Here is a 61,440-nt window from a genome sequence, read left to right on the forward strand (position 1 = left end):
AAATTAGCCCCGTGCTGGTCCGGGTGTTAAAATAATAGGCCCGCAGGAGCGCTAGGCTTGTCGTAAAAGGCGACTAAATAGAGCTCAGAACCCTGGCCGGGGGCTAGGGCGCTCTGCCCACAGAGCAACTGGCTTGTGTGCCTCAGGTGGTTGAATAGGGTAACCCTGGTATAATACACGCTGGGGTCGTCAGGCCATAATGCGGAAAACCTGACCGTAAACCATAGTGGTGCAACGTGTTTGGAAAGATGCCGCGTTCCTCGCACGTTAAAGAACACTTCTGTGGTATTCTGCCGGAGTAGGAACCATAGGGCTCCGCCACAGGAGCCAAATAGCCCGACCCAACCCACCTCTCCCTATTTCTAGTGGCAATCAAAATTTGTCGACCCATTATCCTTGTGTCCCATCCCATTTTTCATTTCATTATCATTTCATATTCATTTTATCATCCATTTCATGTTCATCGCCTGAATATAGCTGAAATATTGCTGCTCGCGCGTTAAACCCCAACAATCAATCATTGTTTAAATTTGTTTATTTTTTCTTTCAGGAGGTATATTAAGCAGGCTTTTCGAGACTAGTACACAACAATAGATACTGTCTATTCTAAACTGACATTGACATTATTCCAGTTGACTCGGAAGTTGATACCAGTGTACATAAAAGTTGATATTTTCCATGCCACTTTACTTAAAAGTTTATATTAAATTGGAAGTAAAGAACTTGACCATTCTCGTTTTGTGTTGGGCAATATTTTCGTGAATCGAATGGAGCATTACTATTGATTACAGTGTGTATTTGTTAGGGTATTTTCAAAACTCCTGCATTAATAATACACATTGATAGTGCCAAACTGACTTTACCGTCACTTTTATCATCCCTCACGTCCCTTTTTGACACATTTTATCTCATACTGACCCCCATTTGTTATCGCTTGCGTTTTGTTTTGTTTTGTTTTGTTTTTGTTTTTGTTTGTTTTTTATTATTTTGTTAGTTTTTTTCAGATCCTAGCTTACATCCTTACAACCGAAAAAGATGAATAAAACCAAAACTCTCGTTAATGAGATGATTCTAGCGGAAATCAAAAGAATCTAATCCAGGGACAAAGACCACACATGGAAAACAGACAAATGCAATAAAGAACATAACGTAACTAAAATCATAAATTCAAAGTAACAAAAGCAAATGGGCAACTCAGACTCCACTAAAAACTGGGAGTATGGACCAGGTGCACCGGTATGGTAAGCGTTCTCTGCTATTGTAGAAACACTCGTCGAGTTGCTCATAAAAAGTCAATTCCGGGGTAGACGAAAGAGGAAAGGAAAACTATGACACGTTGAACAAATCAGTTTTCATGGTGCAGATTGATATACCGTAACGATCCATGAATTCATGATGACAAATATAAAACTTCTATAGTGTTGACTTCAATCTTGTAGTAACACAACCCTGTTCCAAAAGCCTTATTGTTAAAAGTCTAGCGCGATACAATAATTCTGCGTAATTACGGCAAGCTCTGGCATAACGTATGAGTTGTGATATGAAAACTCCTTTTGCAGATGTGGAAGGGATGTTACCACAGATGAAAGGAAAATTGACAATTTTGAATGAAATGTTATCACGTTTGTCGTAGAGTTAGGTCAATGGTTTTTCCCTACCATCAATCTCTAAGTGAAGGTCAAGATATGAGACTAAATTCACAATGTCTGTAGTATCCTTTATCTCAAGTTCTTTGGGGTCGAATGTTTCCGTGATTCGTGTGTTAAATTTACCCTTGAAATGGGAAAATTGACGTTTCTGTAGTATCTAGATATCATACAATACCATGATAATAAATCAATGCTTACTATTCATCAGAAGTTGTGACGTTTTGGCGGGAGAAAGTGCGACAGTGGAATCAGTGGTGTAAAGACGAAAATTAAAAAAATTCCAGGTTTGCGATGCAGAATGTGTGTAGCGCTTCTAGTTAATGTCAACAATTACATCAAATTTATCAAAGCAGAAATTATCATACGCCTAAAAATGATTAAAAAAAACAATGTATTGACAAATATGTATTTTGTTGTGATCTTACAGTACAAGCAGGTAAACACACGTACAAACTTCAAAAAGAATTTCCAAACTTATTGGAACAATCTGATCAAAGTGCGAGTCGAATTTGTGTAACAGGTGATAAATAAGCGATAAATCTGCCCAAAAGTGTGCGTCCTTAGATTGTGAAAACACAACTTGAAAATTAGGTTTGGTCTCTTAAAATATTTGAAGATGAGGGTTCCGTATTGCGTCTTGGGAATGTGTAACTAGTTAATGGAAACCATTGAATATGGTACATTTGGACGAGAGTGATTCTATGTGGAATCTGGAACTGACGAACACATAATTTCATACGATATGACAGTTAGATATAAAATATTTCTCCCGTTCTTAGCCGATTTATAGCAGAATATCAGTAGGTGTTGCAATTACAAAAAGAGATCTGATACATGTAGGACTTTTATTATAAAGGGGAAAGTTCAGTAAGGACCCATTTTGGCCTCTTTATTTGGGCATTTTTGAAAATTTGATTAAAGCTGATTTCTAGGTAGTAGTAGTATAGTAAAATGGTCGTAAACACTGAATATAAGATGTTTTTGACGAGATTTATGACGTTATTCCAGAAATAACAGTATGCATTTATGCAACTTTTACAAAAATCTTTAACTTTTAACATTTCTGCAATTATTAAGATGGTTTTGTGTGGAACGGAAGGTGCCACACATCTGTTGACTCGAGATATTTTTACACTAGTTGTAAATGACAATTATACGCAAAATATATGAAGCACGAGAGTCAACACGCATGTTGCCATTGTTAAAAGAGTGGAAAACTGCACAGATTTTGGTGTTTTACACCCTTTTTAACAAATTATCCTAATCTCAACCAAGTTTGAAGGGCATATATGACCTGATATGTTCAAATTATTGCAATAAACCAATAAACTATGAAACACATTAAAAAGCTAGAGAAGCAATATAAAATGTTTCATGTAGACTTTGTTTTTGAAGCCAAATTTTGCCCTTACCGAACCAACTTCTTTATGACTATATTCCTTGTGCTTTATCGAAGGAAGAAAATGGAACAGCTGCTGTTGCCAAGCAGGAAGATAAAAAAATTTCTAGCTCCTAACAAACGTCGAACATTAGAAAAGGAAAGACAGTTGTTATTGATCTAACTAATGACGTCATTTCTGTACCGGTGGGTGTTCGTGTACCCGGCGGGTAAATGGTGATTTTCATGATTATTGTAAGCCGTTGTAGAATTTGTTCCCTACATATTGGCAACAATAATTCATTTATGGATATAAATAATTGAATTATTGATATTAAAGAATAATATTTGATATCAATAAATATCATTTATTATTATCAATAAATGTTATATACTTATTACAAAGTTAATAAAAATTATTGATATACATAAATAGGAAATTAATTCCTACAACAGATTATTATAGTATCAAATTTTAACATTAAAACTTCACGTGAACTAATGTTATAAAAATATTTTATATGCATTCCAATGAGATTATGTGATGGGAAAGCACAATCTATCCCTCCCCACGATACTTACACGTATAAACGCTTCCTGATTTCCGCTTACCCTACCGGTGCACCTGGTCCATGCTCCCAGTTTTTAATGGAGTACGAGTTGCTCATTTGCTTCTATTACTTTGTATGTAGGATTTTAGTTACTTTATGTTCTTTGTTGTGTATGTCTGTTTTCCGTCTGGTCTTTGTCCCTGGATTACATTCTTTTGATTACCGCTATAACCTTGGTTCCCTTGATTACTCTTTCTATCGTAACGTATCACTCCGCAGGATGTGAACAAAACCAAAAGGGATGAACACTACTCATTACAAATCTGCGAAGCCGTTTCAAATGTACTTAATTAATTTGCATAAATGGATGGGGTTAATTTAGTATTGCGCGCGCGGAAAAGCGTAAACACTTCAAGTAATCAATTAGGGCGACTTACCGATTCACATACTGCCACTTGATATGAGGTTAAATTTTCTTTTTTACACTTTTCAAGTGAATTATAAACGATGCAAATGCTCTAAAACTAAATGTTTATTCCAAATGTACAACCGAAATCTTTAACGAGATTATCAATATAGTTTACCCCCTCGTACTGGTTCAATACTGTTTCCAGCGGATCATATAGCATTTCACGGACCGGTGCGGGGGCAGATCCAGGATTTGAGTTTGGGGGGGGGTGGCGTTAATTGAATTAAATGTCGTGCAAAGCAAGGCAGAAAATATTATGGGGTGAAACTTGTGGTGAATTTTTTTTTCTTACCAATTTAGGGGGGCGTAAGCCCGATACGCCAGTCCTTGGATCCGCGCCTGCGGTGTTACTTCATTGGAAATAAAATTGGTTTGATTTAATACAAACATCTGACATAAAATCAATGATAGCATAGTATAACGAATATTATTCTCTGTGTATACATTGAAGGTGCTTGTGAAAAGTACAGAAGACGCGTCACTACGAGTTCACCAAAACTATTACAAAACTAAGCTAAAGTGCATTGAATGATTAAACTTATATAGTAAACTTTAATATAGAAGTAGTGTTCTGTTAAGGACCTTGGCACTTCTGTACCAAAAAGAATTAAATTATATGATATGAATGATCTTATCGCTTCAAGCTATAATCATTAGTTGTGAATTTCTGATACCTTAACCATCAAAAATATTATTTCATATTTCAGTTCCTCAGCCCAGACCGATGTCAAGTATGTATATACATTTTCAAAATTTATTAATAAGAAGATTTCGGTCTGTGAATAACGTATAGATTAAGTCCAGTTTCAGTCAAAAGTCAGCAGAAACGGATTGCTTGTATATTTAGTTTCCTTTATAAACATTGTAATATTATAACGTTAGATTTTGTCATCACTTTGCGTCGTTCGTTGTCTGTTTTGGATTTGTTTTTAAATCTTCTCCTTTGAAACCGCTTATTGGATTATTACCAATTGTTTGGTCCTTACCATTTTTAAAACTTGTGTCGATTTTGCATACCCGCCGTTCTTGCTATTTGTAGATCACATTTACCGGGATATTACCTTAACAAACACTTATTAAACTGTTACCAATTCTAATTATCAAACAGATCATGGTTTCTATTTCAATTTTCAGTCTTCAAGGGTTAATTTGATAATAAAAAAAGTTCAATGCCAACATATGCGAGTATAAACAGTAATCATGTTGTGTATTTGTTCAAACAGATCTTTACAACACCCGTACATGCTTGTCATAATAAACGTCAATGGCGGAATGTTGTGTCTCCTCTTTTAAATACCTCATATATGTCAAAGGCCCATGGGAGATAGCCTTGATCTAATATTTTCATCCCGGTGGGGTTGTCTATGACATATTCACCATACCTATTCTCGTTATATTTTGTGGTCACTTTGCGTCCGTCGTCGTCTGCTGTTAAATATTTTTTTAGCAATTTTCTCCTCTGAATCCGTTTATTGGTTTATATCCAATTATTTGATTGCCCAGCATTTTAATATGTAGATTAATCTTAAAACATGACCGCTGTTGTTGTAACATTTATACTACAGAAGCAAATCATTGATTTCTACATATACCTAAGAAACTCTTAAAAGACTACTGGAAAATAAGTGTGATTTTCCTCCTTCAGCCCGAAGAGCTCTACAAAAGTCTTCATTTTGTCAAAGCTGTACATGTATGACGACTCCTACTTCTTGACCTTGGAAGTTCAAAAATATTTTTTGGTGGTGGTTTTAAATTTCTTTAAGGAATGAATGTTATATTTTTCTGTTTATAAAGAAATAACCTTAATTGCGCGGTAAACAATAAATCGCAGGATCGAAAAAGATTGTTACTCTTTCAAGTGTGCGCCATTGGTATTGGGTTTATTTCAATTAGACCGACACAAAATCTATAATCTAATTTTAGTATCATAAATAAAACGACTTAATCGTTAAAAAAGTTGATGACGGCTCTGTCGCATTTCAAAAGTTGATGACGGCTCGGTTGCATTTCAAAAGTTGATGATGGCTCTGTCGCATTTCAAAAGTTGATGATGGCTCTGTCGTATTTCAAAAGTTGATGACGGCTCGGTCGCATTTCAAAAGTTGATGATGGCTCGGTCGCATTTCAAAAGTTGATGACGGCTCGGTCGCATTTCAAAAGTTGATGATGGCTCTGTCGCATTTCAAAAGTTGATGACGGCTCGGTTGCATTTCAAAATTTGGTTTATGAGATCTCCTATCAGAACGCGTGTTACTTCCGAAATTAAATCATATTTTGAAAACCGTAATAGATGGATAGAAACATTCATTTGTTGAATGTATGTTTTTTTTTTGGTGACAAGGCCTTCAAAAATCACATAGGGTCCAAGTTTGTGACGACTACTTATTAGAGTTATTGCCCTTAAAAGACAAAAGCTGACAAGTTTTGTGAGAACAAATTTATAACTCGATGAAAAGTAGAAAGAAACTTTCAGTTGTTGAAATGGTATTGATGACAAAGGCTACAAAAGCGTTCTTATAGGATACAGGTTGCGTGAAGTCTCCTTGTTAGAATTTTGTCTCTTTAAAAGACAAAATACGACACTGTTTTAGCTTTAAGCTTATACATGTAGCATGGAAATCATTGATAGACAGAAATTAAAGAAACTATCAAGTGATGAAATTATCCTTATGACAAGACCTGCAAATAACTTTGAGGTCGAAAACCAAAATAAGTACAAGGAAACTTTGAATAGATGAAATGATCCTTTTGACAAGTGAATGACTTGAGTGTAGGCTCTTTATTAGAATTATTGCCTTTAATTGGCAAAAAAAAAAACAGGTGAGCGAATCAGGCTCCCTGGTGCCTTTAGTTTATTTACACCAACAAGCAAACTGATAATTGTATTGTATTAACAAACGTATTGCACCTTCATGCTGCTTCAATGTCTCGTTTCTGTCAAATTTATTTTATCGTTCTGTTGGAAAAGCTGTTCGAGAATAGCACAAAACGCTAAATACCATCTAGATATCAACATTCCTGCAAGTTTGCATTTGCAAAAGGCTTGAGAAGTAATTCTGTTTACGTGTTTGAAATTGTCGGGACTATTGTTTATCATTATTTGTTAGCTTTTTACTACTGTGTCATTATGCCATTAGTGCAAAATGAATGCAAATTACCTTGTTTATACAAATAATGGTGTTTACCTAAAGAAAAAAAAATCACGAAAATTTGATCTATGGTAATAAGACACCTTAATTGTGTCCTTTCACCTTTTCATGGCAACATTTTTCATGAATAAGTTAAACACCTTTGTCATTCTATATTTCGGTTCTTTTATTTTAGCTCACCTTGATCAAGGGCCCATGCAATCTTATGTCATCACTTTGTTTTTTTTTCTTCCTCATCTTTTAGCTTATATCATGAAACCATAATAGATAGAAATAAAATTTGAAATGTATTGCTGAAATAATCCTTATGATTAGGCATAGAAAAGTCTCCGTAAATCATAGATTTAGGGTGACTCCTTACTAGAAAACTTCCCTTGAAAGGGCATACATGTTGTTTTTGTTTTGTAGTATTTAGCCTATATCTTGTCGTGAAAACCATAATAGATAGTAAACAAGAACCCATCAAAAGGTAAATTAAGACCTACAAGAGTACTTATTGTCGTTAAAGTGAGTGTCTGTAAAGAGAAATGATTGATAATTTCTGTTCTGGGCGTCGTTTTATTATATACTCGTAAAACTTTCGTACACGTTAACAGACCAATAGGACTTATATGCACATAATTCTGATGTAAGCTTTGTGATACAGTGCCCTCTCTGATAGGAAATATCACCACCAGATTTCCGATTTTCCCAGCTGAGTGATTTTGGCTATGTACAGCCTATAGTTTATGTATTATCTTTCAGATACTATTTATGTTATTCAAAATAGAAAATATCAACGTTCGAAAATTTGTCCAATAGAATTAAAAACAAATAACAAAAGCGTGAATTAACCATTTTTTTACAGTACAAACAAGTAAACACGCAAAATCTTTTTAAAAGTTTCTTTTCCCCCAAAAAATTAACAACCTGGTCAAAACAGATACTATTAGTTAAATTTGTGTAACAGGTTAAGTAGAGATGCATATGCATAACAGCGTTCTTACATGGTAAATACACAAATTAATGACATGTTAAAAATGGGCGGTGGTGACTTTGGAGTGGAAATGAAAATGAAATGAATGGGAATAATGTGATAATAGAAACCATTGAATGGGAAATGGAGGACTACAGTGACTTGATGTACAACATATGCATGAGAATGGCGCATTTGGGTAACTGGTGAACGAAAATAATTTCTATGTGACAATATAAATAATATTTTATTATTCCTATTGGGATTAAAGAATAATGTTAAACATTAACCAGAAATGGTAAATAGGTACGCATAGATAATAAAGTCATGTGATTCTGACTTAATTTTCATGTAACCATTACAGATGAAATTTATGTGTAATAATAACTTGTATAATTAACGCGTGATTTCTGTCACGAAATATACAATTGCCGATTTTGGTTAAAGGCACATGTAATTTATCATATATCAAAACATTTTGTTTTCGTGTCATACACTTAAAACAGGGGTATATTAATCAAGGGAGAAAAATTCCAAAGGGGGACAGGGAACTAGTGAATGGGAACGGTTCAAGGGGTAATCTGAAATGGTGAACAGCAAGACATTCTATTAGAAAACAGTTATTGAGAATGATATAAAAAGGCAAACGGGAAACTGGTTATAAAAATGAATCGTATAATGACGAACTTTTATGATTCCGGTGGTATTTGGAAACTAAGAAAAAGACATTTGGAGACGGGGAGTTTGAGACGGAAGTATATTAAATGAAATTTGGAATCTGTGAAGGGGTTTGATTTTATTGGAAAGTTGAATCGGTAGGCGAAAACCGTTATATTGAAATTGAAAAGATGTAATATTATCAGTACAATCCTGAATGCATGTATCAAGCAAATAGCACTTTTTACCACAGGAATATCTAAATTCAAAATTTGATTATGATAACGTAATCACAATACAACAGGAAATATTTCAAAGTCAAAGTCCTCTTGAAATTTATCAAAGGTTATTCTGACAGATAAGAAGACGAGTATAATTGCTAAATTCCCGTCTGGTTGTACAATCATTCCATTTATACAGGACAAAATTTGGGACGCTTCCGCCATGTTGGCCGCCTGGATTCTATTGTTTATTACGCATTCAGGTAGGTTTTCATTCAATTCTTAAGTGAGAACAAAATGCGTTCCAACGTGTGTTACTGCAAGTGTGGGGGGAGGGGGGTTCGGTTTAATGCAATGTTTGGCCCTATTAGGAAATGCAGGAGTAAAGTGCTTATGAAATGCAGTCATGTGTCTGTCCTTCATAAAAACCATTACTTAATGAAAGAATGTTAAAACAGTCTCAGTATTTGTGATTATACTTTGAAACTGATGTTTGTAAAAGACAATTAAAAAACAGATCGTTATCTAAAATTGGTAGGATTTACGTTTTCTACTCCAAATACGAGATATAAAATCCTTAAACAATGTATACAGTAATGCTTCACTTGGTTTTTTTCTTAAATTTGAAATGTGGCGTTTTGGATGCGTTTACAGTATAAAGAAAACTAATAACATTTGGAATCACTACTATCTGCATGATCATAATGTGCTTAAACCGGAATCAGCAACATACCAGCAAAAAGGAGCATGGACCATGTACATCTATCGCGCAAGCATCAATATTGCAGCTACATTTAACCAATGAACTTAATATAAACTATAGCTAAGATTAGATTTCTTTCACGTTTCAAGATTTTAAACTCAATTTGGTGCTCTTTATTTGAGCAATGACATTCTGTCTTACATCTTTTTTTCATGATAAAGGGGCATATTATCGACGATATATTTTTGCGTTGTTTCTATATCACGAAATAAGCGAAAATAAATATCTTGCGAAAAAAAATTCGGTATTCAATGCGCATGCTTTCCATAGTGTATTCATGGGAGCACTAAACTGAGAGTTGAACAAGTTGACTTTTGAAGTTGAACAAATGATAAATGCTTTTCTGATCAAGCCAATTTATGCAATAAATTTTATTAGGCAATAGACAAACGTCAATTAATGTAATTCTTGAATGGCCACAATCATTAGGGATATTGTAAGAGGGCTAAGGGAAGGAATCATATACATTAATTAACATATCTACCAAAATTAGAAATCCAAAAGGATAGAAACATGATTGTTTAGGAACAAATGATACCGAAATTGTAGAGTTATAATAGGCTATTTATTTTGAATGAGTGAATAACCAAAATATGATTACTAGTGCCGAAGAACGCCAGATTCAACATGTACGCTAGACACGTTCCGTGCACACATGAGTTCAATATTCAAGCAGTTTCGAGTCCTTGTATTATGGTTGTTCCCGATATGCAATTGAATATTCTTTAATATAGATTTTAGTAATTCGTTTTTATTTAAAACATAATCCATAATATTCGTGATTGACGGGTTGATATTCATGATGTGACGTTTTTGTCGGGAGAAGGTCGGATAGTGAAATTACATAATTTATTTCACCTGTGAATTTTTTTAACTTATTACACTGGGAACATTCGACAAATCACTGCAATCTATAAAATAAATATAAAATAAGTGACCGAATCGATTTAATTTTCTCTTCATTTACCGATAAGTTACACAAATGTAAGTGCCAAATACTGTAAACGTACTAATTTTGTACAGAAAAACGCGGAAATAGTACACACCAAATTTATTTTTTAAACTATATAACACTATTTACTTTTTGAAACCACAAAAATGGATACCAACGAATATGTTCATTACACAGAATCCGCAAAGATTAGCAACCGCGAAAATCAATGTTTACAATAATATGTAATTGTCTTATGTTTGTATCAAAACTCAGCTTTTGTTTCTTTTTGTTGTTGTTTTTTTTAGTTGTATCAGATTACACAGATCCCCATTGTGATGGAAAACAGGTCATAGTTCATCTGTTTGAATGGAAGTTCTCTGATATTGCAAATGAATGCGAAAGATACCTCGGGAAGAAGGGTTTCTGTGGTGTTCAGGTATGGTCTAGATACATATAATCTCTCAGATTTTTATCTTAAGTCGTTCAGCATAATAACAAGAAGTTCATAGCGATATCTGTAATTTGAAAGATCTCAGCCAAATATCTGTCTGCATCGTATAGCAATTCATTTTCCATAAAAAAATGATTAAGTTACCGTTCAAGAAATTCCAATGTTATTCTGAGTGAAATATATTTTAAAAATCTTCCAAAACACATTTTGAATAAATTGGTACCGTCTCATTTTGGAAAATATATACCCCAATTTACACCACTAAGTTATTAGTATTGAATACCCAGAAATATTCGTCTTTATGCTAACTTTTTCGTCAGGAGTTGGAAAAATTAGACGTCTGTTTACAAAAAAAACATTCCATGCTTTTACATTTCGTAAATTTCGTTTTTTCATTAGACTTCTCCAGTACACGAAAATGTTGTCATTACCAAAGAATATCTAAGACCATGGTGGGAACGTTACCAACCAGTCAGCTACAAGGTGGCGTCGAGAAGTGGAACTGAGGCTGAATTCAAGGACATGATAGACAGATGCAAAAATGTTGGCGTAAGGTATACAGTAACTTATTAACCTTGTCCGACAAAATTATTTGGATTTGGGTGTTTATAGCTCACAGAATGGACAATCTATAGGTAGGCATGTATCTACTCTCGGATGTATTGGACTCCGGTCACAGTCACGCATGTCAACCCTATCGGATGACTTTGAGCAAAAGTAGGCATATCACTCCTGTAGGATATTGGGCTCTAGGTACAGGTAAGCATGACACCCTCTCGGATATATTTACCTTTGAGCAACCCCGTTTCACTCTTACTTTCAGTATATGCCACGTGCTTAGTTTTATGTTAAATATAACTTTTTTGGTCTATCGTTTTACTTGATTGGCAAGGAATCGAACCCACAATTTTCCCCACTCGAGGCCAGCTCGTTACCTAAAGACTACTACTGATGTTGTCATGAAGTCAAATTGTTAGCTGTACATACATGACAAACGCATTAAGTAAGTTCTGATGACCAAAAATAGAGAAAATCAACAATGTTTTTTTTAACTTTTCGTCTTTTTTAGAGTAAGATCCAAGAGAATGCGTACAAATGAGTACAAAACAATTTAGATTTTCCATTTCATCATTTTCGAACAAGTGAACAAATCGATTTCTTTAATAACACTTAAGTTTAACACCGATGTGTTTCATTAGAGAACGGCAATAAATCAACGAAGAGCAATTTATATAAGTTAAACATCATCAAAATCATTAAAAAAAAATTCTTCCAGGGATTGCCACTTAACAAAAATTGTCCTCCAAAAATTTACATTTTTAAACATTCATTCCTTTCAAATTTGGTATTTTCACCTTTAAATACTTTAAAAAAAAATAGTGTTTTATTTCACACAATCTGGCGCAACACAAGCAAGACAAAGGTATTGTATTGTTTAATTGGGTAGTTAAATTTTGCCAATATACATGAATTCATGAATTCACGAACTTGTTTTTCTTCCCTAATTCACGGAAATTGGTATCCACGAATTAAAGAACTTTCACATTATTCAGTTACCCGTTTTAATTAATGAAAGGGTTATCCTTATATCAATATGATATTTTTCAGAATCTATGTCGACATCGTAATTAACCACATGGCTGGTCTAGGACGCACAGGGAAGGGTACTGGAGGAACATCCTTCAACTCTGACAATTACGACTTCCCTGGGGTTCCCTTTTCTAGAGAGCACTTCAACGACAAAAGTAAATGCCCATCTCATGACGGGAACGTGAACAATTACGGAGATCCAAACAATGTACGGAATTGTTTTCTTGTTGGGTTGACTGATCTTGATCAGAGTCAACAGTATGTTCGAAACAAAATAGCTGGGTTTTTGAACCATCTTATTGACCTCGGAGTGGCAGGGTTTAGAGTTGATGCTGCAAAGCACATGTGGCCCGGTGATATTCTAGCAATACAGAAACTCACTAAGAATCTTCCAGGAGGGGGAACTCCTTTCTTTTATCACGAGGTGATTGATCAAAATGATGGCGCAATCAAAGTAAATGAATATTATCCAAATGGTCGAGTGACCGAATTCAGATTCTGTCAAAAAATTGCTCAAGGTGTACAGAACTTTGGACAACTTGGCGGCGTTTATGATCCTGGGTGGGGAATGACAGACCCCGAGCATGCATTGATTTTTGTCGATAACCATGACAACCAAAGAGGACATGGTGGAGGTGGAAACATGGTAACCCATAAACGACCACGCGATTACAAAATGGCAACAGCTTTTATGTTGGCAAATGACTACGGTTTTACACGTGTCATGAGTAGTTATTATTTCGGGGATGATTCTTCACAAGGACCGCCACACAATGGTGATTACAGCATTAAAGATGTAACTATAAATGGAGATGGTACATGTGGAAATGGATGGGTCTGTGAGCACCGATGGAATCCGATTGGCAATATGGCTGCTTTCCGAAATGCCGTTGTAGGAACAACGAAGAAACATTTCAGAAGTGTAAATGATCAAATATCATTTGCAAGGGGCGATAAGGGATTTTTTGCAATGGCTAAACAAGGACATATGGATGAAACTTTACAAACAGGTCTTCCAGCTGGGGAATATTGTGATCTTATAAGTGACTGCAAGAAAAAGATTACTGTTGATAGCAGTGGTAACGCACGAATTGTTATAGACAACAACGAAGAACCTGTATTAGCTTTTATCGTGGGTAAGACATAAATCCTAGTTTATTTATTTTTTTTAATAATTTTTGTGTATATCTTATGACAAAGACACAACAAAGGGAATATTATATTGTAACAATATTCGGTAATGCATTAATCGAGTTAAATTCTATATTCAATGAGTCATTTATTCCTGAAGTGGGAAATAATTTCTCGAGTATACGTTCAAATGACGGAACTTTTATAATTTATACAGTAATAATTAAATCTTGCATAGGTAAACAGAAGGAATTTGTATGCATTGTATTTTATATATAACAAATATTGTACCAAAATGCTCAACTTGTAGGTGGACCTTCGTCACCCTCAAATTCAGGAGTTCATTCTGGATCCACCGGAAGTAGCACAGGAACTGGATCTGGTTCTGGTACTAATGGAGGAACAAGTGGCGGAGGCGGGGAAGTTTCAGCAACAAATGGTCCAGCTCCTGCGGGTTTTCAAAGAACTGTCATACTATTCGAGGGGCGAACATCAGTCGGCCAGGATTTGTTCATTAGAGGTGGCATCGACGAAAGTCACAGACAGGGTATGAAACGGAACAGCTCATTCTTTTTTTTCAACATTCAAAAATAAAGTTATAGTGATATCAGTAGAGGTAAAATATGAAATTGTAAACATTTTCTGTATTTTTACTCGTGTAATGTTATTTGGAAGACAGTTTCCATATTACAATATCTTTGTTAAATGTTGCCAACCCTTAGTATGTCGTTTTTGGAAAAACTGAAGCGTATTAAAATACCCCCCAAAAATATAGAAGATGTTTGTTCGTTTAGGATGTCAGCATACGGCTTCAAGTAGCGCGTGTGCTATACCGATTAAAAGCCATAATCTTGGATCTGGAAGTCATTATGCGAAGTATAATGCGTGGAGACAAGGCGATTCCTACCTAGATTGGTATGGTCCGGAACCAGGTCAAGGTGACTATAATGGCGCCCAAGCTCATGGAACACCTGCAGTATGGACTACAAACAAACCCGGTAATCCGGGATACAACGAACTAAATGCGTAACTATACATATCCATAGTAATTAAGACTAACGCATGCATTGTCATAAGCTTCGCATGTATATCAACACTGATTAATAGGATAACATGTAAATTCACACAAAAGTCATACAGACTTTGATGTTCATAATAATTATTTTGATTCTCAGACATTACCAGTGCAATAACTTGCCCTACCGGTGCACCTGGTCCATGCTCACAGGTTTTAGTGGAGTCCGAGTTGCTCATTTCATTTCGTTACTTTGTGTGTATTATTTTAGTTACTTAATGTTCTTTGTTGTGTATGTCTATTTTCCTTGTCTGGTCTTTGTCCCTGGATAAATTTCTTTTGATTTCCGCTAGAACCTTGGTTCCCTTGATTACTTGAAAACATGCATTTCAAAATTATTTTATTAGTCAAAAGATTCGCGGACTAAATGCATATATGATGTACAATGCTTGTCTTCTATATATTCAACATTACAAAATGTACCATAAAAGTTACGGATACACATTTTGTGCAGATAATAACTTAAAACAAACGCATTGTGTACAGCATTTTATTATATAGATAGCCGTGATTTACCGAATATCAAAAATTTTTCGATAATTCACTCAATGAAATAAATGCGCTTATTTCACTGACGCACTTTCTCCCGCCAAAACATCACAACACGAATATCGATACTCTATACACAAAATTTATGTTGAAGACAACGGATAATGCAGGAAATCTATAAAATAAATAGGATAATCAATTTGTTATCGTGATTAACCAAAACATGATCCCTCGTGACGAGAACGCATTAAAATTTCATTCGTGTGCAGTTGCGTACACTTGTTAAAATTTAGGCGTCCGTCGGCACTTGTGATCATATTGTGGTCATTCACTCTTTCTAATTAATTATTCTATTATTACATTAACTAATTAAATATTTATTTTATAAAAAAAAAATCCAAAAATGTTTTACTTCATGTTCAGTTATGGTGAACATTACTGGTTAGTTGATATTGACATGGATTGCGATAAAACAGAAAATGGTTGGTTTGAGTTGAAAGCAGTAATCAACGATAGATGGGAAAATGATTTATCCGGAAGGTCTTCATGTAATTACGGGACAGTTCCATACCCCAGCAGAAACCACTGGGCGAGATGTGGAATGAAGAACGTTTTCCATTTCAACGCTCTCAGCTGTGAAATATCATCTTTATAATAATTTTAGTGTCAAATAAAAGTTTTATATAAATCTCCCTATGTAAATGGGTTAGTAAATACTCACAGCAACGTCTGACCTTTCCCAAAGTAAAATGTACCAAGTGGTTCCAAAATACAAATTAATTATCTAATAAGTAAACATGTCCGATCATAATCTCTGTGATGTCTAGATAATTAGCTTTTACATGTGTTCAATATGATAAATGTCGATCATTAGGGGTAATATAGGTTTTTGGTGTTTCGTTTTGTTTTTGTTTTTGATTTTTTTATTTTGTTTTTGTTTTGTTTTGCTTTGTTTTGTTTTTTTTTTTCGTTTTTTGTTTGTATTTTTGGTATTTTTTGTATTGTTTTTTTTTTTGCTTATACAACCAAGTTACTGTCTACCTGACTACAGTTCTATAGAAGATCAATTTGAAAATACGCATTATTGGGGTGGACTGGGTAGAGGTAACGTAATGATATTCACATTTCTTATTTTTATGTGGGTACTAATTTTCATGACAAAAAAAGACACAGATATCAAAGTAGCAATTAACAAAGCTGATAGAGAAGAAGTAATAAATTAAGTTTAGTTTGCAGTGGTACTATCTATTGCATAATAGTGCCCTTGTTGATAGCAAGAAACAATTTCGAGATAAATTAGAACTACATTGAATGATTGAACTACTGTTATTGCGGTCAATTTGATATCACAAAATGATGGTCTGTCAAGCATTTTGTTGCTAGCTTATGCTTGTTGTTGTAGCGACCATTCAATTGGAACACGCCAATTTCGGGTATAGGTGCAGGAATCATTTCGGATGTTCCCAACCAGAATATGGCGGATGAGATTTTGCAATTGAAAATGTGGTTTTATCGTTGAAAACTACAATTACGGAAATGCAAAATGATTTCGGACATCTTAATAGTGCATATGAGTTGCTTAAAATGGACAATACAAAATTAAAATTGGAAAACGTTCGCCTTCTTGACAGTTTACTTCATGTGCAAAATGTGTCCGAAAAAAACACGTAACGAAGTCAATAAATTGAAATTAGTGATGCAAGCAGATCAGACAAATCATGCAAACGAATCGACATACCTACATGGGCAAATAATTAAACTCAAAAATGAAATTCAGGGAGCTAAAATATGTCGGAACCGCACATTAATCGACCGAAAGGAACAAAATATCTGCTGTAAAGACTTACAAGTTTTCTTGATTAAACTCAATGATGCTAACGCCGTTTTGTCAAAACTTCAAACCAAGACAAGTAAGTATGAAGTTGGGAAAAAGAAAATGTTGTTCAATTCAATGGAAGCGTTCAATGGTTGAAACAGATTTGTTTGTCATATCCAGACATAAAGACGGTGTCGCCAAAGCCAGATAGGTTGCTAAAATATGTTTCCGAAAAGAGGCTCACAAATAACAGCAAAACCTCCTTGTGGTTAAAAACTCGTTTCATGTTATAAAGTCGGCTGTATCTCTTTAATATTAATAAATTATTGTCTTTTATTCTTAAATAAACTGTACTTCTTATCATACATGTACGTATAATATGTGTTGTTTCTTTATCAAATATATTATAAATTTCGATATGATATACACGTGTTTCGAGGAGTACCTTCTTATCAGAGTGCCAAATAAGTAGTATGATATTTTCCCAATTTTTGTTTACCTTTTGATTTATAAGGCTAAAAACCACTAATTCCACTTTCCATAGGCTTCTATGCTAATTTCACAATATTCAATGGCTTCTCTGGACTTTACCTTAACTTTAACCTGCAGAGGACTATATATCAGCATGATTCTACATATGTCAGCTCACAATCCTCAGAATGGCATGTGGGGTTAGCAGACTTGCAGTGCAGTACTGGTCACCGGAAGTGAAGGGTCTATAAATAGCATGGGAAATCCCAGTGTTTTCACAAGATAGGGGTATACTCAAAAATCATTATGGAGATTAGGCTTCACATCACAAGAAGCAAAATGCACCTATAAAATGTACAGAAATGTTTTTCCTTTCAGAAACCGTTTAAATTTTTTAAATAAGATGAGAACTTTTTTCACAGCACTATGAGGAACAGGGGTAATTTCTGCGTAGGACTATTTTTGCGTACGTTCCAAATGCTCATTGGTTGAATTGGTGTTCTGTAACCTATAAAACAATACCTTAAACAGCAATAAACAATGCAAAGTGCAAAAGATCTCTCGAAAAGCAACCCCTCCCCCATTACAACAAATTTCATAGGAAAATTGAAATTCAGAAGAAAAAAAATTATTCAAGAAGTTCTACAAATCCCAAAAATGCCTGTCTTTAAATGATGTTTCATGGTCAGTGTAGTCTAATTATTCTTATTGCGTCCAATAACTAAAACGATAATTGCGACTTTTTTTTTTCAGAAGGTAATAAACATTTCGAAAGATCGAAAGATTGTTATGAATTATCATTTACCGTAGTAATCAGTTCTAATCTATCCATTGTTCTGTCGGGAAAGATACCTTTAAAAATTATCAGTGGTTTGAAATGTCCTGGTCAGGATTCTATTTCTGACTATTCGTTCTGGCCTTGCGATGACCTAGAAATGTTCACGTTTGTTTTGACCTCGAAATGTTAAGGTTTGTTTTGACCTAGAAATATCCAGGTTTGTTTTGACCTGAAAATGTTCAGTTTTGTTCCGACCTAGAAATAGCAGAAATGATAGAACGTTGAATTTTATAGTCATCAATGACCGCCAGTTGAGAGATACACGTGCAAAAATAAGCTTCGATTTCAGCAAACGAAATTTCAATATAATAACAACAAAGAATATTCAACATTAGGAAAATTGTTCTGATCTAGGCTTGTCAGAATTCTGCTGACCGATATTTGCCGTAAACTATTTTGACTTAGAATCTTAAGAAGTCATTCCAAATTGTCAGCAGGGTAATTCTGCCGATTAAGACAAAGAGAGATTAAAAGTTATCACAACTGTAGATCTATTCCGTTTTATTTCAGTCCATTCTATCGCTACAACACCAAGTCCCAGTCAGTGCCAAGATTTTAAAGGAATTGTTATAATGTTCAATGTAAAAACAAAATCAATATGTTTTCATACGCGGGGGAATTGACGAACATCACAGAACAGGTAAGGGATATATCGAATTGAGAAATTTGATAAATAACTTTGAAGGATATTGATGGTAAAAAAAAATACAGGGAAATACGAATATCATTATTCAAGGGACGAAGAAGAAATCAGAAAGAACCAACAAAAGTAAAAGTATACAAGTATTAGATTCAATTAAAATTGCTATAATACAAAAAATACGAGTTTTATATATTGTAAATTTCGATATGCTGTAAACGTGTTTCGCATAAAAATCAAATATCATATTCAAATATGTTGTATACAAGAAGTACTCATAACCAAAACTACCGAAAGAGGAAGCCAAATCCATCACCGAGAGGTTCTACCATATGCAATGTAAGAAATGAAGCCTCGGTGTTTTACGTATTTAAAAAAAATGGAATACTTCAAGATTTCATAAATCACGAGGGCCGAAATGCATCTTGATTCTCGACAACCAACAGATTATTCAATTTATTATATAGACTATCTCCATAATTTGTTCTTACTTTTAACATAGATTTTTAATTTTGCGACCGACGGCTTGGTATTCATGTTGTGATGCTGTGGCGGGAGAAAAAGTTCGATAGTGAAATAGCAGATTTTTTTTTTCATTGTGAATTATCGATTTCTTTAACACAGGGACATTCAAAACATCACTTCCATCGATATAACAAAATAAGGTTTCGTCTAAGATAATGTACGCAATACATTGTACTCATATAATTAGCAAGCATATAAAAGTATTAATTATAATTAAGTAGCAGTATTTATAAAATCAGACCGGAAGTGATTCATGTCAAAAACCCAATAAATTCACTTCAATTTCTTATTCAGAATCGGTTGCAGACCACATAACTAGTTATAGTTTTTTCATTTGGAGATGAAATTGATATAGACTGTCCATGAGTTAAACAGTTTGCAAGAGTTTTCGTTCTTGATTTTGTTCGATTTGGTTGATTTTATTGGAAGACGAATGTACGATTTTCTCAAAAGTACAGATCTGAATATTGAAAGGACAACATAAAATCAGTTGATTGAAAAACCATTGTTTGTTCGGTGGATTTTTTTTTTCACCATGAATCACTTAAATAAGGATAGTGTCTGAATTTTATGTGGACTGGTACGTAAATACGAGTAGTACATCTCAATGGTAATGTACTTCTGCAGGGAATCTGATCCAATATATTTGCCATACATGCAATACGAACCTCATTTTGGTTTATTGAAACAAAACCGTCACGACAATTTCGCACTGCAAATTACAGAAGTGTAAAATCTGTAAAACATTGAACACACCACTGCGTAGAGGACTACTATTTCGTTCCGTTTTTTATTCATCTCGTGTTTTAAACTTAGGTTGCGACATTCCTGTGGCGTCCATTAATAACTGTTCAATTCCGATTCGGTATAATGGGTACGGTCCAAACTCAACTTATTATAATGAAAGGAGGCATGGTGATATGTGATATGTACCTAGATTGACACGGTCTTGTCAATGGTAAACATGCATATGGAACACCAGCGTATCATATTCCAGAGTAGGTATCTTCGTTGTTTGATAAACGAAAATTATGCGCAGCTTATAATTTGAAAATTTGGTTTAATCTTCAGCCTTTAGTGAAAATTGTCAGGTATCTCCCTCCGAGTTAATGAGAAAGGAGCAAATTCTTATATTCTAATCTATGTTAGTTACGTAGCCCCTATTCATTACAAAAGCGTGAAATGATTGCATCATTCAACTGAATGTTATTCGGCCGATTTGTTTTCGAGAGGAATTTCAGCAGAACAAATCAAAGAGAACAAACTATAGATGGATGGTCCTAGTTGGCTCATTAATGAAGACAAATGGCCAAAATTGAGGAAAGATACTTCGACTGTAACCGAGTCAGAAATTACCGACTACCACGTATGCACAATGAAGACGGAAAACACGGATGAACAAGGATTCTCCAAAATCATTGATATCAGCAAATTTTATACGTTTAAAAACTGTTCAGAGTAACTGCATATGCTAAAAGATTCATTAAAAATTGTAGATCAACACAGAAACAATCTGGAACGTTGAAAACGAATGAAATTGAAACCGCGTCAGTAGCTTGGATAACAAATTCTCAAACCAAACATTTTTTCGATGTTAGTATACACATACAAAATGATGGGAACAATAAGAACAATCTTAGAAAAAAACTTCAGCTATTTTATCTCAAAAGTGCAACAATCAAATGAAACACTATGACTGGTTTGGTGATCAGTATCTATTTCTGAACAAGAAATAAAACTGAATTTTGTGGCTTTTTGATATGGGTGAATTTACAGAGACTGCTACATGTACTTAAGTAGCACTCCAGCTAAGAATCATGCAAAATGTGATTCATGGGTAAAAAGTCTACTTATCTTTATTTTTGATATTTTGTTTGAATTGCGATAGTAAACAGAAACTTGCATTCAGTCACCCGTGTTTTTATGAGATAAAAATTATATAGAATGCGCTGTATATTTCAAATTTAAGGGAGACAACTCTGTAAATGACACAAATATAATAGAATATATTGGATTTTCAATGTTTTTTTATCTCCTAAGAGCAGGTTGATTTGAATAATTACACATTTCATACTATAGACCCATAAAACAACTTAATTACAAAATTGAAATTATGTAGCCTTTTTATGGGTGTATCACATTTTTAAGATTTTGCATGATTCTTATAAAGACAACTACTTAAGTACTTTAATTACGAATCTGGCAAATGTGTATAAGGTGTGGCACATGAAGGAAAAAAACGCAGAGGTTTTCTTTACATTAATCAAGTATTTGTACCTGATATCCTAAAAAAACCATCAAAGTGTTTTTAAGGAAAATTGATATGCTGTATGGAAAATGGCGGGGAAATTTTGCCATACTTTTTCCCTATATAACCAATAAACAATATCAAATTTAAATAGATTTTTCAGGGTATATCTAAAAAGCTTTCCGGTTGTTAACTAGATGTATTGAATATTTTTGAGGCAAAAAAGACCAAATAGAGAAAAATGACGTGCCTCCCATTACCTGATTCTTACACAGAATGGTAATAAAATATACACAGTATCTTTCATATTTGGTGCATTTTGGGTTGTTGATGTAGACATGGATTGTTGCAAGACTGAGAACGGCTGGTTTGAAGTTGATGCTGACATTTATAATGGTAATTCCGATTTGTGGGAGCAGGTTATCCACTCTGACACACAAAACCTTGTACTTCGATTGGTTCCGTATCATATCAGAGCACTCACCACTGGGCTCGATGTGGTATGATTAATGAACTTCAGTTCAACGATGTAAATGCACGTTGCAACTTCATCCAAATAATTTGTAAGAATGGTATCATTTGGATTTTATTATCTGTGGAACTTATATTTATAGTGAGTATCAAATACATTTTTCTTCCTCTGTTCGTCGTTTAAATGAAAAATGAATTCGGGTCTCTATGTCCCTAATCTTGATTAATATTGTAAAGTGTGTCCGTTTACAAAATGACAAACTACCTTCATTACCGCAGTCATTTCTCATAAGAATAACTTTTCGTTCTTCCATGTCGTCTATGGTTTTAGTGGGGTTCGTTTAAATTTCTTTTGTGTAGTAGGACAAGTGAAGATCATATTAAGAAGTAAAGAAGAGGTCCAAATTGTTTTTTCTGAAACTACTGTTTTCTGGAAATAACGTATATCATCTAATTTATCAGTTTTTACTAATGAATACAATTGTTATTCCCTTAGTGTAAATAATGCTCAAAATTCTGAAATTGACGCTACAATTTGACTAAAGTCTAATTTAAATTCGATATACACCAGTTGTTGTTTTTGAGAAAATTATTGAACAATTATGATGAAGATGTGTATTTATATCTTTTTGAATGAGATAATGATGTAACTGAATGTATAGCACCTCAAATAAGGGAACTGACTTTATACCACATAAAATGGGATGCCTGACACTATACAAACTTAAATGAGGTAACTAACAGTATACCACATCATATGAGGTGACTGGCAGTATAGCAGTTCAAATGAGGTAACTGACAGTATACTACCTCAAACAAAATTACTGACAGTGCAGCCTTTAATCTGAAATTTATATACATGGTTACGGCTGATCACCTGTTAACTCCCATAGAAAACAATGTTGGCGACTTTTCGTCAACAAAATCGAATAAACAATTATTGGTGTAACGTATGTGTCGGATATTTAATGTTAATATTGTTTTGAATTAAACACATAAGATTGTCTCTCGTTTACCACAGTTATGAACTATTGAGGATACGTACTTAAGGAGGCACGAGACCGCAATTAATTTTCAAGTGTATTTCAATATACACATTTGAACAGATTTAAAAAAAATTCCACCGGCGCAAACTGAATAAAACTTCTCTGGCCTAAAGATATGTACAAACAGGATTTTATATATAAATTGTAGAAAATTTTACCATCATTTTCTGAAATTAATACATGTAATTCGGAGATGGGGTAAACATGACAAATGAACTGAGTTGATGTGTTCATTTTACAACTTGCTAGAAGACCTTGTCGAAGAAACATTCTTAAACAACAACATGCATTAAAACTTCAGTTTGTATAGAAGAAAAAAAACAAAGGATCATTTGGAATACTTCCTCTATAGGAACGCACTAATAACAAATACAACCGTAAGAAGAAAAGTATCATAGTAAGTCTAAAGAAAAGGTGTTATTGCACATTCATCTTTGTTGTATTGAAATTCGTTGATAAAACCACACTTTGCCCAATGGTTACGACTGTCATATGGGACTCTTTCAATGTGGTTGCAAGCAAATTCTCCTTGTCGAATCTCTCCTTCCAGTTCATCCATTTGCGTGTTACCGTTATAAAAATCGGCAATTACTTCGAACCAGCCATTTTCGGTTTTACTGCAATCCATATCAACATCAACTAGCCACTGCTGGTACCCTTGTCTGAAAGACATAAATAATACCCTGAAAGTCATTTTATTTGTAGGTATCACTTTTCGTCAGTTAGTAGGTACTTAAAATTAGACTTTTGAATTTTATTTTAATAATTACATTGGAAATTTTTTTCCCGATGAAAACGAAATTTCATAGTTTTTGAAACACACAAAACTCACAAAAGTGGAACTCAACTAATGATAGCTCTTCATTACGACGTAATACGAGCAACGAAATACAAAATGTACTACTACAGGGGTTTGTATCCAAACCTGTAACAGTGAAATCTGTCTAAACTGAGCCGTTCCAATCGGTACATCCTCGGCCAATCCCGGTAATGCTCGGATCCCGAGATAGGCCGAGGACCCCTCTTGGGCTGATTTTTTTCCCGGTAAGACAGATGTTAGGTTTATGAAAGTTTCAAAAGTATTGGGATGATATGAAAGGTTTTTTTTTTGTTTGTTTTTGGAATATGCCTTTTTTACACAGGTAATTGGTTTATTCATGGTTTGGTTTAGGTATGGTCGTTATTAATCCGTGGATATTTTCGGTGTTCCATCTGCACCATGAAAACTGATTTGTTCAACGTGTCATAGTTTCCCTTTCCTCTTTCGTCTAACCTGGAATTCTCCTTTTATGAGGAACTCGGTGGATGTTTCTAGAAAAGTAGAGGACGCTTATCCTATGTGTGCACCTAATCCATGCTTCCAATTTTAGAGTAGTCTGAATTGCTCATTTACTTTTGTTACTTTGTATATTTTACTTTGGTTACTTTATGTTCTTTGTTAAGTGTATCTGTTTCGATTACTATTTCGCTGTATATGTGCTATTAGAACCTCCTATTACTCCTTAATACACCACAGTATTGTTTGATGTATGTCACTAACTATCGTTCTAAGTAACGTCAAAAAAATACCAAAGCGTCAACAGAGGGATGGATAATTCAAAATATCAATATTCAAACAAAAACATGACCTAAGCGTGAACACATACAACAGAGACGATATACATACACAATGAATCGAACCGAATAAAGAAATACACATAACTGTAGAGAACGGAAACAAGACGTCACAAAAAGCACAAGCAATATGAACCCCTTCAAAAATTCGGGAGTGCCATCAGGTGTTCCGGAAGGGTAAACGTGTACTCCACCAGAGGCACCCGGCATATTGCATAATCCAGTAATAATCTAGCAACACGCGTCCAACATTTTTTGCACTATGGCAAAATAATTCATTTCAACAAAAAATCATGATGTAAACGTGGTAGATAACTTGGAAGTAGTGGCAAATATCCGGAATTGACATAATTAGATTAAGTAAAAAAATCTCAAAGATTAAAATCAGTATATTTCCTTAAATGTAAAAAAAATGCTCTTCGTCATTTCCCGACTTTGACTTTTTTTATATTTTTTATATATATATTTTTTTTATTTTGAGCAAAGGGAAGTAACCTTTAAGCCCGACAGACTGGATTTGAGCAATGGACAGCAGTAGACTTCAAATTCACAACAAGACTAACTGCGGTAAGTACTTATTAACTTTTGAATAATTAATTTAAACCATTCAGGTACATACCGAAGTGGAAATAGTTTAATAAATAGTAAACAGTTTCAAAGAAAAAGGTTTCTGCTTTGCCTTTCCCCAATGAGACTGCCAACCAGGTTGTCGGGTGTTGGTGGGTTACGTCCCTTTGAAAAACTTGCTTACATTTCGTAAATATGAAAAACGACTACTGAATAGTTTGAATCTTTATGAGCTTAGATGGATAGATCTTCACACACACGAAAACCCGACAAGGCGTGGAGGACTTGGTTAAATATTCATGCTAAACTGTAAAGGCTAGGCTGCAGGATAGCGCCTTTTTATTTCTTTTAAATTTTGATGAATGGAAAATATCAATGAATACTTGAATCGAATCAGTTCAGGGAGACAAATTTTTGTGTAGGGACTGATATTTTTCTTCAAAGTGTAAATGTGGGCGTGTTGGTCTTACCCGAGTGGAGTACGCATTAAAACTGATGGTGTTCCTCGAGCTGGATCACCAAAGAACGTCTCTTGCGTCATTTCCGCCCCGTGCCAATCCAAGAACATGTCTCCTTTTCTCCATGCTTTAAAGCTTTCAACTTGATTGCCATGTCCATCATTTCTATTCCGAATTGGGATAGAGCAATTGCTTTTAGCCGGCAATACATTTTTACACCCTAAAATGTAAAATATAATACGGTCCGTTACCAAGGAAAAATGGTTTAGATCTACAACTAAATCTAATAAGGATAGTATGACCTGGAAAAAAAACTATATGATAAGACAATGTAAAACATGATGGCAAAAATTGTTTCCAGTGTATATATTAAGTGGGAAAATGTTACCGTAACGATAGAAAATAATACATAATTAAACAGTAATTTATAAGTATTTGAGTTCTAAGATTACAATTGTACTTCCATTTTGAAAACATTAAATGCATTGACTAGAGATGGTTCGTTTTTCTCTAAGTAAACAATTAAAATAATTACAGTGAAACCTGTGTAAACCAAACTGATCCGAAAACTTGTTTAATGCAGACTTTTTAAGTCACATAATATCTTTCTTAATTTTATTTTCAAACCTTGGTTAAGTGTCAGTCCATGTAAGAATCAGACAGTCATTGAAACATTGTATAAAAAACCATCATTTTGATAGTGTAATTTGACTATTTGCACCATCAGAATCATAAAAAAAGACAATATTATCCATGTCATGCTGGCCCATAGAGTTACAATTTCATTGAAATGCACTGCAAATGAACTTTCTAAGGGGAGATAACTCTATCACAAGTCTCATGTTTCTAAGATTTTATTGAAAATTTTCTGAGCAAATCCAATGATGCAGAGATCAAATAATGGTCTTTTTCAAATAGAGAAAGCATCCATGAGTGAAAGTATATTGTCAGACATGTGGGGTTTTGACATGCATGTTTCTGATTTTTCCCATTTTGCCTGATTCTTACAAATACTTACACCTAGCAACACTCCTGTCTATTCCGAACCAATTTGAAAGTTAAGACAAGGTTCGGTTAAGACAGTTTTCACTGCATTTGTTTTCAAATCAAATCTCTCCCACCACCATACATATACTTTTCAAGATAACAGAGGACAAAGTCCTCGGTACGGTTGTCAATACCAACTTTGACCTTAGAAACACTAAGAGCTCGATTTCAGTCCAACAGGAAGTTAACATGTTATACTGCTGAGTAAGGATTTTTTTTTTAGTTTCGTATCTTTAACAAAAACAAAATTTTTATCTGTTAACAGCTCACATCTTGACGTTTTGCTAAATTATGAAGAAAAATCAATCCTAGTTGATGTAAAACTGAAAAAGGAAATCATTTTTTTTTTAATATCAATATATTTACCTTCGCTCTCGTACAAGTAACGCCTGCCTCATATTATACAACAAGATTATTCACTATCTGAAACATGTAGTACTGAGTTACTAAAATAAATTTTTTACAGGATTTAAATACAATAGATGATTTACGTTCACATATCAATAATCAGTCATCCAAGAAAAAATGGGACTGTGCACCTGTCTTTTGCTTATAACGAACATTTCGGAACTTACCCGTTCTTTGGTGTTCACTTATCCCTCCGCGAATGAACAAATAATGCCCAGATGTTGTGTTCACATTGAATATAATTGCTGTTCTTCTGTAATGATCTAATGGGCCTAAACTTTGCGGAACCTCCGTAGAATTTTCTAGAATAACAAAACATAATGTTCACGATCTTATTCTTTTAAGACATTTCCTCCAATTATTTGTAAAACTGCGTAATAACTCTTTTTAGGTAACATGGTATAATGATTTTTTATATCTTCGTCTATCATAACTTATAGTTGTATGTTTTACATACAACAAACTTAAGAGAGAATAAGATCTTACTTCATTTCAATTCAATTGTTATTTTAATCATCATTGCAGGATCGTGCTCCACCGTTTCTACGGTTGTCTTGTCTCCCTGTTATTGTTTTATTACTATAGTTCGGTATTTATCGCTGTTTTACGGTTGATACACCTTTTGATTTTATAGAAACCGAAATGGGCTAAAGTCAGAAGATACGTATTCGTATTCGTTCTTAAAAAAAAGAAACCAACGTCTTGTTATCTCTTTATTGTTTATATCATACATATTGTTTATATCTGAACAGAAAGAAGAATAATCGACTTCTTGTTACTTGAAGTGAGCCGCGCAGACTGGAAACATACATCGCACCTCACGATGAAGAGAACCATCCAAAGACTGAATATATATATATGCGTCAAAACAAAGATCATTCCGAGTCCAACTGAATGCTGAAAATCTACTCCGTCAGTCAGTCTATTTGACTGGGAATGTACCCCGACAGTCAGTCTATTTGACTGGGAATGTATTCAGTCAGTCAGTCAGTCTATTTGACTGGGCATGTACCCCGACAGTCAGTCTATTTGACTGGGAATGTATTCCGTCAGACAGTCGGACCGGGTCTATTTGACTGAGAATGCACTCCGTCAGTCAGTCTATTTGACTGGGAATGTATTCCGTCAGTCAGTCAGTCTATTTCACTGGAAATGTATTTCGTCAGTCAGTCAGTCTATTTGACTGGGAATGTACCCCGACAGTCAGTCGTTTTGACTGGGAATGTATTCTGTCAGTCAGTCTATTTGACTGGGAATGTATTCCGTGTGTCAGTCAGTCGATTTGACTGGGAATGCATTCCGTCAGTCAGTATATTTGACTGGGAATGTACTCCGTCAGTCAGTCTATTTGACTGGGAATGTACTCCGTCAGTCAGTCTATTTGACTGGAAATGCACTCTTTGTCAATCAGTGTTTTTATATATTGATCTGTGGATGGTTCCATTCATTGTGTTGAACGATATAATCCAGCTTGAGTAGCTCACTTCACTCATCACTGCTTCTGTCAATCTGATTTTGTACATATGGCATAGCATTTTGCGTTTTCACCAGTTCTTCTGAACAAATGAGTTCAAAGATATATCGTGTGTCTGGAATCATGCTTATATTATCATTTATATTATATAATATCATGTGTATTTATAGAGACCTATCCTGAAAAGTCTTGAGCAGGTGATCAAGAAATTTATAAAATGGTGTTGCAAAGTACAATTTGCTCATTTTTGCCAAAATTATGCATAAAATTAACTTTTTTAATCAAAAAGGGGTTTCCAATCCCCGAAACTCTACTTTCTTCTTTCTTTTTTATGAATACAATGGTGCTATACTTTTCTATTTAGAATCAGAACCAGATTTCAACTGTTCAAGATTACTTTTAGCACCAAATACATAATCATGCAAAATTACACCTGTTTAAATGTTATCGTAATGTCATTTTTTTCTGTTTGTGTCATTATAATAGGTAATTTATAGATAATTATTATATAGATAGCAGTGTTTTATCGATTGTTCCCAGTGTAGTAAATTTCGATAATTCATACTGTGAAATAAATTCGATAATTTCACTCTCGCTCTTTCTCCCGCCAAAACGTCACAACGTATCAATCCGCCAATCACAGAATTTAAAATTCATAATGAAAATATTTATAAATTATGAAAAAAAAATCTATATTATAAATAGGATAATAAATTGGTTATCGTGAATAATCAAAATAGTATCACTCGTGCCAAGAACGTTTGAGGATTTAACAAGTTCCGCACGCTCGTTAAATCTTGGCGTTCTTCGGCAATCGTGATAATATTTTAATACTGATGTGGTTAAAAGAAAAGCGTCCGGGTAGCTTCGTTGTGCATTTTACTTCGGTTATCTCTTGTTCTTCGTTGTGAGTGTCTGTTTTCCTTGGCAAGTCGTTATCCTTAGATTATATTCTTTTGTTTACCGTTTCTCCCTTGTTTACCCTCAAGAACCTCTAAAGATCTTACAATAAAAACGAATAATTAAGTAGCACTCCAGCTTAGAATCATTCAAAATGTGATTTATGGGTGAAAAGCCTGCATATTTTTATTTTTGATATTTTGTTTGAATTGCCATAGCAAACTGAAATAATTTTTTTTAAATCATTTTTTCCTATAAACCGTGTTCTTAGGAGATAAAAATTATATATAATGCACTGTATATTTCAAAATTTAGGGAGATAACTCTGTAAATGACACTCAAGTACAATAGAATCTATTGGGTTTTCAATGTTGATTATCTCCTAAGAGCAGGCAGATTTTAATGAATAATAACACATTTCATAGTATAGACCCATAAAACAATTTAATTACAAAAATAAAAATATGAGCCTTTTTGGGGTGCATCATATTTTTTCAGATTTTGCATGAATCTTACAAAGACTGATATTTACTATGTTGTGGTTGCTTTGGCCTGTTTGATTTTTTTCTTTTTGCAGAGAAAGGTGGATAATTTGGAGATGGAATATCTACCTGGTTGGAGCATTGTTAACCTATGACCTATCTGGTTGGAGCATTGTTAACCTATGACGTACCTGGTTGGAGCATTGTTAATCTATAAATAGTTTCGTTCATTTCCCGGATATCCTGCTTGTTTTCATACACCCACAAGTTTGTTACGTTTTGAAGCATTACTGTAGCTTCTTGTGCTTCGTGGATATCGTTTGTCAGTTTCATTTCAAGTCGCTCGATTATACGCTGCTGTTCAATAGCATTGTTCAATCCAGATCTTAGTTCACCAATATCATTTTCAAATTTAGAAAACAGTTTTTGAGATGACACCGATTTATTATTTAAACGGTCGAATTCCTGTTTTAGTTTTATATTGTTTGTTTGAAGAACATGACTTGCACTTTTAATCTCTGTTATTTCCTTCTTCATGTCCGCCATTGTATCCTTTAGTAACAAAATTACACTTTTCAAGTGGGCAATTTCTTCCATGGCGTCATGTAATGCGACGCTATGGTAAACTTCATTTTGATTATTTGCGGATGCTGAATCTAAAAAAGCTCGACATGTCTGTAATGATAGATTCACAAGAAAAAATGTACTACAACCCAATATTTTGAAAGACATTCTTCCTTAAATCCAAATTATACTCAACGAATAATTCACCACCTGTTTGAGGTGAAAATTTGAGACAGCTCGTGTATAAGTTTATCTGTTTCTTTAATGCACTTCGATAACAGATCAACTGTACTTTAAAACGGCTTTTCTGACGACAATTAGATTTGCGTCGTGACTTTTAGTTGAACATTGATGATTTTTTTTCTATCCAAAAGAGATGAAAGGCCTTCCTCCTGGGATTGGTGCATCTTTTTATTTTGCTAGAAGCGCACTCGTTCTCCATTTTACCACCAAAGGATCGAATAGTATCTTTTAAAGAAAGACAGATTATACAAATAATCGTTGTTGACCTTTTGTAGGGATCAACTCTGAAAAAATATTTATTGTCGTCAGATTATAAACACACAGCAGTCCTGACATTGTTTCTGTAGAAGGCTTACGTTCCAATAGGTGCTTCCATGCAGTCCTATTCCCGACGAAATGTTGAATTCTAATGGTTTAAAAAAATCCGTGAAATAACAAAATTTTGACAAATCGGGAAAATTTATACCTACAATTGAAAATATTTTGAAGGAGAATCAGATTAATATCACTAAAATTGAATTTAAACTTTATATATTTATACGTAAGCGTAACAACAAAGTTACCGAACACTAATCCTATCTATAAACCACCGGAGTAGCTGGTACTGCAATGATCCGGACTTGTTACAGGTATTTCAAACGAAATGATGGGTTAAAACTAGCCTTTACTGCCAAACCTTCCTCTTCCATTGCAGCGTGATTATACCGGTGGTGATTAAATGGCATTTAAATGCGATAATGTCATAATTAATAAATCAGTGGTCACATTAGCACGAGGAATAATTACAAAAGGCAATCAGTACTCACTGTTTTTGAAGAAACTGAGTATTTTATCAAATAAGAAGAAACAATCATCACGGTAATCAAAGGTTGAAGTATCTTACCCTACCGGTGCACCTGGTCCATGTTCCCAGTTTTTAGTGGAGTCCGAGTTACTCATTTTCTTTTGTTACTTTGTATGTATTGTATGTTTGTATGTGTGTCTGTTTTCCAAGTCTGGTCTTTGTCCCTGGATTACATTCTTACATTACCTCAAATCTTGACCTACACTTAGAAATTGATGGTAAAGGAAAACTATTGACCAAACTTTACGACAAACGTGATGCCTTTTCATTCAAAATTGTCAACTTTCCTTTCGTCTGTGGCAACATCCCTTCAGCATCTGCGTATGGAGTGTTCATGTCAAAACTCATACGTTATGCCAGAGCTTGCCGAAACTACGCAGACTTTTTGTATCGCGCTAGAACTCTAACAAATAGGCTTCTGTAACAGGGTTATGTTGCTACAAGATTGAAGTCATCACTACAGAAGTTTTATGGTCGTCATCATGTACTCGTGGATCGTTATGGTGTATCCATCTGCACCATGAAAACTGATTTATTCAACGGGTCATAGTTTTCCTTTCCTCGCTTGTCTAACCCGGACTTGACTTTTTATGAGCAACTCGGCGGGTGTTTCTAGAAAAACAGAGGACGCTTACCCTACCGGTGCACCTGGTCCATGCTCCTAGTTTTTAGTGGAGTCCGAGTTGCTCATTTGCTTTTGTTACTTTGTATGTATGATTTTAGTTACTTTATGTTCTTTGTTGTGTATGTCTGTTTTCCATGTCTGGTCTTTGTCCCTGGATTATATTACTCTTTGATTACCGCTATAACCTTGGTTCCTTTGATTACTCTTTCGAAAAGTATTTGGACATAATGCGACACTCGACTTAAATTTCTCAACATTCAAAATTAAACAATACACAGATGCCTTTGCTTCTAATGAAATTGTATTTGCTACCATAAACTTATTTCCCTATGCGGAAATGCACATGAGTTGAATTCTGTCAGGTTAAAGTAATTCCACTTTTAAAAGTACGTATTTGATTCTTCTACGAGAACGTTTCAATACAATATCAAAGATTCGACTCTGAACTTACCCATTCAAATGTAGAAAATTCCAAAATATAAAATAGTCAACATCAATCTTATTTAAGAGGAAGATAAAATAACCAATGTGGTCGATTGTTTCTATTGATTTTGGTAGAGGCTTAATACATAAGGATATTAGTATTCATCTAGGTGTTGTTATGTACGATACATGTCACAACAAATCAATATTATGCATATATAGAAGAACTCTCGACCTGATGTAGGCTTAAATCAATGAGAATGGGGAATGATTTTCAAAACAGATCTATTTTAATTTTGAAAAATTGTATACTCCATCCAGAAGAAAACAAATTTACCACAACTAAGACGATTAAAAAAAAATAGATTAGAACAACTCTCAAATTTAGACTCAAATCAAGTTATAGAACTGTCTTTATATATCTTATTCATAAGCTAAAGCTTACTTATGGAACCACGGGTTGCTCATTTTCTTTACTTTCTTTGTTCATGTTATTTTATTATTTTTTGTTCCTTTTTTCTTCTTTTGTTTTTGTCTACCGTATAGAAGATAATTTGCGCAGGTAACAAATTTCGCGATTTGTTTTATGAAAAGGGTTATTAAATTATTGCGGACTTATTTTTTCGTGTCTAAAATAGAGTCTACGGGAAAAAACTGTGGAATATCTTGATTTCATTTGGTGAGCTATTATTTTGCAGATTCCTCGATTCTTGCAAATATTGCGAAAATTAGAACCTCGCATAAATTTTCCACTGTACAATATTTTCCATATCTACTCATGGATAATTTTATGTTTATATAAGTTTCGAATCCTGGTTTTCTAGATTTTTTTGGTAAAATTTTGCAAAATAGAATTAGGAAAGATACTTTTTTGAATTAAATTCTTGTAATTAACTGCAAACAATCTCTGCGTTACACAATTACTTATCAAACGCATATATTACAATGACAAAATCTAGATTGCCTAACAGTCGACATTCTTATCTATTAAAATAAGTTTATTACACTCAGCCGTTACAGGATAGTAAATGAAATGTCGGTCAAATATTGGTGGATGTTTCGGACTTTCCTATTTACAAGTAAGCATACTTTGATAATGTGGTTATGTCATTTCAATTAGAAACCATTTTGTCGGATCAGTGTCAGCATGTACGACTCCGAGAAAACAAGACACCATTTTGTCGGATCAGTGTCCGCATGTACGACTCCGAGAAAACAAAATTAATGTTTTTTAACAGTTATTTTCATTAAACATTAAAGAGGGCGAAAATCATCAGTTTTAATTGTATTATTCTGCAATTTTACTGCACAAATGATCTGCCTCCTGCAATGTGTACCAAAATGCATCTTGATGATAATAGTTCCCTATGTTACGCAGCGCACTGTTTTACTTTAAAACGCTCGAAAATTTCTTAATGTCACGTCTTATTTGGTGCTTGAAAACAATATTAATATGAGTAAGTGATGTGCATCTTTGCGCTCTTGTCACTAGGTAGTGGATAGTATGGATTGTGCAATTTAAAAAGTGTCTTTGACTTTTTAGATCCTAACCGGGATTTTGCTGTAATACTCTGATTTGAAATAAAACTCTTTTGTTTTTAAGAATATCTATAATCCAGGAAAACAGACATTGGTGACATTTTTAAAAATTCAGTTGACATGAAGAATATCTACAATCTATGAAAACATGTGTAAATTGACATTACTATAAAATAATAATTCCGTCGACATTTCGAGCAGAGAAAATCCCACAAAACAGGTATGAATGGACATTACTACAAAATTTCTTCGACATTTAAAACACCACAATACAAGAAGGTAGATATGACATTATTTTTAAAGTGCAATTTATTCAAAATGTTTTCAAAATCTGTTTCGTCTATAGTTCCTTTCTTTTATTATAAAATTAAGCAACAACTAATCGTGTTCACATTGTAGACCTATTCCTGAAACAAGTGACACCAAGCGATCAGTATATAGACCCCCATTGTGAGGGAAAGCAAGTTATTGTTCAGTTGTTTGAATGGCGCTTCGTTGATATAGCTGATGAGTGTGAGCGTTTCCTGGGTGACAAAGACTTTTGTGGCGTACAGGTAAGCACCAATCAAGATTATCGACATAAAGACTGCAGGATAAACGAACTACCAACTAAAAGCGTGATTCAATTTTTTATTGATAAATATTAGAAGTACATTTATATAACAAATTAAAATGAGAGAGAGAAGTAAGATGTTCATTCATTCACAGTTTGTAGAAAATACAGATTGATAAAATATTTTAGCATGTTTACAATCTAGTTAAATGTGACGTTAAAATAAATTATCTTGACCTATCTACACAAATTATGACAAGGCCCAAGCATTTGCAAAACTTTTTTTTTATCCCAAGAGTTAATTGTCTTTAAATTTGTCTTTTAGGTTTCACCAATAACCGAACATCGCGTCATTAAGCCTTATCGACCATGGTTCGAGAGATACCAACCCGTTAGCTATAAGATTCATTCTAGGAGCGGGAACGAGGCAGAGTTTAAGGATATGGTGGCACGCTGTAACAACGTCGGTGTAAGGTATGCTGGATTTTGTTGCTTTACGTAATTACCGGGATTCAGTTTAATTCGTTATAAAAATCCAGAACATAAAACAATAAATTGGATAAAGAAAAGATCATGCTGAGGTTAAGATATACGCACTGGAGTGATACATGTTGTTTACAGTATAATAATAAATCATTTGAGATTTGTTAATATTTATAAGAGTTATTTTTCTCACTAAACAGAGAAGGATAGTCCTATTCTTAACCATGTGAGATTTCCTTATATTACTCGTGACTGAGATAAAACCCGACGTTTGTGACGTCAGGATAAAACGTTTTATGACTTCTCGTAAGTTCAAAGAAGTTTCGTCAAGCAGTGCGTTCTAATTGATTGGGATGCTAATAACAAAAGCAATTTTAAAAGTCAGAAAAAGAAGCAAACGTCGGCAGAAAATGCAAGAATAGGAAATCTCAGAAAACCTCAGGTCTCTAATTCAGCAGAGCCTCGTCCGAAAACTCGAAATCTTATCCTTGGGTGTTTGAGATTTTTCTGTCTTGCACTCTCAACAGCGTTAGATACTTAAGTAGTAGTATTTATAATAATCAGACAGTAGGTGATTCATGCATGTCAAAAACCCGCCGAATTCAGTTTTATTTCTTGTTCAGAACCCTTACTGATTATATAACCAGTCATAGTTTTTCATTTGGTTGTTGTACTTTTGAGATTAAAAAAATATATAGATTGTACATGAAATTGGCATTCTGCATGAGTTATCGTTCTTGATCTGGATTCATTTGGTTGATTTTAGTGGTAGATAAATGTATGATTTTCTAAAAAGTGCAGATCTGAGTACAGAAATGATTATTGCTATGTAAAAGCTTATATAGACTGAAAAAGCATCGTTTGATTGGTGGGTTTTTCTACACCATGAATTACTTTATCATTGAATTTTAAAAAGACTAGTACTAGACATTAGACTCTTTCAGATAAAGGAGAAGATTTTTTTTTATATGTACATTATTTTGTTGATCTGTTAGGAAACTTTGAACATAATTGTATTCCGAATAATCCACGTTTTTTTACAGAAAAAAAATAGCATATTCATCCTGAAATTATAATAAGTTGAATACTGCATTGGAACCAAACAAAAATTTGAGATAGAATTAAATTGTTGCCGCCCTGTGAATGAAATCTGTCTGTTTTGTTTCATGGACAGTCTCTGAATATTGATAAGTTCGTTTGTAAAAGAAAATATGGACAGACTTATAAATCACTGCAAACAGTAAAGTTCTTTTCCTCGTAATGGACTTTCTAGTTTGTTTTTTTACATTCTGTAATACGTTTATATGTTTTAGAATCCAAGTAATTTCAAGTGCTTTTATTTCAGAATTTATGTAGATGTTGTTTTGAACCACATGACAGAAGTTGGTGTGTCTGGAACTGGAGTCGCCGGTTCTACATTCGATTCACGAAATCTCACTTTTCCTGGTGTTCCATATAATAGAACTCATTTTCATAACCAAAGCAGTTGTCCACATAATGGGCATACAGACTTCAGCCAACCGGAACAGGTCAGAGAATGCAACAGAGATAGTCACAAACTAGCCGATCTTGATCAAAGCTTATTATACGTAAGAAATAAAATAGCGGACTTTTTAAATCATTTGATTGATCTCGGTGTAGCTGGGTTTAGAATGGACTCTTCGAAATTTATGAACCCTGGCGATATATTGGCAATTCAGGATTTGACAAAAGATTTGCCTGAAGGTGGTCGACCATTCTTCATCAACAGTCTTAAGGACCTAGGCCAAGATGCGATTAAGGGCAATGAATACTACAATAATGGTATGGTAACCGATTTTAAATATAGTAGAACACTTGCTTCTGCCATATGGGACCTTTCTACCTCGAATTCATCGTTCTTTCCATCGCTGGTGAATCTAAACTCATCTCATGCCCTTGTTTTTGTTGACAATCATGAAACTCAACGAGACGATATTTCCAATGTTGTAACACACAACTCCATGAGAACTTACAAAATGGCGTCCGCGTTAATGCTAGCAAATGATTATGGTTTTGCTCGAGTGATGAGCAGTTATAAATTTGGTTACGATTTATTCCGCGGACCACCGGAATATTCAAACCATACTATAAGAGAACCGATCACGGACGTTCATAATCAAGGTACATGCGGAAATGGTTGGGTGTGCGAACACAGATGGCGCCCTATAGCAAATATGGTCACTTTCCGGAACGAAGTAGCTGGAACTGACAAGAGATACATTCGAGTAACGACGAATGAGGTTTCTTTTGCAAGAGGCTCCAAAGGTTTTTTTGCAATGGCGAAAAATGGAACAATGAATGAAACTCTTCAAACCGGACTTCCGGCGGGAAAATACTGTGACCTTATTACAGAGTGCAAGAGGGTCATAACTGTAAATAGTAATGGAGAAGCTTTAATTCAAATCTATAATTTATTAGAACCAATTGTTGCGTTCATTGTAGGTAAGAAAAAGGAAAACTTGTATCGATAGAAACGATTTCATCGTTTTCACATAAAAGAATAATTTGGAATGTATAAAACACTTTGGGGAGTCTAGGAGCGAAATGTAAATGATAAAAAGTAGATTTATTTTGTTTCTTTGCTTTTTAACAAATGCTATAAGAGAAATGATTCATAGCAAATGTTCAATTTATAATTTGGGAACTATTTTACATGTTGCATGGTATCCTTATTTTGTGTTTTAGATGGACCTCTAGCTCATCTGAACCAACATAAGTTTGTTCATGTCGGAAACGTAATTGGGTATGACAACTCCTCACTGTTGTATTCTACCGTTCGATCTAACGCAGCAAATAGCACTGGATCATGGACCCCCTCCATCAATGCAAGTTTGACAACTCCATCAATTTTCACCGTTAATACAAGTTCAGGTGCTACAGGTCCTTTGAACTCTTCAATCACTTCCAGTGCAACGCCGATGCTTGCTACTAGTGTTGTTGCAGGAAAGGGAAGTTTAAACACAAACTATACAAAACCCGTTACAAAGCCTTCACCTGTCACTGTTAGAATTACAACTCAGGGAAATCCTACTTCTACCAGATTAACGTCATGTCAGAATTTTACGCGGACGATCATTTTCGTTCACGACCGAACTGTTAACGGACAGGATTTATTCATCCGGGGTGGTGTCGATAAGCGTCACAGGTCAGGTAAATCTTAAGTCCTCTCACTGGTTGAGATATGTTGCCAAGTATGGCATTGATTTTGACGTATGTATTAATGCATTATAAAACAACGTTCTACATATAAACAGGTAGGGATTATAACAGTCTTAATCGACAAATGCCATAACTAATATGAACTTTGTTCACCAAAAAGTTTGACATATTATGAGACAGTGGTTACATCTTCCTGTAAAATTCATTTTCTTAAACTTAATGCTATGACGTAATTGGGGCTTCATTATAATCAGTTATTTAGTAAATCGTTAGGGACATTCTTAGGAAAACAGTAGTAACCACATCTTTCCCCAGACAAATTATTTCTACATTCTGTTTAAATTGAGTATGTGCAAAATATTTCAAAAGGAATGTTTTATGGAAAGGTGTGGAGGCATTGACTTTTAACTATGGGACTACAAAGTAACATGTTTGTATCAATTTCTTAAAACCGTATGGCAAAATTTACCCATTTTCATGACATCATTTCTCAATTTTCAATTTAAATTTTAGTTTATTTTATTTTATTTTATTTTTTGGTTTTTTCTTGTTTTATTTTATTTTTTATTTTGAAATTAAGTAAAACCACTAAGTTCAAAGGCACACAAAAGTTATGAAAATAGAAAGAAATGTTATTTTTGGCCATTTTAAGCTCTCGTTCATATCTCATTATAAATGCACAAACCACAAGATAATTATGATTGTATCGGATTTGTTTTGGGGGTCTTAAGAATGTCATTTTACAAATAAACGTTAATCAATTCGTTGGCTTAAATGACTACGTTTCATGTTCTCGCACTTATTAATTAAAAAAAGCCTGAAAACATTAATTCAGTTCGTACATAACAGGCACTGTTAAATGGAGTTGGTTGCTGTGTTTAATTTGTAGGTTGTGAATTGCCAAATGCAGGAAACAACTGTTCCATTCCAATCAGAAGCAATCCCATTGGAAACAGCTCTCACTACTACGCTTATAACTCGTGGAGCCAGGGTGATCACTTTTTAGATTGGTACGGACCCGAACCACAACAGGGCAGATTCAATAACAGACCTGGACAAGGAACCCCAGCTGTATGGACAACAAATGTTCCTAGTGATCCTAGATACCATCCACTCAATACGTAAGTACAGTATAACCATTCTTTCCCGAACTGTAAATTGTAAGTGTTTGTAAGAATAAGGAAAATATCAAAAATCAGAAACATGCATATCAAAACTCCACCGATCTGACAATATAATTCCACTCAAGGATGCTTTGTCTATTCGAAAAGACCAATTTTTAATTTCTGCATCACTGGATTTGCTCAGAATTTTTTCAATAGAATGTTAGAAAAATGATTTTTTTGAGAGATTTTATCTGCTCTTGAAATGTTCATTGAAATGTTTTTTTCCATACCATGTTTTACCGACTGTCTGATTCTTACAGACTGGCACTTGATACACGAAATACCTGTCAACCAATCATAGTCTTTCCTCTCTTATGTTTTTATGATTTATCATTATAAAAGACCATATAACATTTACTATACACCTTTCCCCATTCTTAATTAAGTAGTACTCCAGCTAAGAGTCATGCAAAATGTTATTTATAGTTGGAAATAACAAAAATAAAAATGTGTAGCCTTTTTTTTTGGTGTATCACATATTACAGAGTTTGCATGACTCTTACAAAGACTGCTACTTAACTGCTAATAGCACAGTTCATCACTTGGTTTACTTCTGTTTTGAATCTCTAAATTCATGGAATTGAACGTGAACGAAATCACGGGGGCTAGGGTGGTCTGCCCACAGAGCAACTGGGATGTGTGCCCCAGATGGTGGAATGGGGTACCCCTAGCGTGTTGCATGCTGGGGTTGTCAGGCTATAATACGGAAAACCTGACCGCAAACCATAGTGGTGCACCGTGTTGGGAACGATGCCACGTTCCTCGCACGTTAAAGAACCCTACTGTGGTATTCTCCCGGAGTAGGAACCATAGGGCTCCGCCACAGGAGGCTAAATTGCCCGACCCTACCCACCTCTCCCTATTTCCAGTGGCAATCAAAATTTGTCGACCCCATTGTCCTTGTGTCCCATCCTTTTTTCATTTCATCATCATTTCATCATCAATTTCATGTTGATCGTCTGAATATAGCTGAAATATTGCTGCTCGGACGTTAAACCTCAAACAAACAAACAAACAAACTTGATTATTCGATGTAATTACTCAGTTCTTATATTGTTTCCCAGGTTCGGGGATCACTACTGATAAGTTTACATCGATACGATTACTTGATGTGATGATGTAATTACTTAGTTCCTTAGGTTTGATAACTGCTGGTCAGATGACAGCGATATGATTATTCGATGTAATTACTTAGTTCTTACATTGTTTCATATGTTTGAGTAACACTTCTGGTCAGATGATACATATATCGATATGATCACTCTATGTAATTACTCATTTCTTATATTGCTCCCTAGGTTTGGTGACCACTACTGGTTAGTTGACATCGATATGGACTGTTGTAAAACTATTAACGGCTGGTTTGAAATGAAAGCGAGAATAAACTATGACTGGGAACGGAACATTTTCCAAGGCATAAAGGCATGTGATAAGAACGAGGATGTTCCTTACGAAAATGTTAACCACTGGGCAAAGTGTGGCATGATGAACGTATATGAATTAAATGCCGAGAAGTGTCAAATATTGCCTATCCCAAAAACAAAATAAAAATTAACTGCTTTACCAAAGCACCTGTCTGATCATTTGAAAAGTGTCTAATTTCCAATATGAAACACTAAATGCGTAAAGGAATATACGATCCGAATGCTGACGTCGTAATATGTGAACTTCAGAGGAACGAAGCAATATAAGTAGAAACAAGTACTTGAATGATACACAATATCTGCAGTGATATCTTTCTTCAAATGAAGAAAATGGGGAGGGGTAAAAACTTTAAAAGTTTCCCCTAAATAATTATTAGTAAACAGGTTTAGAAAACGAGATTTGGCAAAGTAACATAGTGTAAAAAACATTGATTCTCTAAATAAATCGACATGCGTTAGAATTATCACAATCAAATTACTGCATTTACAAATCTCAATCATATGGTTAGAAATATTTAATTTACTAATCTCCAAGTACATAAGTCAAGGGTTTAATTCTGGTAGTTTATTTCTCGGTGATTTTGCTTCACTTGGCTTCAGAAATGTTTTCGAGAATTCTTTCTTTTCTTGTGCTGAGGGTCCAATACTTGCTGATGCTCTCTGTTCATCCCTTTCGGCAATCATTAGTCTCTTAAGCTTCCTCTCTCCTTGAATTAATTCCCTAATGATGAAAAGAAAATTTACTGAATATAACGAGAATATATATATATATATATATCAAAGAGGCAACAACTCCATCGGGATGAAAATGTCAGCCCAAGGCAAACAATTGTTTCTTCAATGAATGCATGCTTATTGCTTATGCATAAACTGTATGAAGTGTTTCTTCTTCAGTGTTTAGGGTGGTACAATTTAGATTTTCAATATTCACGGATTAACAAGCGTCTGACATTGTACATTTTAACATTGAGAGTAGGAAAATATTGTAAATGAAGACTTGGCTGGCGAAAGGTAAATGTTTACCAAGCAATTTGAAAAGTGTAAAGTGGCGATGAATCTCGTCCAGATTCCAGGAATTAAATCATTATCTGATGGTTCAAAAGTGGTGTTCGTATTTACCAACACGCTTGTAATTTGTAATTGGGGAAGAACAATAACCCTTCCACAGAAATTCAATTGTACAATTTCCTTGATAGTACTGTAGTACTATGCTATGTTGAAAGAATCTATAAATATATTACTTCAGTTATAATGACAATGGGACGGAAGACCACAAAAAAAGACTAATAAAATCATTTAAGGAGGTAGAGCTAGGGTAAGGGACACAACTTTTACAAATCATTGGAACGTTTGTATTTACCATTTTACAACCATTTCATGTAAGCATCAAAGTAACTTGGACTGATTTCATTCCGTTTCAAAGGAAAGCTTGAAAGGCTTTGGTGAAATTGAATATGATACAAACATATCACGGATTTAACGAGTTATGTCCCTTACCCTATGTCTCCCTCCTTAAGTATGAATAATACATGTACCTTAAGGCAGACACCAAAATGATTATTATTTGAAAACCTGTGCTGAAAAAAATGTGGAAGTGTTGCATACACTATAAATTTAATTTATTTACAAATACATCCGTTGAACTGTATATGTAATGCCTGGTTTTATATGTGAACGAAGAATGTTGTGACGTTTACAGTTAAGTCTTGTACAAAGAGTAATCTAGGGAACTAAGATTCTAGCGGATAAAGACCATATAGGAAATACTGACACAACAACACGATATAACCAAAATAATATGTACAAAGCAAAAAAAAAGCAAATGAGCAACTCAGACTTCATTAAAAATTGGGAGTATGGACCAGGTGCACCGTTAGGATACGCGTCCTCCGCTTTTTAGAAAAACTCGCCGAGTTGAATATAAAAAGTCTAGTCCGGTTGTGATATGGACCAACCGCTGTTCCTAATTATACAGGAAAATAATGAAGAAGATACTATAAAACATCACATACTGATTTTAGGAAAATGATTCTTTGTCTTTTCAAAGATACATTCATTTCAACTACTAGTATTTTTTTTTTCATATGGCAAAAATTGAATTACTAATGGTTCGTAAAGACTAAATAAACGTCAAACCAAGGCGGGTTAAATTGAAAAATTAAGATCTCGTATACTGGTCAAAATTTTAGTCGAAAACAAGACAATCCGCGGCGCATCTTATTTCCTCGATTAGAATACTAATTTCCACAACAAGTTAAATTGACAAAAATTCACAACAGTATTTTGGTAAATGACCAGTTGATTCATTTAAAGGTGTTGGGGTCTTACAGGTATAACCAATATCTCTAATAATGTCCGTTGTGTGATGAAATTACATAATCATTTAAATACTTCTCCGTCTAAGAATCAGGCAAAATTTGTATAAGATGTGGCACGTGAAGAAATAAACAAAGAGATTTTCTTGCATTATCCAAGTAATTATACCTCATAACCTCAAGAAATTACTGAGTGTTTGTAGTTTGCCTTTATAAGATATTGATAGGCCACATTTAGTTGAAATGCACTATGGAAAAGTGGCGGGAAATTTTCCCGTACATTTTCCCTGTATAAGTAGTCAAAATATTATAGTCGCAGATGCTTCAGGATAAGTTTAAATAGCTTTTCAGTTTTTTCTAGATGGACGCATTGGGTATAATTGAGGCAAAAAAAGACTAAATTGAGAAAAATTATGTGCCTCTCATTGCCTGATTCCTACACAGAATGGTGCCTAAAATTTGACTATTTCCTCAAAATTCTAAAGCAATATATACAATAAGCATTACAGTAAAACGACTGCAACTAGCGAATTTGAAAACATGCACATCTCTGGCAACATGAAATCATGTTTGCTACTACTCTAAATGAATAAAAAACAAACATCCCTATGATACAAAGCATATATAGCGGTAAGAAAGCTACTAAAAAGCATGGTGCACAATATATGTATGTTTTAAGCCAAAAAGCATTGTGCTTAAAATGTCTATAATGTGGGTTTCGAGTTTTCCTTTCAAAGTTTTTTTTTTATTTTTTTTTTTTTTATTTTTTTTATTTAGCATATCTGTTGCATTACTTCCGAGTCATTTATTGTTTACAAATAGAAAAAAATAGATCATAACAAATATCAATTTGATTTCTATCTAATATTTTTTAAACGATTTACACATTCTAGACAGTAATACGCAAGCAATGGGTAGCATTGAATCCGACACAGCAATGGGTACAATTATGCCACCACTGTATCAGAGTTTATTTACCATGCCATTTGTTTGGAGGTAACATTTGAATATTGCTGTATCTCCCTGTTGATGGCTGAACTTCTGTTTTAAGAAATAATTGTCAAAAACATAATTATCAATTGAAAGTAACAAATTAAAAAATACAAAAAAAACGAATGTTCTTTTAAAAAAATTACATTTGTAAATTAATTTTACTAAAGTTTACGTTGTCCTAAACTGAATTAGTGTGTCTTAAAAAACATACTAACTTTATGCAATTTATTGGAATACCATGGAATATAATTTCGGGATTCCCCATCTCCTAAATATAGCACTGATATGACTTGACCCGATCCTTGAATCACTTTTATTAACTGACTTACAATAGATCTACATATCCATCTCTGTTTGTGTCAAGGTAATTCATCACTGAGTCTAAAGCTGATGAGCTTATTGGGTATCCTTCCCTCTGCAAGAATGAAAAAACAAGTACTATCTTTAAAAATGATAGCCGACGTAGTAAAATCTTCTTTATTTTTACTTATAATTTTCTACATTTCATTCAACAAAACACACATGGCACGTAATTACGATACAGTTTTTTTTCGAACGCAATTAAGTTATCAGTATTTGGCCAATCGGGAAACAGAATTGCCATCAGGTGACTTGCGTTTCCATAGAAGAGCGTCATTAAGGTCAAAGGGTAAAAAGCGAACTATATCGTCGCGTCGGAAAAACACCAAAACAGTTACCACTTTGCTGACTGTTATTTGGGTATACGGGAATTTTAAAACAGTATTTTTTGTATACTACTAAAATGTCTATTATTTTGTATATGTATCATATTAGAGTGAATTTGAAGCATTAAATATTAATTGTCAAGTTATTCTACTCCTGACTAAACGTACTCGCGCATTGTTATAATAGCATTACTTCTCTATACATTCTGTAATGATAATATTGATGTTTTGTACAGCCAAGAATATTCAAAACATAAGGTTTACATGTAAGATTAAGGAAACCAGTTCTTTATTTTCAATTTAATAAACACGACATATAAAATCAGTTCTACCGGAAAGTATTCGTTTGGTTTTAGCAGGAGTTTGGTTCACACAATTTAAGTACCAGTCCATATAAAAATCAGACACTGCATATGGTACAAATGATTTATTGTATAGAAAACCCCATTGAACAAACAGTGCTTTTTTTTGGTCTACATATGTTATATTTATATGTGAAAATAGTCCGTTCTGTATTTAAATCTGTATTTTTGAGGAAAAAAACACACTGTAATCTCCCACTAAAATCAACCAAATCAAACCAAATCAAGAATGATAACTCTTGCAAAGTGCTAATTTCATGTACAATCTATATTTTTTGGTAACTGATTCTGAATAAGAAATGTAAGTAAATTCCGTGGGGTTTTTCTCGTGCACTTTCTGCCTGCTACTTAAACAAGTAGAAACAGGTATTAATGTACTTCAGAACAAGATAAGTTTAAATTTCATGCGCAAAGGGTATATTCTCTAAGATTTAAACCTCTCCCAAACTGACTTCTTAACTTCGCCTCTTTATACAAATTAATACAGTGTAGCAAATAGAGTATGGAAAGCCTGTAAGCTAACGAAGTGATGCACAGTGACTCAGGAATCTGCAGAAATTGGATAAGTCCAAATAAAAATTCAGTGTTCGTCAGATTCGTTTTAGGTAGGATAGTTCAGGTTTAGAAAAAATTCTGGGGTAAATTTTCATAATTGTTAAACTTACGCGGAATGCGTCGTGTAATTCTTCCCTAGAAAGAGTATTACTATTATCTGTGTCAAATTTTAACAACATATCAATAGTCCTCATGTGTTCCTTCATAAAGTATAAAATACGGATAGGGTCAATATTAAAAATATTTTTCTTGTCTACTTTAGACACACATCCTTTGTGCACCGGAAGTGCTATCCCATATCTAGCTATGAAAATTCGTTGTTCTTGGATTTGTTTAAGAATTTTATCAAACTCTTTATCTACAACTACATCCTGAAAAGACAAAAAAAGCAACTTGAACAGTAGTATTAATATGAGCTATAAAAGAGCCTACATCCGCGGGCAGCACATATACATTTTTCTTACGTTTGTGAAATCATTGGAAAAAAAGGACGATAGCAAAATGGGACGAGATAGGACAGGCAAATGAGTGTCTGTTTAATTTTATTTTTTAATAAATCAGTGTACCGGAACTAGATTCTGTAAATACTCTTTTTCAGTTTTTTTTTTTTTTTTTTTTTTGGGGGGGGGGGGTGAATGGCATATGTTTAATTTAAATAAATTTAAAGGCTACTTTCACTTTGAACCCATTTCTGTGGGCTTGTCTGATACTTATTCCGGTTTGACTGAACGTCATTAGCCATGGGATGCTCTGTATAATGACTGCCAGCCAATTTTGATATATATTTTCGCGATTTTAGAGTGAAATCTCATCTCAAAATCAAAATTCTTTATTATTTTTTGGTGAAGGCTAAAGTCAACAAATCAAAGCGGGACAGTTGTTTCAAGTTTAACAAAAATAAGAGAGAACTGCTAAGTAATTAACATCCAAGTATTCAGCAAAATATGACTTCTAACCGATGTTCCCCTTCTGAAATAACAAGAATTAAATAACCCTTTTCATACCCGATCAATGTATATGATGCGACAATTAGTTTTGTTTGACCAGGACAGTTGTTATAAGTTGAAAATCGGTGATATTATTTTTTTACCGATAGAAATAAAGCGTCGTTGAAATATAAACTGATACAAATCTAGTAGATAGAAAGTTCACCTCGATGTCCAACTCTTTCAAGCCACACTCTTTCGCGTCGAGAATTCTCTGTAGAATAATGCTAGTCATTGGCGCCGTTATTGGATTCTGAGCCAACTGTAATAAATACACATGCTTGCAATTTTCTTAAGCAAGGAATATTGTGCAAGTGCGGTTTTTTTAAATTGTTAAGGGGTGGGTTCAGAAATTTATTCAAAGGGACTTCTGATCCAGAAATGTGTAAAAAAAAAATGGGGGATACTTGACTATCATTTGGTATTTATTTCCGAAATCTTGCACAAAATGACAAAAATCTTTTACCAAATGAGGGCTCTGTCTTCTCAACTTCATGCTCTCTCTCTGAATCAGCTACTTTAGTTTTACAGGGCTATGGTGAATACTAGTCTATTAGTTATGAATCGAACAGTAAGTAAACATGGTAAAAAAAACTTTGAATAATTTTCAAAATGAAAGTTTATTATCCGTATCGTCAAAACATTCGACACATTTTTTAGTAAAACGAAAACAATTAATAGTTAAAAAAATCAACAGTTCGTTTAAAAAGATATTTCGTGTGTGTAGTAGTTCTTTTGCAGTGGCGGATCCAGGGGTTGAAAAATTGTTCAAGATACCCTCGGAATGCAGGATTTGAGGATTAATATTTCGAATTGTCGTGGGGGGGGGGGGCATGTCCCCAACCCCCAGCAAAATCGGACCACTTCATGATCCTCACTGGTGATCCTGTCAGGAATTATTTCTGGCCCCCTCCTTACCTAAAACTCTGGGTCTGCCACTGTTTTATATTATATACCTGGTTTGAGTTCTAATTTTTTATGTCTTTGTATTTTCGTCTATATAGTTGTACGCCCATAGGCAGTCAAAAAATATTTTTTTAACAATTATACTAAGTTGAATGAAAATACAATTTATCTTCATCTAGCAGCACAGTACTTTACTCACCCTGATCGTTGACAATGATTTGTTTCCACACATGCCTTTCAGGAGTTCGAACATAGCAGGATTATGTATTCTGTTATTAGCCAAGTCAATTGTAGAAAGCGTAGAGTTGTGTACTAAAACATGTCCTAAGGCTGCACAACCTTCAAAAGCAAACCCGTTCCATGCTACTTGCAGATTCAACAAGTGTGTATTTTTCTACAGAATAAGTTAAATGTTATTATAACGTCTTTATATCAAAATCCATTTCACACCTTATGGAAAAATGTAATAACAAAATTATTCAACTGAAAGGCAAAAACTCAAGGCAATAGGCAAAATGAAAAGCCAAAAGCAAAGCCCGTGTAACAGGCGGCAACATCAAGCCAAAAACAGAAAAGCCGGAAACAACCGCAATGGCCCTGACTTGGTACAGGCATTTCCGATGGCAATGATGAATTAAACCAGGTCTTATAGCGCACTAAACCTCTTGCTTTCATCACGGTTATTTCGGGCATATTCTAGTATAACTATCAGAGAAGTTCTGGGTAAAGCCTTGCATAGGTTTTATCAAGCTAATAGAATTGGTTTCGTTTGCTAAGACTTTGAATGTAACACCGTCTTATTTAAATTAAAGCGTTACCATTAACCCTTTGGCTATGCCTATTGCACCAACTCCACGTAAATGATTCCAACTTAAATCAAGCGTACTTATAATTTCATTGTCTTCTGGAAAAAAAAAACAATATCGATTCATTAGTTTCGACTAATAACATTTTGAGGTATTATGGGACAAGACCTCATAACGTTAGTTTTTACGAACTTGAACTTTTAGTCTGACAGGAAGTGATCAGCTCCAATTCACGTGATTCAAATACGTTTTATAAGTCTTAATGTTGCAAAAGTTATCAAATTTGTAAATATGTGTTGTATATCGTATATATAATTTCACCATTAATTGTACTATTGTTCTGTGATGTTATGTTATGCCATGGCCTAATAATTTTATGTTTGCATTAAAAGTGTCAAATGAATTTAACATATTTGACAAATCGGCGCAAAGACAATTTGTCCCAAGTCTACTAGGATGTCACCAAAAATAATTTACAAACTCTCAGGCTTATTACTTCGTCCTCTTACTGGTTACACCCGCCTCATTTACAGGTACAAAGTAAAGACGTCGAAATAGAACATAGCATTATGACGTCGTAACTGACAATTAATTTTACACTTATTATTTTTGTGAAATCCTGATAATTCAGAATAATTTGGGATTCCTGGTCAAGCATGTAGTGTTTTAATATATTGTACATTATATTGTTTCTGATTCTTAACCGGCTTTAAAAGGGGTGACGTAATATTGATATAAGAATTGCGTCATCAAGGTAAGCGGACATGTTTGCGTCAAATAATACATGTAAACCTTAAATCTTAAATAAAATACGCAGAATTTCCATACGTCAGTCAAACGGATGCGGATCCATATAAGGTGGTCCCGACGTATGCTATCCATCATAAAATTGGGGTTCTTTTCATTTTTATTTGGGGGCAGGAAATCTTTATTTTTGAAACCCTGTATCTGCCTCGGTTATTGGGTCGTCACCGAACAGAAGAACTAATTATATATTTAGCGATCGAGATTTAGAGTCAAATTTTAATCATTTCATATTTGACAGATTATGAATGAGAATCGCATAGTGATTTAAATAGTTATTTCAAATTTAATCTATTAAAATACACCGAATTATAACTTATTTACAGAAATGATATTGGGGACTTTCCAAAAATCATTGATTTATAAAAATAAACAAGGATTTAGTTCCATTATGTTTAAATCTTATATTTCTACTACATACGTCAGATAAATTGTTATGAGCTACACACGCATTTTGGTTTGTATTTTCTTTTTCGATACGATGTTTGTTTATATATATATATATATATTAGTTACGTCTTCATAGAGATGAGATCAGCTCTAACCTCTCACAAAACTATCCTAGAACTGCCAGAAGAATATTTCCATGACAAATTTAGAACGGTTCTCGGACAGTTCTAGAGCCAGCTTTTCTGACAGTTCTATTAGAGCCGGCTCCACTAGTAGAACTGTTCTCGTAGAGCTGACTGTACTACTAGACTGACAGTTCTCGTTCAGCCAGCCATGCCAGAACTGCCAGAAGAGCTGGTTCTAGTAACAGAATTGTTCTCGAAGAGCGAGCCGGTTTTACCAGTAGAACTCTCATACATGTAAAAGTTGGCTCTAGAACTGTTCTTTGACACTTTTAGAACTGTCCAAGAACCGGCACTTCTGACAGTTCTCCATGAGAGGTTAGAAGTCATCTGTAGTAATTTGATATAATTTCTTACATGTATACAATTTTAAATTCCTAATAAATTCAGAAGTAAACAATGCTACATGTAAATAGAAACTATACATTTGTTCAATTTAAAAAAATCCCAAATCACCATATCATTCAAGTCCATTAATGGAAACATGCATTTCGATTTGAACCCATTTAAACGAACTTATGTATCGTGCATTATATTGTTTTGTTCGCTTTCAAAGGCAAATAAATATAACTTAAAGATACACTTACTTAATGCGTTCCCAATAATTACACCACTATCGCCCAGTTTATTGTGTGATAAGTTGAGGTTGCATATACTTTCATTTTTCTAAAGAAAACAGTACAGAACAATCAATAAATAATTATTATCAATTAGTTATAGCGCTGAATTCATTAATGTACGCTAGTGATACCTTACACCTTTACAAATGTGTATCAGTACATGATATAAACTAAATTGTCTCACTGTCCCGAAAACAAATTTACAAATACGGAACACTTTTTCGAAGCTTGTGTTGAGGAGGTAGACCTAGGGTAAGGGGCATAACTCTTGAAATCAATGATATGTTTGTATCACATTCAATTTCACCTAAGCCTTTCAAGCTTTCATTTCACACAGGATGAAATCAATCCAAGTTCATTTGATGCTTACATGAGATTGATATAAAGAGCCTGAATACAAACGTTCCAATGCGTTTAAAGAGTTGTGTCCCTTACCTTAGGTCTACCTCCTTAAAATATCAAGTGGGTGCGAGATTCAGTTATGAAAAATGCGATGGACAGACTCGAGTTAATAATAAATTGCAATCAACAATCAATGTACGGAAAAACCAGTCATAATTAATATTGCTGATGAGATATTACTCATTGAAACACGTGTGCAGCATATGGAAATTCGCAATATATACATGTATAATTAGTATTTTTGTATTTTTTAACCACTGGGTCGATACCACTGCTGGTGGACCAAACGTTCCCGAGGGTATTCACCAACCCATTAGTCGGTAATGTCTGATCCCGAAATATATCAGATTTTATTTATCATATTTATCAAAGTTTGCAGTATTACAAGTTTCAAAATATCTAAAACACTGAGGCTATATTCTTTATATTGCACAAGGTAGAACATCTCGGTGATGGATTTGGCTTCCTATGTCGATAGTTTTGGTTTTGAGTACTTCACATTTTGGATTAAGGTTTCCCTACATGTTTGACTGTAATGTTACTGGTGAGATATTACTCCTTGAAACACAAATACAGCATATCGAAGCTTGAAATATATATGGTATTTTTGTGTTTTTGTACTGAAAAGTGCTGGCTTTGCCTTCATGATTTTTATTTCTAATCTTTATAAATTGTGGATATTTCTTTTAAAATGTACATTTAAATTTTGGTGCTAACAATGTCTATCTTAAAACATTCAAAGCACTATACGGAATTTAAACTGAAATTTCAAGCTACGAACAGCGTCTTACGCTCGAAACTCGGTAAGAGACGGTACGAATGTTTACCGCTGCTAGGAGCTTGAAAATATGTGTGCTTTCCGCTTTCAACTTATTGGTGAGAAAAAAGTAGCAAGATTCATTCATTCTTTGGTGTGTCCCGCAATTCTCTCATCGTTAGAGTATTCAATAATCAGAAATGTTGTTTTCAAAGATTTCTTAATACATATATTATTTTTATTGTTAAAAACTCACTAGTCTGAATTTCATCTGACCCTGCAACCTTCTTCTTTTTTTATTTGGATATTGATGCAACCCTCCTCCTTTTTATTTGGATATTAAAATATCAATATCCAAACAAAACAGAGGAGGGTTGCAGGGTCAGAGAAAACTCGGACTACAAACTCACCTCAATTATTTCTGCAACAAACGGTGCATCACTATCACCAAAATTATTTTCTGAAAAGAAAATACCAACATTTCAAGATCTTGTAGCAGATTAAAAAATATACATTTCATATAAGTAAATTTTAATATTTTAATGTAATTTCAAAGATAATTCAAGAACATGTTTAGTAGAGCAATAAGACATGGAAACAAAGTAAGTCCCACTTGAAAAAATGCTTCCATGTGTACTTGAAATTTATGATAAAATTTACTTAATACATTTAGAATTATCTAAGTAAGCTTACCACTTATATCTAATTTCCATAATGTATTACTTCTGCTAAGGAAATTTGCTAAGGTTTTTATTGGTTCGCCACTTAATCCACATCTCCGTAATAACTGGTTAAAAAAAAACGGAAAAAAAAACATTTATCAACATGGCATAGATTGTGATTATTATAAGCAAAAGGCAAAGAAACAACAGTAAACGAATTCAACGATTGTACCGGTATTTCCAGAAGATCATTACTTTGAGTAAGTCACATGAAGTTTTGAGATAGAAATATAACCCGACCAGATATAATTTAACAACCCCCCCTTTCTTCCGCTCTTTGGATCACGTGTAGAACACCGATCATATAAGTTCGCATAATTTTAAATGAAAATAAATCATTTGCCAAAAACGACCAGGTCAGCAAATTTAAGGGGCGGGTGATGGCACTTTAAAAGAAGGGGCACCAGCAGGGGTTCCTCGGAAAAAGAGGTGCTGGGACATTATTTGCCAATTTTTGTCAATTTTACAAATGAAAGGCAAAAGAAGTAAAAAGTAGACGCAGACATATAGCCGCTTTTTGATTGACTACGTATCACTCCTGTAGCTTAACAGACTGTACATGTGAACAAATTTACAAGACATGGTCACTACTTATTACAATGCTACTAAGCTGTTTCCGGTGTACTGTACTAGTTTGTGTGAAACAATGCGATTTAACACTGAGTGTGGCAGAGGTGTAAAAACTAAGAGATTGGTAAAAAGGTATTTTATGTAAACAAATTAAATACCTGTCTAAACTGAGCATTATTTTAATTTAAGTAGTATTTTTAGAAGTGGTGGAATCTGTAAAAACCAGGTAATATTGAAAATAATTAACGAGTCATGCTCAGAAAAAAAAACACAAAATTGACAATGTGGTTACATAGTTTATGGTCTATTGTAGACGAATTGGTAGTTTGTCATAGAAATATCAGAGGATGCAGAAGTTACAATAGAAAGTGAGTTATATCCCTTTGACAATGAAATTGCAATGCGTTTCATATAATTTATACATCGAATTAATATCAAAATTATTAAAAAGAAATCTGTATTTCAAGTAAAATTTTGAATAAAATTTAATATAAAAGACTTGTGTGGTTTAATTTAGAATAACACTTTATTTTTTTCCCCGACGCAATCGGTATAGCTCCGCTTTTTACCCTTTGACCTTAAAGACGCTCTTCTGTGGATACGCAAGTCACCTGATCGAAGTTCTTTTTCCCCGATTGGCCAAATACTGATAATTTAGTGGCATTCGGAAAAAAATTATCGGAACCTTAAAAATTGCGTGCATGTGTTATTTTATTGAAAGAAATGTAGAAACTTAGAAATAAAAAAGAACAAAATTTTACTGCGTCGGCTATCTTTTTTTTTAAAGATAGTACTTGCTTAAAGATTTTTCGTACAATAAACTTACCAGTGTAGAAATAGATTTATTGTTTTGTAGTATCTCAGCGATATGGGTGATATCTTTCGCACCTAGGGTGTTTCCAGAAAGGTCGATCTCCGCAATATCTACATCATTCTGGGAAAGCAATAATTTAAGAGTGCAGACGAATCTCAAATTGAGAATTCCTCAAATTGTTACTCTAAACTTCGACCGATCAAACCATTCGAAATTGAAGATTTGAAGAAAAACAAGGATTTGAAAAAAAATCTCCAAATTTGAAATCCAGCCCATAACCCATCTTATCTTGCATTTAAGTATTTTGGAATCCTGTCAGAAAACAGCTGCGTAATCTATAATTCTGAGATATAGTTACATTTTTCCGTATAATATAATATAATTGAAATATACGTTGTTTTCGTAGATTTAACAAATATTTTAATCTTTCGGAAATGTAAAACTGGCACATTTGAATTTTCATACAATCTACGATCTATATTGACTAAGAAATCAAAGGACTAGAAGCGTTTCATCATGAAAACCATAATTTACATTAAATAAACGAGAAATATTCCCAAGATGAAAATACCAACAAATATATTCATAAACAACTTGAACTTTGAACCTCCATTCACATGTCAAAACTTAATATGAAATTCGTGAATAAAAACAGAGGAATATGAAAATAAGATTATCAAAAGAATCTCAATTTTCCTTATTAACGCCACTTTAAGGTAGAGACGTCAAAATCGTATCTTTAAGAGTCTAGACAATATAAGCAGATAGCCTTGAGTAGACATTATATTACATCAAATTACTCTTAGTTTCTTTTTGTCTAAAATGGTCACCTCTCTTCAACCCAATCATTGTACTATTCAGGTGAAATAGAACAAAGTAAAATGGCATTGAATTTATCAGATAATCCAATGTTATAAATCCAGATTAAAACAAGAAAAGTGTAAAGTTATTACATGAAATAATTCATGAAGGTCTAGTAATTATAAGGTTATTACCAATAGGTATAAAAATTTAAACCATTAAAAATTTAATTATAAAATGTATAAGGTCTACATAGTGTTTTGTTTCTTTTTTTAATTCCACACACGTGCGCTTGATATCTTTTCGCAATTTCATATTTGTTACATATACATATACAAGGACGTAAATAACACAGCCATATTCAAAATATGTTCAATTCATGTCTTTTAAGACATCTCTCTGCCATAATGATGATGCAACATGTTATGATTTTATGCCAGGTTTTCTACATGTATCTTTACATGTGCAAAAAAGTTATTTTTCATAAAGTAAGACTTAGTCAAATTCTTCATACACTGATAGGCTTATAACTGGTCTTAGTCAACCTACTCCTTTTAATTCCTTTACTTACAATCAGAACAACATAAATAGCACGAAGTTCTCTTGGTGACAGATTAAGGCCACTAGCACTGAACACGGGACCGTTGAATTGATTTAGTATTTTTCTGGAAGGAACAATGCCGAGATTTTGACATTTAAGTTTATACAATTGGCGGTTTTGTTCTGCAGCGCTGCTGTATCTCGTTGTTATTTCATCTACAAATAATAAATACTTGGCTCAGTATGTTTGATTTAAAGCAATGTGGTAATACATTGAATAATGCCTTCAATAAATGTACATACGATTTCCCTCATTTGACATCGCCTTCCGGTGGCAATTCCTAACACAAGAATGTGATAACTCGCCTTATATTTTCAGCATGATACTTTTATAACAGTTGGTGTTACAGGTAATTTAGACCCTTTCTTTTTACTATTTTTACGACTACGTTAATGCAATTAACTTTTTGTTTGTTTGGTTTTTTTTTCGGGGGTAGTCAGTTGCAAATGCATTTTTACACCCACACACGAAACTTACCACCAATTGTAACGTAAAAATTTGGTATATGTATGTAATCTTAATGAGATCTTTGTACTTTAATATACTTAGATTTAGCAAAATAGCTATAAACCTTCGTCACTGTCCCACTGAAACTCTTCGTCGAAGTTGATTTCAGCAGACGACACAATTCTTCGCTTGTCTCTTTCGCGCCTTTTTGCTGATGTCTGAATCCGTAAAGAAGCTCTGGAAAGATTTCGGGAAGCTGCGCGCGAAAATACTTCTCTTTTAATGTCGATATCATTATCGTCATTCTTAATTTCATTCTCATCTTTTGCATTAGAAAGGTAGGTATTGTTCCGAGAAAACGTGACTAATGCAGGAGTCCCAAATTGGAGTGCCATATCCTTTTCTTCTTCCAGTGGTGGTACTAGAAAATCGAGAAAACGGCCTGAAGTATGTGGCACAGTTTGTGAACTTAAAATTAAATGAAGGAAAGAGATGCTTAATTAATGTATACGCTCACAGCCATCTTTCGGTAATTTTCGGACACGCTACCAGCTTTTTTCACCCGCATACATGTACGAGCTCACATTTTGTGAATATGTACTCACTAGCGCAAGTTATACTTAAACAAATTAATTTGAGATAAATACTGTACTCTGACTGGTTAAAATAATTTTGTTGTATCTCAATGGATAAAAAAAAATACTGACACGACCCTTTTCAGTTAAATTAAGAGCTACTTTTCTCATGTCTATTGAAAAATAACATAAATTTTCCTTGTGCATATTTTGTTTATTGCACTTCGCGCAACAAACAATATGCACATGGAAAATTTTTTATTTTTGAATAGACAAAATTTGTATCTTAGCCAATTCTTAAATAAAATTATAAACTTGTTTTACGTAGGATGATTTGTGCTTGACAGATTTCCATTAGCGTGGTCTTTAGATGTATTGAATAATTGAATGATTTAAAAGATTTTTGAAATTTCAATGGCAATTTTATTTTTTTACAAAAATTAAGTGGAAAATGAGATAATCTATATGCAATGAAATAAAACAGAAATTATTTTAATTAGAAGTAACGCTTTAATTAACCATATCAAAAGCCTTGGGATTGCTGTCGTACAAATGCTCCCGGATAGGAAATGTTTATTAGTAGACAAATTTAGCAAAAACTGGTAAAATCAAGGTATGTATAAAATTTTAAAGTTTCAAAATTGAAAATTGAATAATTAATAAAACTCTAAACTTACGAAAAAAGTCCTACCTCAAAATGTAATAAAGGTAAATATCCCACAAATTTCCACTACCAAGTATGAAGTCATAGACAGTACTGTTTTTAAACTGAAATCTTTCAAAAAATTCGGGCGTTTAAATTTATTCACTGATACGTGTAAAAGAATGGATCTATTCTTTAACAAATGATTCGCTGTTATTAAATGACTTTGGTGGGACAAGGGTCCTTTTGAATAGGTCAATAAGGCACTATTATTCAACAAAGGTATATAAATTGACCGATTGGACGTGAATAGTCGTGAATTTGACATAGATTTCGCGATTTACTCACTTGACTAAGATAACAAGTTATAAGGTTATGAAATCAAGAATATTAAACAGAGATTCATTTGGCCTTACATTGTCAAAATAGTTTGTGCCGTGATAAAATCGTTACCGCGCTCCTGTGTTATCCTTTGTGTTTAGGGAAATATTTACAATGTTAAAAACTACAGCTGTATTTCTTATTACATATATTTATTTCAGTTTACAAACATTGTCTTAATTCGTCTGTAACGGAAACAGAAGAACCGCATCGGTGGTCTCGGGGTAGCGTGCTCCCCCTCGTTCCTACCAAGTACTTTTTTTAAATAGGAGTTACTACATTTGTGCCACGCACACGCAGTATTTATGTATAGAATGAATTACATGAAAATTGATTTGTTAAATGTGTCATAATTTTCATTTCCTCTTTCGTCTATCCCAGACTTGACTTTTTATGCGCAACTCGCTTGGTGTTTCTAGAAAAGCAGAGGATGCTTACCCTACCGGTGCACCTGGTCCATGCTCCCAGTTTTTTGTGGAGTCCGAGTTGTTCAATTACTTTTGTTACTTTGTATGTATTATTTTGTTATTGTATGTTCTTTGTTGTGTTTGTCTGTTTTCAATGTCTGGTCTTTGTCCCTGGATTACATTCTTTTGATTACCGAAAGAATCTTGGTTTCTTCGATTACTCTTTACCTGGCATTTTGGCAAATCGGTAAAAGTGCATCAGAAATTGCTTCGCTCGTTCTTTATCCTTCTGAAGAACACCCGCGTGTAATATTTTGGACACTGTATTTCTAATTTGGATAGCTGTCAATATAGTCTCGTCATAACTGACCAGGTAGTTGACAGATATTCAAACTTGAAAGACAGTGCCCCAAATCACTCGGGAGTTCTGTCCTAACACGGTAGGACACACTAGTCAGAAAGGGTTTCAAAAAAAAATTATAAAATGTTCTTTAAAAAGACTTTATTAGCGCACTACGATGCGATACTGTCGCCCATTAAATTTCTATTCCTTGTATTCGTGGTATTCTTTGATAGTATAACCCGTCAAATCACCCTAAACGAGCCCCTTTTAAATTGCAGTGACGGATTTAGAGACTCCATTGAACATGCAACCCACCCTTCGTCGATACAGCATTGTTGATTACAATGCGTTGCCTTCCTACATCACTTTTCCGACGAAGACAGATCAAAATTCTAATAAAAAATGGAGGCTTGGGTTGTAGGGTCGGGGGATTCGGGCTTGGGTTTTGAAAACCCTCTCAATTTTGTGCAAAAGTGGGGCATCAATTGAGCAAATGATGAATGTAACATGGAATCCTCCATTTATAAATATTCAATGAAATCACAATTCTGTCTCCCTTATAATCTGTAAAATATGACAGGGTTGCTTCCCTTATTTCGCATTACATGAATTGTCCATTGCCATATACTAGATTTTTATTATATGACCATGCATACATGTAGCTCCTAATACCAAGTCAGGTATAAGGAAAAAGAAGTTTAATAACAAACTATTTTTGTTGGAAATTATCTCCGGGATTCAAATCAGATAGATTTCCACAAATCTCTTATACCCCGTATCTGCTTGGTATTTTCCATTACTCGACTTTATTCAATTATTGCTTAGTAGTCGCTTTTATCTTTGTATTGCTTAATAATCATTTCATCATATTATTGTTTTCTATACCCTGTGACGATGCAATGTAGACTTGATCACAAAGCTGTTTTTAAAAAAAATACATGTAATCCACTTAATATACGGTGCACATGTAGTTAAATAAGTTTTAATTACCAATCAAAATGATCGGAAACAGTAGTTATTCTAGTATTAACTTTGAACATTTGACTGATGATTTCAACATTTCTTGTTTTACAACGATAAAAACCAACTGAAGCGGTTTTTGATTCAATCGTTGTAGGCTTTATTATTTTTTTTTTCCACTTTTTTTTTTACCAATGTCGAATTTCTGCTTCTTGTCTCCGTTTGTCTTGTTTTCAATAGAATTTTACATGTGAAAACTACAGTTTTCATGTGATTTTCGAAAGCATGCGATTTCATGTATTTTAAATACACAAAAAATATATTTACCATACCGGTCCGATACGTATGTTGCCATATGTTTTAAAATATGAGAACATGTGTTACATTTTTGTCCTGTGTATCTGTAAACAACAAAATAAGAAATACTTACGAGACACGTCGCTATCTTCTCTATCCATTGTTGCTTCTGTGATTAGGGACTTTCTTGAAACTTGTTCCGTCATTATATCAAACACGAATTTTTATACCTTTACATAGCCAAATTCATATCTACACGCTGTATGACTATATTGCTCACAATAATTATGCCCTCAAGTTGTTTTAAGCTTGCACTTCATGTTCTAAAACGTTAAATCTACTAGTTACTGCTTTATATTTGAAGTTCTATATTCCAGCAGACAGGTTATGTTGACTATGAAATTAAACCGAAGAAAAAACAAATTTCCGTATACGATTTACGGTTTAAAATCAACCAGTGGTGGTGTATTAATATTTTAACATTTTGACGTCTCCCAAGTCATCGGCATTAAAGGATAAAATCAGATTACAATCACGCGGATATTTTTGTGAAAATATTTATTTTATGGAATTGATTATGGTATTTTTCGTTAATAGTACAGTGAAGTTCAATACCGGGATCAAAGTACACAAATTGGAATCGAACCAAACTTTTGATGAATTTCAATTCTTTTGTTGAAGCCATCACTGCATATAATCGGTTCTATTTGCAATGATTAATATTTTGACGATTACATTCTTATGTTAATTTTTTGTTTTAAAAAGCATTGTAAAAATTTTAAAACGGCTTATCAGGCCTTTCATCTGTATATCCTTAATAGCTTATTCACGAAATTTTAATGAAGTTGTATTAGCCCGTTAACTCGGATTCTAATGGAATACAAGTCTTTGTAAGTGTCAGGCAACTATCGCAAAATCTATGCACACGAAAAACCCATCGATCACTAAATGTGATCAATTCAAAATGCCCAACATATAATGGCCCCTGTAGATTTCGATAGATAATCTAGAAAACAGTGCTTATCTATAGATCTGCTCTTGAATTTATAATACTCATTGCATTTAAATCAGTCCGATTTCTGAACTCGTTTTACTAAATAAATTTGACGATGGTAAAGGACCTCGAATTCAATGTTCAAAGTGCTACTTAACGACCATTTTCCTCCCAGTGCCCGATTCTTACGAAGACTAAATAATGAAGCGAGTATATTTACACCTTAGGTTTTCGTTCAGTTTAAATATTTGCTTTCTATAGTTATCATGAAATGAACACCTCAGTTTTTTATTAAGTTATTCATGGTATATTATGATTATGCAAAATATATTAATATAATGAAGGTGAAACCTTTTAACGCTCCCGAAGAATCATTAATAAAAAAACAACTTTGATCATTTTTGTCAGCTCTGATTTGATTAATTAAACATATTTTATTCAATAAATAAATTGAATTGAGTTGGGTAGCAGGCAAGGCCTATATATATCCTCTCCATACACAGGGGCGGATTCAGGAGGGGGCATGGCGGGCATGCGCCCCCCCCCCTAAAATTTGCAAAACATGGGTTGCCAGGGATAGATTTTGGCGCTTTTAGGTTGAAACTGTAAT

At 33.9% G+C, this 61,440-nt stretch overlaps 5 protein-coding genes across 7 annotated transcripts in view; 3 read left to right on the forward strand and 2 right to left on the reverse strand.

Annotated features, from left to right (window-relative positions):
- The window catches only part of LOC148605791 (uncharacterized), an 8,183-nt gene extending 7,448 nt beyond the window's left edge, over nucleotides 1–735 (forward strand). The window contains exon 5 of the mRNA XM_088547434.1: nucleotides 551–735. Coding sequence (XP_088403560.1) covers nucleotides 551–594 — 44 coding nt within the window. The 3' untranslated portion in view covers nucleotides 595–735. The remainder of the gene's footprint in view (nucleotides 1–550) is intronic.
- Nucleotides 736–9,141: 8,406 nt separating this feature from the next.
- LOC148605792 (alpha-amylase-like) lies at nucleotides 9,142–16,148 on the forward strand. The gene is made up of 7 exons (XM_088549235.1): nucleotides 9,142–9,292; nucleotides 11,032–11,162; nucleotides 11,577–11,731; nucleotides 12,786–13,903; nucleotides 14,209–14,445; nucleotides 14,693–14,924; nucleotides 15,886–16,148. Exons 1-7 carry the CDS (start codon nucleotides 9,253–9,255, stop codon nucleotides 16,115–16,117), a joined length of 2,145 nt encoding a protein of 714 aa, XP_088405361.1. The 5' UTR covers nucleotides 9,142–9,252; the 3' UTR covers nucleotides 16,118–16,148.
- Nucleotides 16,149–23,417: 7,269 nt separating this feature from the next.
- On the reverse strand, nucleotides 23,418–31,298 carry LOC148605793 (uncharacterized). Of its 2 annotated transcripts, none has more exons than XM_088549407.1 (4): nucleotides 30,659–31,298; nucleotides 27,779–27,913; nucleotides 26,169–26,376; nucleotides 23,418–24,179 (listed from the first exon to the last, which is right to left on the reverse strand). In XM_088549407.1, exons 1-4 carry the CDS (start codon nucleotides 31,197–31,199, stop codon nucleotides 23,921–23,923), a joined length of 1,143 nt encoding a protein of 380 aa, XP_088405533.1. In that variant the 5' UTR covers nucleotides 31,200–31,298; the 3' UTR covers nucleotides 23,418–23,920. The 2 variants fall into 2 exon arrangements, with proteins under 2 accessions (XP_088405533.1, XP_088405534.1); XM_088549408.1 differs by having other exon boundaries at nucleotides 30,597–30,724.
- Nucleotides 31,299–34,098: 2,800 nt separating this feature from the next.
- Nucleotides 34,099–41,655, forward strand: LOC148605794 (alpha-amylase-like). The gene is made up of 7 exons (XM_088549207.1): nucleotides 34,099–34,245; nucleotides 35,105–35,259; nucleotides 35,584–35,732; nucleotides 37,087–38,204; nucleotides 38,448–38,912; nucleotides 39,811–40,042; nucleotides 41,386–41,655. The coding sequence occupies exons 1-7, from the start codon at nucleotides 34,200–34,202 to the stop codon at nucleotides 41,633–41,635; spliced, it is 2,415 nt and encodes an 804-aa protein (XP_088405333.1). The 5' UTR covers nucleotides 34,099–34,199; the 3' UTR covers nucleotides 41,636–41,655.
- A 67-nt stretch (nucleotides 41,656–41,722) lies between these two features.
- On the reverse strand, nucleotides 41,723–60,340 carry LOC148605795 (uncharacterized). 2 transcript variants are annotated; one of them, XM_088549208.1, is made up of 14 exons: nucleotides 59,970–60,340; nucleotides 56,355–56,651; nucleotides 55,754–55,938; nucleotides 54,394–54,501; nucleotides 52,969–53,062; nucleotides 52,686–52,735; nucleotides 51,084–51,162; nucleotides 49,133–49,218; nucleotides 48,514–48,708; nucleotides 47,575–47,670; nucleotides 46,533–46,793; nucleotides 45,149–45,234; nucleotides 44,805–44,867; nucleotides 41,723–42,232 (listed from the first exon to the last, which is right to left on the reverse strand). In XM_088549208.1, exons 1-14 carry the CDS (start codon nucleotides 60,040–60,042, stop codon nucleotides 42,055–42,057), a joined length of 1,851 nt encoding a protein of 616 aa, XP_088405334.1. In that variant the 5' UTR covers nucleotides 60,043–60,340; the 3' UTR covers nucleotides 41,723–42,054. The 2 variants fall into 2 exon arrangements, with proteins under 2 accessions (XP_088405334.1, XP_088405335.1); XM_088549209.1 differs by lacking the exon at nucleotides 59,970–60,340 and adding an exon at nucleotides 57,497–57,606.
- Nucleotides 60,341–61,440: the final 1,100 nt, after the last annotated feature.

This window comes from Perna viridis, chromosome 10 (genome assembly GCF_037379345.1).
Source record: "Perna viridis isolate PV_CMFRI_1.1 ecotype Kerala chromosome 10, ASM3737934v1, whole genome shotgun sequence".
Classification (NCBI taxonomy): Eukaryota; Metazoa; Mollusca; class Bivalvia; order Mytilida; family Mytilidae; genus Perna; species Perna viridis.

Excerpts from the sequence above, each read along its gene's own strand:
- LOC148605793 (XM_088549407.1), bottom strand. The coding sequence starts at position 31,199 with ATGTCTTTCAAAATATTGGGTTGTAGTACATTTTTTCTTGTGAATCTA. Across the intron at positions 27,914-30,658 it reads ATTAACAATGCTCCAACCAG|AAAATTCTACGGAGGTTCCG; the intron begins GTACGTCATAGG and ends TTGTTATTCTAG. Across the intron at positions 26,377-27,778 it reads AAGTGAACACCAAAGAACGG|GGTGTAAAAATGTATTGCCG; the intron begins GTAAGTTCCGAA and ends TTTACATTTTAG.
- LOC148605795 (XM_088549208.1), bottom strand. The coding sequence starts at position 60,042 with ATGACGGAACAAGTTTCAAGAAAGTCCCTAATCACAGAAGCAACAATG. Across the intron at positions 45,235-46,532 it reads AATTACACGACGCATTCCGC|AGGGAAGGATACCCAATAAG; the intron begins GTAAGTTTAACA and ends TCATTCTTGCAG. Across the intron at positions 42,233-44,804 it reads ACCTCCAAACAAATGGCATG|GGAATTAATTCAAGGAGAGA; the intron begins GTAAATAAACTC and ends TTTCATCATTAG.
- LOC148605792 (XM_088549235.1), top strand. The coding sequence starts at position 9,253 with ATGTTGGCCGCCTGGATTCTATTGTTTATTACGCATTCAG. Across the intron at positions 9,293-11,031 it reads ATTGTTTATTACGCATTCAG|TTGTATCAGATTACACAGAT; the intron begins GTAGGTTTTCAT and ends TGTTTTTTTTAG. Across the intron at positions 11,163-11,576 it reads AGGGTTTCTGTGGTGTTCAG|ACTTCTCCAGTACACGAAAA; the intron begins GTATGGTCTAGA and ends TTTTTTCATTAG.
- LOC148605794 (XM_088549207.1), top strand. The coding sequence starts at position 34,200 with ATGTCGGTCAAATATTGGTGGATGTTTCGGACTTTCCTATTTACAA. Across the intron at positions 35,733-37,086 it reads TGTAACAACGTCGGTGTAAG|AATTTATGTAGATGTTGTTT; the intron begins GTATGCTGGATT and ends CTTTTATTTCAG. Across the intron at positions 40,043-41,385 it reads AGATACCATCCACTCAATAC|GTTTGGTGACCACTACTGGT; the intron begins GTAAGTACAGTA and ends ATTGCTCCCTAG.